Genomic DNA, 72,089 nt, shown 5'->3' with positions numbered 1-72,089 from the left:
CATCACACCTGTGCTCCCAAACTTTCACCAGCTCCGTTGCCCTTCTCTGGTCATGTGCCAGCACCTCAATGTCTGTCTTGTAGTGAGGGGCCCAGAACTGAACACAGGACTCAAGGTGCGACCTCACCAGTGCCGAGTACAGGGGGGACAATCCCTGCCCAGATCCTGCTGGCCACACTATTGCTGATACAGGCCAGGATGCCACTGGCCTTCTTGGCCACCTGGGCACACCTGGCTCATGTTCAGCTGGTTGTTGACCAGCATCCCAGATCCTTTTCCACTGGGCAGCTTCCCAGCCACTCTGCCTCCAGCCTGTAGCGCTGCAGGGGATTGTTATGATACAAGGGCAGGACTCAGAACTTTGCCTTTTGCGAAGCACAGATTTTGTAGCTGTCTTCCAAGAAGTCACTAGTGGTATTTTTCATGTCTTTTGAGTTAAGCCACACATTAATTAATGGACCACTGCCACTCACTTTTCAACATTCTGATTGGGGAAGGGACTGGAACCAAATTTAGTTGCTATGCAAAAAAAGATGGTGCTAATATTTCTTGGCCCTTGGTATTTCTAGGCTTATTTCCTTAAATTTTGCTAAATATCAAGCCCTATTTGTCTTTTGAAGGCTTTGGAATCATAGTGAAGTCAGTATTTTCACTTCTAGGGTTATTTAAACTGCTTCTTTCCAAAGCAGATTTGGGAACCTGTAGAACTGAAAGATTTTCTTTTATGTCACTGCAAATTAATATATATATCTTTCCTTTGATGACACCTGTAACTGCCCAGAACAAAAAATTTGCAAACCAAGCAAATACGCTTAAAATTCTGCAATCCCACATAGCTGCCTTCAGAAGCAAATTGACTTTTTATAAGTGAAACTGTTGTCAGAGACTTAATTACTTTATGGTTCCTTGGAAAATGATACATGACATGGAGAATGCAAAAAACTCTTACAAGTGTAATTCATCTGGATTTGATCGAAAGTGGAAAGGATGTACAAGTAGAACAGGCTGAAAAGACAGACTGTTTATGAAATTTGCTCCTGCATTTTTACATATTCTACTAAGCAGATCTCATGTACACCTTTGAATGAGAGCATTTTCAAGATACTTTTTTCTTAAAACCTAGGAAAAGAAAGCAGTAAAAAACTAAAGAGATTGCTGAGAAATTAAGACCAAATATATCTTATGCATGTATTATATGTGATCTTGAATGCAAGTCAAGCTTGTTCAAATTCATTTCTTTATAACATTTGGCAAAAGGAAAGATAAAAGGCTTTCTAAAGAAAATACTAATTTTCATAGGAAAATTAATGTATCTTTTCCTGAATTTTTTTTTCTTTCCACGTGCACATGCACAGAAAAATCTGACCATCCCTGCAGATGTTTACTGACATAGAAAAAGAAATTTAGTTTTGCATTAAAAGCCTCAGCAGCAATCAGTTTCCTTTTTCTTGCTTGTTCCTTATCAGATTTGTTCATCGACACTTCAGTATTTTCAAAGGCTTATGGTGATCCCTTTACATTTTTTTTTTAAATGCAAAATTCTATTTTGGTGCAATTCTGAGGAAAGGCTTTGCTGAAGCTTTAGACTTCTTTAAGGATATTTTGGAAATTCTAGGAATGCAAACACCATCTCACCACAAAAGCCATCAGCCATTCCAGGATTTTTCCTCTTTCTCTTTCACCTTTTACTTTCTGAGGCTGAGGTACACAAGTCACCTAACATTTGAAAAACAGCTACATTTTTGTAATAAGTCAAATGTCCTGCTTCACCTTTCAATTGCATGAGTGCAAATCTTCTAGTCATTGAAGCCTGAAGGAATCCTCTCAGGGTGAACCAAAGGCTGCTGGGTCCTGTGATATCAGAAGAAAGTGCATGGACGCAGCTGTTTCAGGTTTAAGTTCTGAAAAACCTCCAGATCGGTCTCATCCAAATTTCTGTTTTGCAGAAATCTGGAAATTCAGCTGCTTCCTGCAAACTGCCTTCTCTACAGTCATTAGGTTACCACTCATTACTCTTCTGCAACTTTTGCACTTTCAAAGCTCTTTTCCAGTGTACTTTTTTGTTAGCTAAAACTTCTGTGAATGGGAAGAAGAAACAGCTACAGCAGTCCTTAGGTGATCTCAGGTTGTAGGCAACTTGCTTTCTTCAGTTTGTTATTTTTTCTCACTTCTTAAATATTTTTTCTTGTTCTGTCTCCTAGAGCTTTCAGTGTCATTGGAGATGTGGTGCATCTTCACATCAGCTAGCTAAAGGAGCTCTGCCTCCTCTGGATTTGCATGCTAAGCCTGAATTGTTTGAAGACCAGAAGAAAATGGGGCTTAAGGCATTTAAATACTTTAAAGATTTGGAAAACCATCCCAGATTTCAGATTACTTGATCACCAATTGGCCATGATTCATCTAGAATAGCAACATTTACATCAGATGTGACAATTCTTGTCAAGGTCTAAGGGTAAAGCTCCTCATTTTTCTCTTTAAACCAGAATTCCCTGAGAAGCTACATCTTCTGTGATGAATTGTAACTATTGTTTGCTATGACAAACTGATGTTTATATAGTAGAAAGAGACTTGTACTACTTGCATCATGGAAGCAAAACACAGTGCCATAAAGGAGAAAGGAAGGCTGAAATGACGACTTCTACCAAGCATTTTTAAAAGGCTATTTCTTTTTCTTTAGAGCCAAATTTGACTTTCACAAAAAAAACCTGCCTTGCTTGGCATTTCACATTAATTTGGTGTTGGGAAGAATCCACTTTCACAACACCCCCAAAACAACAAAACAGAAAGGGACTAGTGGTTACATGGCAGCTCTCAGGGTGTTGCACCCTGTGGACTGGGGAGCTGGGAGCTACCGGGCATTCCTGTGAGGGCAGCAGGACATGTTAGCCAGGTCCATTGCACTGCCTCAGCCAGGAGTGGCACAGTGGAGCAGACCCAGTCCCAGACACTGGGCACTCCCCCGGAGAAAGGGATGGCCCAGGTTGGGAAAGAAGGTCAGTGTGAGGGTGTGGTGAGGTCTGCAATGCTTCCAGGCTGGGGCGTGGCTGTGGTGCAGCTGGAGTGGCAGCTTTGGGACAGCCCAGCCCTTAGCCAGACACCTACAGTAACTGTTTTACAGAGAATAAGGGCTCAATTAATTCTATTTCTTTTTAATGGGGCTATTTAAAAATGAGGGTGCAGAATGTGGAATTGCCTTCATTCCTTCTTCCCTGAGTGCCTTGCAGATGTGTGCCTCAACTCCTTCGTCTGTAACTGGTTAATACAGTCCTTGTAAGACTATCCCTATGACAAGAGTTCATACCCCACTTTTTGTTACAAGCATTATGGAACATGTATTTAATTCCAATGTAGCCAAAAGCTTTCTGGTTGAATGTGCCACTTTAGAGCTGAAGATATTAAAGAAAGGCACTATGAATAAAAAATGCAGATCAACTCAAAACCAATGTTATATATTATATCAACCTTGTAGGACATGATACATATATATATATATATATATATATATATATAATAACACTATGTATACTGTTCTGGCTGAAGGGCTTCCAGAGGACATTCTTAAACAAAATTGTTCCATTGTAGGAGTAATGTTTACACCAGGTGCAATAATTTCTTTAATAGATGTTACATTTTCAACTACTGAAAATGCTGAAATATTTACTTTGTCTTTTCAAGGCCAATAACCTTAGAATATTTAGAAGTTTTATGTACAGGAAATCATACTTGATTTACTGATAACTCTAAACATAGTCATCTGTTTTTCTCTTGTTATCACATTAGAGCACAATCCTTGCTTCACGTTTATGGTGCACACAGAACCCTATTCCATTTATCATTCTTGACACACATCTGCTTGCACTTCCTTAGAATGAATTGTTTTCAGCTAAAAGTAGCACTTGGCTATAGATATTTTTATTTTTCAGTAATATTTAATATTTTTATTTGGGAAAGAAATCCTTGTCTTCAAGATTACTTTTTTGTAACTCACTGCAAATCATTATAACGTGCTAAACCCTCAGATTCTTTGAATGTCCAGCACAGGCGTCTGTGTTTAAAGGTTACTTATTTTCTAGCAAACACAGGTCACTTGGTTCCTACAAGTGTTATAAACACTTAGTTAGTATTTTCTTAGAAGCACAACCTTTTCAGCATTGTGTATTTTCTTAACACTTGCATTTGGTCTGTTTATTTTTTTTTTTTCTGGAAAATTGAAAGCTAATGTAAGTCACTGTTTATGAGCCTTTGAAAGATTAATGTTTCAGCTTTGTACTCTTCATTATGGAATGGCACTGTCACTCATCCATCTAAGTCTAAACACACACATATGCAGGATGTCTGATGAACAGGAGCACTATGATACTTGCAAAAGTTAGGTAATACCAGAATTGAGCTTTAGTCTCCTTATGAATGGGCATATGAACACTATTTTTGTTCTAGGGAAACAGGTAGTTTTCTTCAGAAGCTTTCTGTCTTATTCACAGTAAAACCTAGCTGATCTTCATTTAACAAGAGGACTATTTTATTTTTTCTTTTACTTTGCAGTTGAATGGATGTCCCCATGTTATTTTAGTGTATGCTATTGAAATTCTCTCCTGAATACCAAGTCATTGTTTTCATGGTGTATTTCTCCTTATGTCCACAGCTGTAGTTCTGGAATGCCTCATTTGTTTTCACACTATCTCAGTAAGAGGGGAGGAGGGTATTATCAGATAAACAAAACTGAAATGTGGAAATGTTAAAATTAGAAGCTTCCACTCATTATGGGCACAGTGTTTGAGAACATGTGCTTTTATTTCTCCACCAGGCGAATCTAGTACTCATCTGACAGGGATGGGTCAAAGTAGGCTCTTTGTAAAATAGAGTGTAAATACAGAAATTTTCTATTCCACCATCTTGATATCAACATTGTTTACAAGCTTTTTTGCTGATAAGTGTGTTCAGAAATCCAGGAAAAAGTGGTACTTAGAGGCCAGGGTTCCAGTCTGCATCTTTACAGGAACATCATTCAAAAGACATTTTCTTTTGTGTCCAGGTTTTGCTAGCTTCAACTCTGCAGCTCATCTCCTTCTGGCTGTCTTTGTTGTAGTCCTGTATCTCCCCTACTACAACTCCTTGTACAGTTCCATTCCTTCCCTTAAGTAAGACACATTTTCTGCTTTCCAGTTTTTTCATTTCAGTCTCATTTTCAGAATTTTCTTGTCGCAGATTTCTCAGGTAAATCCAAGTCTCTGTTCTGGGCCCAGCCTTTGCCTGGTCACTACTATCTGATCTGGTTTTGTCATATACTGCCTCCCCGGAAACACCCAGCTAAGTTTAATCTCACTTCTAAATTCTTGCCCTGGGTTTCTCACCCCATTTTAATGCTGATCTCTCTTGCCAGTTTGCATTTAGATGCCATTCAGTGACTGTCCACCTTTGCAATATTAGGTCCCTCAGGGCTGAAGGTGTCCAGAGCACTGAGAGGAGAGTGCTGTACTGGGGAACGTGTCTGCTCAGCTATGCAGTCCAACTCAGGAAATGGGAACTATGCATTTTTATTTTGCCTTGGGAGAAGTTGTCTAATTCTATTCAAAGTCATAATAAAAGGATCTCCTAAAAGAAACCATGAGAAATGAGAGAGTTTCATTTCCCTGGCTCTGTCTTTCTGTGACCTCTCAGACAACATGGTTCAACCATCCTTCTCCTGGGTCTGGTAGGGAAGGGGAGGGCAAGAAATGCCTCCTTCCTCTCACGGCTGCCAGACATGGTGAAGTGGAGCAACTGCTGCAGTGGGAGAAGCTGGAGCACTGGAAGCCATTCCTGTGCGTAGGTCTCAATTCCCTGGTTGGTCTCCCTGTAGCAGCCTTTGCTGTGTGCAGCCTGCGAGGAGTGCTGAGGAATGCTCTCCGAGGGCCTGTGCAGGGGGATACGGGTCTGTGAGGACCATGGCCATGTTGGTGACCTAACTTTTCCTGTCATGGTAGAGGCATTAACCTCAGCTTGTTCTGCTGTCTGCATGCCAAGCCAGCCACTCAGCCAGAGCCCTTGCCACTCATTTGTCTCCTAAGTCCAGAATGGAGGAATCATGTCAGCTGACCAGAGAGATGTGTGGTTTGGGCAGGAGAGGCCAGAGCACCTCATGCTCACCCCATTCTCTGTGACCCTGGTCCATTCTTCCCATCCTCTCTCCTCTCTGCTCAAGCCTGTGCTGCCCCTCTGCTCACCAGACCCTTGAGCTGGTGGCAGAACCAGAGCACTGGTGCCATCAGAGAGACGCTGCAGATGACAGCCTTTCTGCAGGTCTAGTTAAGTGGTGTCAGATTTTGTTTTAAATAAAATGGAAGTGCTGCCTCATTTGCACTGGTAATTTTCAAACCAAGGGGGCTTCTGAATCTGTTACAATACACTTCAGAAAACTTCAAAGTCCTAAGAGAAAGCAGAAGTCAGATAATAACTGCAGGGAAGGGGAGAGCAATTCCTTGACGAGGAAATCAAAACAAATTAATAAACTGCTATTTTTACTTTTCACAGTTTGGGGATGAAAGATACCAGAACTTCAAGAATTACCAGTATACAAGCACTTTAGGAGGTGTCTCAAAGGAGAAGGAAGTTTCAAGTGTCTGCTTTTATCAATCATGCAACTTTGAGATGTTACTCAGTGTTTCTGTCACTTCCAGGCCTCTCAGTCATGTGTGCATGCTTGGCTTTCTGAGTGATACAGGTCAAGGGCAAAGTGCCATGCAACAGTTTTAAATTTAGTGGTTCCCAAAACACAATTGTGTTGATGAGGTAACCAGCATAATGATGTGCTTTGTCATTTTATAGAGTAATTTTTGAAAGATTAAAAACTTTTAAAATTTGGAAGACACAGTAAGGCATGAATGTTTGGCAAGAATTTCATAGATCCATCAGTAAGGCAATGAGACAAATTGATTCTGTTTCCAAGGGCTTTTTGTTTTGTTTTGTTTTGTTTTTTATTTTCAAGTGCTCCTCAAATATGCCAGATTAAGAACTTTTTGGAAACTGAAGATTTTTATTACTGAATATATATTGAACCATTCAAGACCCAAAAATATAGTTCAATTTTTCTTTATTGAACTGTACTGCAGTTTAAGAAACTGCCCTCAGTTTGACAAGCTTGAGGCGTTGACCTGTGGGGCATTAAATGAATAAATAAACTATTGCTAAGGTTACCAAACACTGCACTTGAGTAAACAGATGCTTCCAAGAGCCATAACTCACATACACTTTAAAAGAAGCAGTATTGCTCAAATCATGTGAGTACTTGATAATCTCAGATTCCTGTTTCAAGTTAAGTGCTGTGGTGGACAACTTTCTGAATTACATATTTTTTGCCTATTAATGCTTTATTAAGGAATTAAAGTCTGGAAAACGGATCTGTTTGAGATCAACTTATTGCCCAATACCTACATAGAGAAACAACATAAATCACAAAATACATTATTTTCTCAAAGGAGGCCTTGGCATATACAGACATCCAGCTTCTTTTGGAATGAATCACACATAGAAGCTGAACTTCTCACTTCTATAGTGACTCATTTTAATACACTTCTTTCTTAGATCCTGCTCAAGAAACAAACAAATTCATCAGCACAAGTATGCCCTATCTCCACTGTTTATTTCAATCACGTTTGGTTCTTATCATGTCATGTTTTGTGTGATGAGGGGACCCAGTGCCTGAAAATGGACATAAAGCCATGTGTAGTGTGAATGAAATAAAACCTTGTCTCCTTTTAAATTCATGCACCGGAGTGTAAAACATTTCCTATTGTGTGAAAACTTCAAGGAAATATTGACCTGGCTTGGTAAAAGGAGCATCAGCAGCCCTGTGGAAATGAACACAGATTGTTTTGACTATTTCAGTTGAAAGGCACTTAGGTATCTGAAGCAATATACATTGTGTGGTCAGATGTAATATGATTTTTATTCCCCTTAATTGTCAGGAAAAACAGAGGAAGATAATATCATTAGGTCACCAACAAAACCTCAGGCTCATAATACTTTCTGATGCTGAAATTGATAGTTCATAGATTGTATCTATTTGGAAATTACTATAGTCCAAAAAATGAGAGACTAAGTTAGATATCCAGTCACCTTTTAAATGCTTTCTAAACCAGCCTGGTGTCTGTGAATATGCCAGTTTTTTCTGTTTGGTGTAAGCAGCTTGAGTGGGACAACCTGGTTAAAAATAACTATTTACATTTGCCATTTTTTCATTCTCTGACCATCTCATTTTTTGTGTGTTTATTTAACAAATATGTAGCCAACATCTGGAAAGGACATCACTCTTGCAGTATCTCACTTCTAAAGTAATTTTTTGTATTAGATAACTGTCAGAAACCAGTAGAATTACCAGTAGTTTCACGTATTTTAGAAAATCCATAAAAGGGTATGTTTTTTAAGCTAAGGCTCAATATTGTTTGTATTTATCAGATATCTTTCACTGAAATGATTCCATACCACCTCCGTGTGTAGAGCCTTACATGATGTTGCAAATTTCACTGTTGTGGGATACATAAATTGTAAGTAGGAGTCATTCTATATAATTTTATGCTTATAAATCTAGAAGTGTATCTTGTGTAAATCTTTTCTGTTCTCATTGTAGGCTACTAGCTATTTATCCTTTCAGTGTTTCCCTGTGGAAAAGAATGATTTAGTTTTAACTCATCTTTCCTGTCATATGAAATGACTGACCATAGGAGAGATTGGAGGAAGAGCTGCTGAAAAAGATGGGAGGGGACAGGGACTCTGGGGTCACTGATTTCTATGCCAAAGGATTACAGCACAATTTTCTACTTCAAATAAGATGCCCTAATCAACAGTTTTGGATCATGCTTACTCCATGATTGGATTGTATTCCTTTTGTTGTGCAATATGCAAATTTCCACATAGTGACAATACCTGCCAGAAATAATGTCTCGTTATGGGGCCTGAAATTTTGGGTAACTGGTATAATGAAATGCTCCAAAGAATTTCCAGCAAGACTTGCTCATATATTTGGGTAGTCTAATGAAAATCTGTTAAGTCTAAATTTTATTCATTCTGCTATCAGGCTACAAGGAAGACACTATAACTTGCAAGAGGGGAGGGGTGGAATACAGACATAAGAATTAGCTTCAATCGAAAGATATGCTTGGAGTTGTTTTTTTTATGTAGGATTGAAGCTGGATCCTCTTCTGTATTCCTTGCCAGCTCAACGGCTTAACTTAGTAACACTTGTCACAGCTAAAAACTATTTTAAATCAAAATGCAGTTGAGAGTTTGTGGGAGGTATCAAAGATCAAATAACCCAGAGAATGAAGTCCATTCTCTTTTTCCAAGATGATGTAGGTATATCTGCAGGCTAATACAGAGAGCTGGCCAAATAAAGCTCCCGTAAAGGTACTGCTTGTATAAGTTGACATTATCAGCATATTAAAATAAGGATGAAGTACTGAAGGGAAAGTACTGTCAAAGCATATGTGCCCAAGTGTCCTGACAGCCTCCTTTTTCTCTGGTGTGCTAACACATATTCCAGTTTCATTCTACCTGATGTGTCATTTACTGAATCACTGTACTCCCAGTGTATGAAGAAATTGTGAAGAGGATGTTTGTTTTTCTGACTGGGGAGAGAAATACGTGATTTCTCTGAGTTTCCTTTGTTAATTTGTCATTCATTGCTCAAGTTGGCTAGACTTGAGATAGCTGAAGGTGACCTGATTTTGATCCTGACAAATTCCATTGACTGTGATAGAAGGAAGTGCTGCAGAAAGTATATAGTTGAGTGTCAGGACATAATTCAGCCACTCAAGATAGGTATGCACAATGGCTCATTTTAGAAATAGCACGATTGCAGCCTTTAGCTTGTTCAGTGATATTTTTTCTGCAAGTTTCCAAACTCTTTCATTGAGTGCAGTAGAAGTTGCACAGACTACGCAGAAGGAGTGGTGAGAGTCCGTGACTGTTTTGCACTATGATCCCACGGCTTCTCTAGCCATAATCTTGAAAGTCTTAATTTCAGAGAGTTACTACTAAGACTTTTAATCAGGTATCTGAACATCTTATATTTAAAAAAATACGTCTGGTGTACTGACAAAGAAGGCTGGCTGATTGTAACTACCTTAGGTGTTACATACTTCCTGATCCCAAGTCACTGTGCTGTGAAAAGCAAATAACAGCAAATAATTGATTTAAACAATGTTAAAAAGTTTTATTTACAGCACCTTTACCTTCCAAACATTCAAACAAGTTACCTGCAACACTGATTTTCTCAAATCTCATGAGCTTTAGACAGGTTCCCACTTTTAAAAATGACATTAAGAAGTGTATTACTGGACTCATCATTTCCACTGCCCTTTTGTTTTGAGTGTGTTCAGTTAACAGTTTTTCTCCCTAAAAGCAGACCAATTCATTCAGGACTGTGTGAATCACTGTAACTTTGCAGTTTATGCATCGTGTTCTGTAAGAAAGCCAAATTTTTACACCAAAAATGCAAGCATTTAAAAAAAAATCTTCTATGCTACTCCACTGCCTCTTCTAGCTGTGGTTTGTGAGAAACCATCAACGTACATTTTAATTCCAAGAAAAAAACCCTTGAAATTCCCAGAAAAATCTTGAAAAACTGTGAATCTCGTTCTCTTTTTACGGAGAAGAAAAAAAAAGTCTTCCACATGAGGCACTGCTTTTGTGGAACTCTTTTTTAGTTGCTTAACTTTGCAACACCTTGGAACATTAGCTGAACTGCCTTGTTCACAGCTATCAATTCCCTGAGGTGGTGGAAAGGTAAGTGCTGTGACAGTGATGGTAAAACCCTTCGTGGATCAGTTCCACGATAAATAATTCTGTTGGTGAAGCAGAACATTGTACAGAGAATCCTAGTCTTCCTCCAACTCTTTTTCAACCTTCTGGCATATGATCTAGTTCTGTAAGTAGATAAATGTTTGTTCGTGCCCCTTGAGGTAGCTTTTCTTTTTTCATTCTGTAAAATGCCTTGCTTCTGCAATTAGCATCTAGGTGTAGTCTGAAATGCCCATCAGATTTTTGAGCTGGGTTATCCTGTTCCTTTTTAACACATTGCAGGTTTTTATGTGCTCAGGAGAATTGTTATTTCAAAAATTCTAGTGAAAAAAAAAAAAAACAAACCAAAACCCAACAAAAACCAATCAACCCAAAACAAACAAAAACGAAGTGTGGTTGAAAAATTATGACACTTGCATCCCTCTGCCAGATTTTCAGTCAAATCAGTGGTTAAGAAAGCAGTTCCTTCCAAGCTTTGGTGCAGGCTTGTAGCTCTTCAATGAAAGCTTTCATTATTAAGGGATTTTTAAAATGTGAGATATAGGGAGCAAGGAGGGCTTGTAAACTTGGTTTGTAGCAGCAGTGTATGTCCTTCATGTCATTTAAAATTCCATCCGAATAGGGACCAGAGTCTGTATTCAAGAGAGCACTGCCCTTCAGTCTGATAAGAGTACAAATAAGTGCTTTCATTGAAACAGAGTGGTTCAAGTCCATGCCAAAAATAAAGCATGTCTGTACATGGTTTACTGAATCAAGAGTTACTGAATCAAGAGTGCAATTTTATCACTGCTATGCCAGTGTTCAGTAGTAGGCAGAAGAACCCAAAACTGTTACTAATTCCATTCCCAGACAGATGAAAACTTATCTTCTCACCTGGTGATCATTTCAGGCATTTTTTTCATAGGTTGAATCCATAAAAAATGTCCTCTGTAGCTTTCTGTTGAGAAATTGTTATTCCTTTTTATATTTAAAATCAGTGTACATGCTTCCAGTTATTTCTTGTTACACAAACCAGATCTTACTACAATTAATAATTTGTCCCAGATTGTGATTGGTTTTTTAAAACAAGTTAATATTTTTTAGCTCTACAGAATTTTTATTGTACACTATACTCTTGTAATAATCATGTTATGTTCCTGTGAATTTCTGTGAAAAGAGAATTTAGTTTTACAATGCTATAGCAAGACAGGTTGCTTTACATAATTGTCATGAAATCAAAGGGGTTAAGCCTTTCAGAAGAAAATCTAATATAGCAGCAGCCGAAATTATGCTAGAATGGCATAATTTTCAGATTTCACCAAATTAAATCAGATAAGCTGTGGCTGGGTAAATAGAATGGTTACAAGTAATATTGTCTTTGAGAACGTTTTTCTTGTTTGTTTTATATCCATGTATATTTTGGCTATCTCCTGGGAAATTGCTTAAATAATTGCAGATAGAATAACATTAATTTCCAGCAAGTGCTGAAGTCATGCATCTATCTATCTATCTATCTATCTTTTTTAAATCATAAATTCAGCTTATTATTAATCTGAAAAAGGTACTTCAGACTTGAAGTAACCATACAGATGCGTGTCCTTTTTGAATTCATTACTCCAGATTACAGAGAGCTGTTTAATTTTTTTAAATTGAAGTTTGGGAAGAAAAAACATAGTCTTATTACTTCAATAATTAAAAAATGGGTAAATAGTATCTCTATAGTGCCTTTACACAAGCTTTTCCTGTAAATCCATGTTGCATATCTCAACTTTGATTTCATCTCGAGCCTGCCAGGCTGAATGGAAGATCAAAAGTAACACTAGCAACATAGTTTATCATAGAGCATAGATACAAGTGTGCTGGATAAAATGCCAAAAGGATAGAAACAAAATAAAACTAAGAAGAAGAGTTGGCTTCAACGCTCTACAGTGCAAACCACTATTACTGGCCTTGAATCCATGAATGCCTTTGTGCATACAGCTGGAAAACACTGGGAGATGGCGAGACGCTTCTCCCATAGTACAGAAAACTAAAAAAACTAAAAAAAAAACCCCACCCCCCCTAAAAAACGAAAAAAAAAAGATGAACTATCTTTTTCAAAGTGAAATTTATTAAATTAATTGAAAATAGTTTAGGTCTTTGTCCGTTGCTTTTTAAGGTACCTCTCAGGGTAAAGAAAAAAACTATTACAGGGTTAATACAATATTTTTAAAATTTCTTTTCAATATCATAGTGAGAGAGACCAAAGTCAGAATTTTACTGAATCTTTTTTTATCCTGAAACTCTTAATGCTTTGTTTATCACATCACAGCTCAGCTCATTGATTAGTCATCCTAAAATTGTGTTACTGTGGTGACAAGTAGTACTTCCATACAACATTAGGCAAAACCTTTCTATACTTTCATTCTTCTGGTCCATTTAGTAGCAAAAATTTTTCAGTCACAATTAAAAACAAACCAAAACAAACTCTAAAAACTAAAATAAATCAGGCACTAGTCTTTCATATGCATCAAAAATGGGAGGAGGAAGTCAAATGCCTGATCTCAGCCTGGGACCTCTGGCAAAGGTATCAAATGTAGAAAGTTTAGATTTTTGGATGAAAAGTGGAATGAGTGGAGACATAGTGTCTGGATCCACAGTGTCTGGAGCTCATCAGCTTGTGGGAAGCAGCTACTAGAAAACTGGGTTAGAGTAATTCTGGTCTCTGAAAATGTCACAAACCCACAGTGGTGGCACCACACTCTCTCAGTAACTGCTTGGAAAGGTGACTTTGTGAAGTTCTCGGGAGCATACCAAGCCTTTAATTTAGAAAGAAGGATGCACTGCCCTTGAATTGGCATGAGCCTACTAAGGTCCAGAAGGCTGCAGCAGTCATAGGCATTTCTCTTCCAGTGTTGGATCATTTACAGAAACGTCCCATCCCTGCCCTTCCATGCTGCAGCTCTCTGTCTGGCAGATATTCCTAGAAGATTGTGAAGCTCACAAGGTGAAGTGGAGAATAATATGGTCTCTTTACAAGAGAGAACACCTCTCTAACTCTCTTTCCCTGTGGGATAAATATGCATTTTGCTGAAGTATTTGTTAAAAATTTAGACATTTTGAATGCAAATAATATAATACTTTTTTTCTTTGAGATGTGATTGCATCAAAATAGATCTATTTCTGGTCCTGGATTCTTACAAGGTTCATGTTTTTTCTCTCCAAATTTTGAGAAATCCTTACATAGCTGGGGTGCTGGAGATGACCTCAAAGCCACTTATTAATATTCCAGAATGTTGATGGCATAGCATGAGGAGGAAAGTGGGTTTCTAAGGAATGGAAGTAATAACTCAGTAACTGAAGTTGTGCCCCAGCTCTGTTATAAATTTTCATTTTGACACTGTATCACCATGTCTACCCCTGCACCCACAATATTCTGCTGAAAGAGAAATCTTGGAATTAATAAAATTTAATACAATCCATCTCAACCTAGAGAAGATTGTTAAAATATGAAAACAGGTTTAAACCTAGGAGGAAGAAGGGATATGAAGTATCATTGTTTTTAGGATTGGCAGGATTTCAGTAGCATATATGAAAATTTAGTTGCCTTTGGTTTGCTTGTACTCTCCCCCCAGTGGTAACTGACTGCAAGTGTGGGAAATATAGCAAATACAGTAAATCCATTAAAACTTGAACCAGAGTGTACTGGCCTGTGCAGTAATTCAGCTAAAAGGTGAATTGTGTGGGAACACAAAAGGTGAATTCTGTGGGAACTGAGCATGCCTAGTACAGTCCGAATTCTCAGTAAGGATCTGTTGTGTTATTGCAATCCTTTCTTCACTCTAAGTCAACTCATGTTTTTCAGAGGTTAGACTGGCCTTATTCAGTTGAAGTTCTGCAGACATCAGAATCTCTCAGATGGTAATAATTGAATCATCCTGAAAACATCCAAGGTTTCAGCCAAAACAGTTAATATTTGCTGAAGAATTACAGAAGTGTGAAATGCTGAAGAATATTTATTTCAGGAAGTAATTAAAATTTTGACAATCCTGAAAGGACATAAAGAATTTGTCTTAGTAATTTCATCTATTAAATGATTACCACAGTATGGTAATCTAATTTTTACTTGTGCTAGAAGCTAATAGCTTTTTTTTATTGTTGGTTTGTATATATCCCTAGGTCCTGAAGATCTCAACTGAAATTCTAAACACATTGTACTTGACAGAGCTGTGATAAAAAGTAATCATGAGCCCAAAATCTGATATGGATGATCTATCATTTTTCTTAGTCTACATCTTTGAAAGATTGAAGAATCATAAAAATGACATCCTTATATGTCTGCTAAATTTCAAAAATGATCCTATTTCTCCTTAGGCTCATTACACTGCTTTAACCTCAGGCCTGTTCTTCTTCCCATGACTGCTTTCAGTCTTTTCTTTAAGATATTATCAATGCAAGGCTCATCAAATGCCAGGAATTTACAGATAATCCCCAATGTCATCAGAAAGAAAGCAAACTTCCAATAACTTTGTACACCTCATGTCACTTTGGTTTTAAAATTCCCTGGGAAATTTGGTCAGCAATCAGATTAAAATAAACATTTAAGCATTTTGAAAATGGCATTGCAGTTCTGTTTTTTCAAAATTCTTGTCATGTTCTTGGCTTATAATATCATTGACATGACTTGGTCATGTTTTGTTAAGTTGACCTCGCCGAGGAGAAGTCCAATTTTAGGACAAGGCAACAAGAGGTTGTTTTTGAATGTACAAAGAGCATCATTTGTCCTTATAAACAGTACTAGATTTGAACTGTTCTCTCTCTAAATCCAGCTGCTGGGTCATGGAAAGCATTGGTTTCCTGGCATAAGAACCAGGAAAAATGCAGAAGAGAGGGTGAGAGTGAGTGTATTTGGTGAGTAGAATGGAGATTGCTTGAGAGGTCAAGTAGTGCAAGGATTACAAGTCGGACAGGAACTGGAAGGCCATGTGAAAATGATGTAGGTATAACTTGTCCCAGTATGGTGTGATACAAGGGACAGGACAAGTATCTGCCAGGGACCTGTAGAGCTGTGCTGCTTGATGAGGAAAGCCAAACCACATAACATGTTTGTGTCTTCGGTCTGTTCCTTTTGACCTTCATTCTTTCGATACCATTTTTAGAAATCTTAGTCATTGTACGGCATTAGCAATATATTTCCTAGGAGTTCTGGGACTTTCTGGGTGTTGCAACCTTAAATGTTTCTTGGGAAAATGTTTTATTTGTGAAGCATCTTTAAGTAGTAAGATCAGTGTTCTGTTTTGGGCAAAAGCTTCCCTCTTGTCAACAAGAAACTATTCCTGTATTATGTCATTTTCTCTTCTTGACTGTAAATTTTCCTAATGATGATGGTAACTTGTGTATTATAGAAGAAATAGGTTATATTTCACTAGATGGAGTTTTGAAGAAAAGGCAAGAAAAATGTACCAATCAAGATAAAAACAAACAGTTAAAAATTGCTGAGTTTATTTTGCTGTAACTGTACATATGTGTTACGCATTTTAAATCCTCATACTTTTTTGTTGGAGAAAACCTGGTATCAGAAAGCTACAAGACAGGAATATTTGCTACATTCTTTTACAGAGCAGTTTTATGTCCCAACAATTGCTAGGGAAGAGTTGATTTCAGACATGCAAAACCATTTAAAATGTTCTCTATTTATTTTTAAGTTATATATAACATATATATGCAATGTAAATATGATATTTTCAGGAATTGCCATGGAAAAAAGAAATACTTGATAAAGGAAGTTATTCAGTTAATGGTAAAAAGTGTTACTTATGAGCAAAATCATCAGAAAAGTCCTCTCCAGCACCATCTGCAACACTCTTGCCTTCAGCAAGTTATTTGTTCATAGCACCAATTTATTGCACCAATAACTGAGTGTTTAGTTTTCAAAACTGAATGTCTACTATTTTTTATGATGTAATGATAAATTATACACAAATGTACTGCGAACAGGTGCATATTTGTCTTATACAAATTTTCATTCAGGGAAGACAAAATTATAGACTAATTCAGTTTGACAGGGCCACAAGAAAAGGAATGAAGTTATACTGGGTTTATAACGTGATAAATTACTTTAAATGAATTTGAAGTGAAGGAAAAGAAAGAGGAGTCTTGATAAGGTGGCAACTTGATCTTTACTTAAATGGTTGTGATTGAAAAACCTGGAGTACTGACATCTGGAACAGAGACATCAGTGCAAGGTTTGATACACAGACAGCAAAAAATTCTATGTTGAGTGAACTGGAATTGCCAAGTAATAATTTCTCTAAAGATATATCTCAAGTTTTTGACATGGAAGATGCTAACAACTTTTTTGAAACATACTGCCATTTAGAGAAACTGTATTTTAAACAGCTAAAATTTTCTTTACAGTTCCAATTGCAGAAAGGTTTTAAGTGCTATTTCAAATCTACTTGGCAGTATATCTTTACTTGTTTGTGTTTCCTTTGCAGAGGTAACTTTAGATGTATAGGACTCCCACTGACTACTAAAAGTTTTGTCTGGCATAAGAAGATAAAAATATGGTCTGTAATTAAACTTTAAATGTAAAAGCATTTCTGGCATTAAAACAGTTCTCAGAGCCATTCAGGGCTGTTGGGTTTCAAGGAGCAGATATGTTGCAAAAGTCAACTGCTAAATAAAACTGAATTTCTTTATAAAGGAAAATTTTCTGCCTGTGACTCTTATTCTCTTCGCTCTTACCAAATTCAAGCTAGGGCAATTCTGACTGCCTGGCCATTTCATTCATTAAAATTACAACTTGAATTCTAATACTGAACATGTAGCTACCCTGAAAGTTTGATGTGGTTGTTCCTTGGATGTCACCAGAGATATACCAAAGCATGTCTATAGATGCAGAGGCATGAAATGAATATTGTTCAGAGGGAGCTGATACTGTGTCTGCATGAAGCTTCTGAAAGACTGCTTGAAAATATTCTCAATGAGAAAATAAAACATTTTCTTCCTTGTCTCAGGCCTACATGAGGCATGAAATTGTATGAATTTCAGCACAAGAAGCAAGGAAGACTGATCCTGGGGCAATGAAGGGAATCTTAAGCACGACATGCAGGGTTACTCATGCTGATATTTTTTCATTGCAGTTTGTTTGCATTAAGGTGCCAAGAATTTTTAATATACATTAAGAGGAACTGTGTGCCTGCTTACTGGCTGTATGATCAGATCAGACTTGTATGGTTTGTTTACTATAATACAACTGCTAAAGTCTGCAGTTGAAATTACTACAAGAAGTGAAATGGTATGTTGTTTTTCACATGTTCGTGCTATGTTTCCCAGGAACTTTTAAGCTGTGTTGCTTACAGATTTTATTGAGGTATAGATTCAAAAGCAGATAAATGTCTGTTTATTTGCATAAAAAGAATTAGTCACTTTCTGGAACCAAAACTTCAGGGATGGGCATTCTTTGGCCTCAAAGATTTTAAACATTTCTATCAATGTAAAAAAGCTATTTGTCTGAATGATTTTTTTTTTATTTTGCTATGCTGTTTTGTTGGGTTTTTTTTAAACATAATCAGTGCAGTATAAAACAAACCAGGCCATGATTGTCAGTACCAAGCTAGTAAACATAATTGACTCTTGTTTTGAAGAAAAGTAAAGGTTAACCAGCAAAGGTTAAAATTGGATGATAAAGTCAAAATTAGAGAATCTCAGCAAGAAAACGGATTAGGTTTTTAGGTCAAAAAAGGTTAAAATCACTAAATATTAGGGTCTTCTCTGGAAGAGAAATTGAGACATAGATGCATGAATCCATGAGACAGACAAGTTCAAGTATTGTAGCCCTGCCTGCTTGACACACATTTCTGGCAACACACCATCCTCTTTATCCTCATGTTGCAAGTGGTGTAGAAACCCTGAAAGAAACATCTCAGTGAGCCTACATTTCTTATACCTCTTTATTATGGGGGTATGTTGAGTTTAACACTTCTTGACTCACAAATATGAACAGGAATGTGTGTATCAGTGCTTCTGTGTTGATGATGGTTACTTTGGTGCTCACCTTCCATGAGATGGTGCTTCATGGACATAGGACCTTCATACAATTGTGGAGGAATTTGGTCTTTTTGCTCAAGTGGACACCATGAGCAAAAGGAACATGGGAAATTTATACTTTATTGCCTATTAACAGAAATTTCTGATCAATGTTTTGTGTATTAAGAAGAAAAGAACACAAACAATTAAACAAAGAAACATTATGCTTCCCCTTTTCCCAAATTCAACTCCAGGCAAACACCTGTCCTCCCACTTCCTAGTCTCAACTTCTCTCATTTCTATTAAGGGTTACACTTGCTCCATACAAATTCCTCCACTGAGGTGAGGAGTGGTGCAGGAGGTTGGTGCTGTGTGTGCAGATTTTGGTCTGCAGCTTTAAGCCTCTTACTGGTCTTCTGCTGCCAGTTTTAATCAGTTCCCCTGCCCGTGTGTAGGTTGCCTGTGCACTCAGCCTCTCAGGGCAGTCTGTGGCCAAGTGTGGGTTGCCCAAGCACTGGAGCTCCCTCAGAGGCAGCCTCGTCTTGGCAAGGCATGCAGCAATTGGGAACCTGCTTCCTAAGACACACACCCCCTCCACCCCAGTGTGTGCGTGCTATTCAAGGTGTTTGTATTTCATGAATAAAATGTTCTTTGAGTGTAGTTAGGGGATGGTTCCTCAGCTGTATTGGAGACTTGTCTGCAAGAGAAGTGACCCAAGTTCTGCTCCTTATCCTGACTAAAATCTAAATATTTTATTTTACAGATTAGAAGAGCTTTAGCTAAGGAAGCAGAAAGACACGTGGCCTGAGTGATTCCTGAAATAATGCCTAAAAGGTAGGAGTCCTTGATCCAGACATGAGTCTGAGACTGAATTCAGACAGGGACTCAAACTCGAGACCCTGTATGTGAATGTGAGTGATTTAATCCCTAATCTTCTACGTGCCATGTAAATGCTTTCTCATTTGCCAGTGACATGCCAGTCACCACCATGACTGTGTGTGCAGGGAGCCTAATCCTGTCATTTAGCATGCCTTTATTTCAGCTACTGAATTTAGGTACCAGGTCATCTAACCACTGTTTTTCTAGAGATCTCAGGTAAGAGTAACATCCCTTGTCCAGACCAGAATATTGCAGGAATGCCAGTGGCACAAGACTATGATCATGTAGGTACATTTCAAGCCAAGGAGGAATGTGGTAGTGTTTTCAAGCACTGAGCATGAGGTACATATCTGTCTGGGATGATATTCTGAGATGCTCAGTTGGTCCTAAAGGCTTAAAATCCTGTTTTAAGAACCAAAGGGCATTAGTTTATAAATGCAATTAATTTAATAATTTCATAATAAATAGAAAAATTTAAAAAGACCGTGGAAGAATAGGGTCCTTTTGAGAAGGCCTGCTGACAGACCAATTGTTCATGTTTCCAGATATTTCTTGATTAGAAGAGCTTTATTATATCCTTTTTTGCCTGGTAGGGTATTCTATCAGACATGATAGATTGAAATAAGGTGCTGAAGGTTTAAATCATTTCATCACCTGTAGAAATATCTGGCAAAGATTTTTGTCTGTGGGTGAATATGTTCATAGAAGGTGCTTTGCATTTCTTAATACTTCTAGCTTACAAGTGTAACAAAAAAGAACAATAAAATATTAATGTGATTGTCCAGAACACTGAAATAGTTGCAGTTCAGTTTGCTGGGACCACACACACAGAGCTTCTATCAGTGTAAATTTTCCGTTCTCTCTTTTATTTTACAGTGAAGTATGTACCTATACTTTGTTTTTCAGAACATTTTTTCCTCTTATTTTAATGTACTGGGGAAAGACTCCTTTCTTTTTCCCTCATAGAATATTCTAGTTCTGACTAAGCTGCAATTAAAAAATAATATTGGTTATTTTCAAATCACTCATAACTCACATAAGGAGTACTGCATTGTGGTTACTTGCTATTCTTATGGTAGATACACATTCATTGTCATTGTATGTATTGCTCGGTGCTTATGAGCTTGCTTTGGTGACTGCATTTGCAAGTGCTGAATGCTATTACTGATAGATGTAGGCATGAAACTACTTACTTAATTCCACTGAAATCTCTGGGATTACTTGTGTCCTTAGGGTTAAGCATGGTTCAGTATTTTGCTGGACTGGGATCAGAAAGTTCAGTGCTCTTTCAACCCAGCTTATTAGGCACTGACCATTTAGTTTTAAAATCTTAATATAAAGCGTAATTTAAACCTGGACAAGGACAGATTTCTATCATGTAATGCAATCTACTCTTTTCAGTTTCCAGTGTAATGTTAACTTGCATGGAGACAGAAGTGCAACAGGACCACTTGTGTAGTAAATGAAGGGCTGCCCAAGTCATAAGGTAATGTGTTGACAATTCATTTAACTAACCAAATTAGCTTAATTTTTAAAAGAGTCCTAACTGTATATCGTGTATAGACAAACATGTCTGATGCCCAGAATGACTCACGTTTAGTTGTTAATATAATCCTGGAGATAAGGTATTTGACTAGAGCATGCCTTCTTGCATGCTGAAACTGAGATCGTTATATAATACCAGGAGAAGCAAACAACTTTTTCAAAGTCTCATGGAAACCATTCAGGAGAGGGAACTGAATGCCAATTTCATTACCACCTATAAGGAGCCAAACAATAAGGTATTGTAGGCTCACAGACTGAGCTCAGAGCAGGAGGTTTAAGTGCATCAGCCAGTAGGCAAACTCAACCAGGCTAACTCCTGCCAGATAGAAAATATCTGTTAACAGAGCCATTACATGTATTTTAAAAGTTTAAAAACTTCTGTGAGGAATGTTCATGGGATGAACAAGGGAGGATGCAATGTACCAGGGCAGTTCATAGTAAGAGTGGGTTCATAGTAATCTTTTATTCACTGGCCTCAGGATATTTTACCATGTAAGCAGCTCTTTTAATCTGCATTTTACAGACCTGAAAATGAAGAAGTTAGGGGCTGGGCTCAACGGAAACAATAGCATTTTAAACTAGGGAAGGAAGATGCTAGGAAAGTAGAGAGGAAGTGTTTAGTGTTTTTGTGGGGAAAAAAGTATTCTGATGATTCTAGTTCTGAAAAAATACCAATGTTGTAATTTACCAAGTTACCAATTTTTTTTCAGAGTATAAAAGTACTGATAAGAATTTTTTTCTACAAATCTCTTAGGCATTTATAAGAAAGTTCTCTTTATTCCCCATTAATCAATCGAGCAACTATGAAAAAGAATCAATGAGCAGGATCAGTGTACTAGGATCTTACCTTTGCCTAGTTACATCCAAAAATGAAATAACAGTCCAAAGCAGATGGATTTAAGAGACAGAAGAGCCAAGATGGATCTGACTATATAGAAGTCCTTTCCTGAGGGAGGAACTTCCTGGAAAGGTCTACAATATCCTTTTAAAAAAATCACAAGAGAAATTTTTTCCCTGGATAATGATAAGGGCTACAACTGCAATAATTCTCATTGTAGTCTATTTATAGCATCTTAATGTTAGAACTTTTCTACTTGAGCATACAGAATTAGAAATTTTTTTTATGTCATGGGACCCACTAAAAATGCAAAGCTTCTGTCAAAGATAACGCAGGAGAAAATGCGCTAAATCAATACTTCCTTCCTTTTGGTCTGTACACCTTCTGGTAAAGCCCAACAAGGATACAGACAGCTGTTATTAAATCTGAAACAGTGATTTGATGAAGCAGTCAGAATTTCAATGTTTGCAGTCTCATGTTGGTGGAATACTTCCTTCAAGCATTTTCTGAAGAGGACAGAGGCAGAGCACCACTGAATAATACTTGCAGTACTCTTCAGGATGTTCTGCCAAGAAGAAGCTCCATCTCTCTTCCTGGCAGAGGTGACAATAAAGATTTTCATCTTGAATTTATTTCCAGTTAGTGTTTACCCTCCAAACACAGCAGATTGCGTTCATTAAAAATCATGTTCAAAAATATTGACGAGGAGAAGGATCTTTGCTGCTGCTGAACTTTTACAGACGTGCTGATATTCACATGCATGCCTCACACATTGCAAGGCTAGCAGTTACATGTAATAAACATCAGATTGTTCTTCAATGGTGTAATTTTTTGTACTTGTTAAAAGGAATAGTTCTCTAATTTGAATCTAATTGTGGTGAATCATATCACTCTTCACAAGTGAGATATTGTAGTCCCATCCTTATAAGTGAGAAAATCCAAAAAGAATTTGTAGTTTATAGCAGGTTTTTGCACAGCTATAAGGGATAAACCCACAGAATTTGGTACTTCTGTTGCTGTGTGCTGATGCAGCTGTTCTTCACCAGCACCTCCACAAAGCAGAAGAGTAGGAAAAGCTGTAGGTGGGATTATTCATTCATTTCTAGTGTATCCCAGTGAAGATTCTTCCGTACCAAATATAGGACTCATCAGTCTTTAAAATAACACCATGTAAGGGAATTTCCAATACATTTTGTTTCTGTTTGTTTTATATTCATGGGTTCTCCATGAATATCTCCATGAATATCTCCAGGGAATATTTCTTTAAAATTCCCAGGATGACAGAAGAGTCTAGTGACAAGTTATTACGAGAGCCTTCATTTCCTTAGTGCAAATTCATATGTGACAAAGTTTGAAAATATTTTTTGTATTGCAACACTTAAATATTATGGGAGCAAGTAAGGCCTAGAGGGGCAGGGAAACACAGCTAACATCCGTTTCTCAAGAACAGTAGAATCTCATCAGTCATTCTGAGAAATGTGATTTTAGATCCAGGTTGGGACTTACAGCTAACTGTAGCTGTAAACTTTTTCAAATGGTTTTCTGCTATTTCTGTGGATCCATAAATCCCCATTGATGTGTACATATAAAGCAAAATCATTAAAATTTTCAACAATAACAATGAAATAATAGAATTTATAATCCAGTCTGGCAAATTGAACCCCTTACAAGATGCTACTCAAGAGGTCTGAGATAATTTATCCATTAAGTTAGAAATAGAGCACAAAATTCTTATGTTTCATGCACGGTCTCATTATTAACAGAGAACATAGACATTGTGAACACCAGGATTCATACAGTACTGTAGGGAGGGCTAAGAAGTCCAAATTTTTAGACTGAATTTAATATTTGAATTGGGTTATAGAAAATTATATTGTAAGATGTCCAATCCTCAAATTACTTCTAGTGTCATCTACTTGCGTGCCCTTCATAACTCATCCATAATAACCCTTCAGGTTTTTATTCCCCAAAGACCTGTCAAAATGTTGAATGGAACGGAGCTATTTGCCTCAGATGAGGTCCAGACTTTTTTCAGTTTTGAGGAATACATGTTAGTATTAGGTCCACTTCACATCTTGCTACTTTCCCCCTAGGTTTCACAGACTCGTGGTTCTCCCATTGGACTTTCCCATCTGTGACCTAGGGAAGCCAGAAAATTTTGCTGCTATAACATGAACATGCTCTTATTCTGTCACCCCTGACTTAAACAAAGCTAATAAATGTTTCTGAAATTGAGCTTTACTTCTTGAGAAAGATTCAAATGTTATCATGTAAAAGAAGCTGAACTCATGTTTATTTCCAGGGTACTTATTATGTATTTCAGGGAAAACTAGCAATCTAGAAAGTGGATTAATCTCTTCAAAACTAACGTCCTTATGTAGGACTTACCTCTGAAAATGTAGTTCATGTGCCTGACCTTTGAAGCTACCTTATTGTGGACCTCCAGGTGAAATGCTGGTTGTATAATCAAGCTAGGATTTGGTTTATTTTTCTTCTGTTGTCATGAATGGGTTAGGAATGAACTAGCATGGTTTGCAATGACACATCGAATATGTTGTCTTACAGCTTTTTCACAAAGTTCCGTCTCTGTGTGTTTACACATACATGTTCACAAATACAGAGCCTGTATTTTTCACAGTGAAGCTGGTAGTGTCAGTAGTGTCTCTGTTGGAGATTGCTTGTGTTTGTCTTCCATTGTCACTGTTTTTGTTCAGTCACAAAAAACAAATTGCTGAAAAAGCTTTGTTGCAATTAAGAGTTTTGGCAGAGATTTTAGACCAGTGTTCAGGAAATCCAGATGAAAAGAAATCTTGGTATTTGATAAAGTTTATTCTTTGCACTTGTTTCCAGAATTTCAGTGTAAGTCACAGTTTGCTATGCAAGCCAGAAGATTAAAAAGAAGAAACGTTTTAAGCATTCCTGCTTGGCTAGTCAGTATAGATCTGATTATCTCCATAGGTTATGAACGTTCTTCTACCATTTTTTTCATTCTTTGAGCCCAGGCTTTGCTGGTGTGATAATTTAGAATTTTGAATCTGTATAAAGGGTGTCATGTGTGTTTCAAAGTCTGTTGTTAAAACCCAGCCCCATATAGGAATGCCTTCTTATTCCTTATGCCAAATTTTTCTTGGGAGAGTAATGCTAAGTGCACTGTTGCTTTACACTTTTAGACTTGAATGTATCTTTTTACAGCAAATATATCTCCTTTTGTTTACTGTAGTAGCCATTATTTTATCACAGATCTGTGGACTGGCAGCAGTCTTTGTCAGATGCTCACATGATTTATTTCATCATTTTGCATGTCACTGTCTTACTGAAGTTATGTACTAGTTCAAAATTTATTATGTTGAGACACACATGGCAATGTTATGATTATAACTTAGTATTACTGGGAAAAGGCATCAAATAATGTGTGACGTGTTGTTTTTAGTTCTTTTCTGTCATAAATTCTGTAAGTGATTTGGCAATTGAAGTGAAGCAAGACTATTTGCAAAGTGTGCAGAGAAGATAGTAAAAATTGCCCCTTTTCTGTAGTTTCCATATCCCAGAAACTGGAAATTCATTCTTGGTTCATTTTCATCTGCCTCAGATAGTGATGGCATACCAAGAGAGAAACTGAGAACACAGCAAAACTTACCTGGTATTTCAAACAGTGAACTTTTCTCTTATCATGGACTTGTAGATGTATTACTTCCCGTATCTTGATGCAAATGAAATAGAAGAAGAATATATTCAGTTGGATTCCTTTCTGTGCTTAACTTTTGAATGCAAGCTGGGAGGCAAGAGGTTGACAGGCTGTTGAGGACTGTGAATTACTTTGATTTCAATCCTATTTTTAGTGGACAGTTTTGGAATCTTCAAAACAATAAAATGTTCTCAGTTGAAGATAGAACAATTGAGCAGGCATCACAACTTTAGTTGTCCCTTCACCAGTAAAGTTTTTCTCCCGACAGAAGTATGTAGAAAATAGCATGTGGTAGGCTTGATGGGTAATATGTAGATTGAGTAGGTGGATATTCATCGCCACAATTATTTTCTAAATAATGTCTAAATGTATCTGTTTATGGGAATACTTTTTAGATTTATGATCCAGGAGTGCAGACCTGTCCCATTTTCCAGTCTTGTGCCAAGGCCAGATCCATGTATCCACCAGTCCTTTCCTCTGTGCTTACACAAGATTCCTGTGGAAATGAAATTCTATGCATGGACTGGGAAGGAATTGGAGCTGTATTTCAGCATATCCCTTGTTTGGATTATGGGAAAACAGTATTCTAGGGACCCAGAAAGAACTGAGTCTCAAATATTCATGTATGTATTTCTAAAATTTTCCATGGGCAAAAGTAAACTTGGGAACAGTGAAAGTGAATAGGAGTAAAGTGGAAGCAGGGGAGAAAAGGGCAGATGGGATTTTGCAGGAACAAAGGAAAAGTGAGTGCACTGGGCAGTGGGAGTGGATAGTGAGGTGAAGAAAGGTGGACTGTGTGATTTCCCGTTTTTATGGACACTCTTCAACAAGTGGACGGTAAACTGGGATGACAGTGACAGAATGTGCACCTTGAGTAATGTGGTAACACCAGAAAAGCCAAGAGGCTCTTCATTTCCTGCTGCTTCTCCTGTTTAAAGGAGCTCTGGAGGCTTCCACCCAGAGTACAGGGCCTTGCCTCTTGTCTGCTACGCTGGAAGCAGCAGCTTCTTTCAAGGCTTGTCTCAGGGTTTTGAGGTTTTTATCTAATACTGATCGTTATGAAATAAACTGGACTACAGTAAATTCTGGGCTTTAAATGTGTTCTGGTTTTCATAAGAACTTGTCACCCAGAAACTGATGATGCTTTCATCTTGATAAGAATAATGACCTGGCAACTAGGAATGCGATTTTGGTCTGGGGATTTTCTTTCAGTGTAAATTCAGTATCTGTTCCTAGAATATACTCCACCTAATCTCTGATCCCTTTTACAGATGTTAGATGCAGTGCCATGTCAAAATTTGCTGCATATGGGAGAATCTCAGTTTTAATTCAGTGATATTCTAGTCCTAGTGGCCTTAAGAGAGGAAAAAAATACTAGTGGGTTAATAAAAATGATGAAATTAACAATTTTTCCCTCAAAGCCTTAGTCCCAGAGTCATGCAATTTGAGTTAGCAATTGTATATATTACTTATTTTCTGCAACTGATATTGACATTGCAAGTGATGACACTGAGCATTGAGATAAGATTTCTTGTGATAGCAATTGCAACTAATAGGATCTACCTGTTGACTAATTACTTTCATATGATAAAAGTAATACATAGCATGCTCAGTTAAGGAAAATTATATTACATCATCCTATTTATCTCTTTGACACAGAACAATGATGAGTGGAAATACCCTATAATATTCTTATATGTTATGAAATTCATGTCTGAAATTGTACCAACCAAGAAAAGACTACTTAAAGGTCATCCCCTGGATGGGGAAAGTTATGACTCATAAACACCGCAAAATATCTGAATTACCAAATATTTTTTCATGCAGAATGGAAATATATTTTAATTATACTCAGTCATATATTATTAATAATTTCCCATCTTCGCATAAATTTTTCCCAGCTTGCACAAAGAATTCTTTGGCAGATAACAAAATGTTTTGTGGCACTGTGATAGCACTTTTTACTACACAATATTTAAGAAATTCTGACACTTAAGAGAGGTTCCAGGAAATATTAATCTAGTTGGATGTGTGAAACCAAACACACACAATGTGGCAGCTGTAGCTGCTGAAGTTTTTCTCCAAAAATGAGGCAGTGAGGTTACCAGAGCTAAAAGGAGACTAAATTAATGTATTAGACATGCTGTAAAGATCAACCTGTAAGGAATGATGGAGGAGGAGCAGGAAGTGGGAAAGCTAATGCACCTTTGTCATCAGCAAAGAATTTCCTCTGTAGTGTTTGCTATCGTCCTTTAAAAGATGAGAAAGTGTGCAGATGGAGCACGCGAGGTTTTTAAGAATGCTGCATTCAGTTAGATCATCTCAACTTTTCCAAAAGAACTTGTCTCAAAATAATTTAAGCCGTATGGAATTCTGAGAGATGACTGGAGTCATCTGACTGGCAAACATACAGGACTTATGGATATAGAAATACACTTTATGGACATCTGTCACCTTAAAAAGTCATATAAATTTATCTGTAAACGAAAGAAACCTTGAATATATTGTGATTTAAATTCTGCAGTTCATGGAGGTAAATTTCCCATTGAGGTCTGCCCAAATCAGAATTTGCAGAATTTGGCCCAGTCACACAATTGGCACAGGGTATATCTGTATCAGGTTTGTGTAGCCAGGTTTTGGTGGCAGGAGGGCTACAGGAGTGGCTTCTGTGAGAAGCTGCCAGAAGCTTTGTCTGTCAGTCAATTCTGTTCCGTGACAGACCCAGCCTGAGCCCATGAATGGTGGTGGTAGGGCCTCAGTGACAGTCTATTTAAGAAGGCTGAAAAGCCACTGCAGAGCAGCAGCTGGAGAGGGGAGTGAAAATATGAGAAGGAAACAGCTCTGCAGGCACAAGGTCAGTGCAGAAGGATGTGCAGGAGGTGCTCCAGACACCAGAGATTCCCCTACAGCCTGTGATGCAGACCATGGTGAAGCATCTGTGCCCCTGCAGCCCATGGAGGTCCATGGTGGAGCAGACATCCACCTGCAGCCCATGGAGGAGCCCACGTAGGAACTGGTGGATGCCTGGAGAGGGTGTGACACTATGGGGAGCCCACACTGGAGCAGGCTCCTGACAGGACCTGTGGACGTGTTGGGAGAGAAGCCCGTGTTGGGAGAGAAGCCTGTGCTGGGAGAGAAGCCTGTGTTGGGAGAGAAGCCTGTGCTGAGAGAGAAGCCTGTGTTGCATCTGGTCTGTTGGCAGGACCTGTAACCCTGGGGGACACTAGGCTGGAGCTGCCTGTTCCTGAAGAGCTGCACTCCATGGAAGAGTGACCCACACTGGAGCAGTTCATGAAGAACTGCAGAAGTTCAGAAGTTCTCCCCTGAGGAAGAAGGAGGGGCAGAGACAACACGTGACTAAACTGACAGCAACCTCCATTCTGTCCCCCTGCACCACTGGCAGGGAGAAATCATGAGTGAATTTGAACTCAGGAAGAAGGGAGGGATGGGTGAAGGTGTTTTAAGATTTGTTTTGTTTCTCTTTACACTACTTTTATTTGATTGGTAATAAATTAATTTCCAAGTGTTGAGCCTGTTTTGCCTGTGACAGTAATTGGTGAATGATCTCTCCCTGTCCTTATCTCGACCCATGAGCTTTTCAGTATCTTTATGCTTCTCCTCTTCAGCTGAGGAGGGGGAGTGATAGAATGACTTTGGACACCTGGCATCCAGCCATGGTCAAAGCCAGTATAATATCTTGCCATTTGATATGTAACTCTTCATTATCCTCAGCTGTCCTGGACAAACATGTAAGTTGTGCACACAGAGCTAAAAAGGAGAAAATCCTGCTTGTCTGTTTTCCTGTGGTGGAACCAGTGTATGAATTAGAAAGACTGCAGTAGCATGATTGAGAAGGGAGAAATAAGTTTAGAGGTGTGGTTATCACACAAATCCAGACTTACTGGGAGAGGTTAAAAGAAATTTTGCATGCTTCTTACGTGAATCAATGGAGCACATATTCATGCAACAACGAGATGCATCTGCCCCTACAGCATTGTACACACGAAACCAAAGACCCCTATGTAGGACCAACAATCAGTTAGATGAAATTCATTTACCATCATAAATTAGGTGTACTCATATCCACTCATTTCCTAGACAGATAGTGGTGTTGGTGGGGTAATTTTTCTAATATGTTCAAATTAATTATGACAGCAGATATTAATGAATGAAAAGACCCATTCCAATCCAAGAGCTAAGGTAACATTATCAGAGTTTCCTGAGGGAATGTCCAAGTTCTGAGGTCTGTTGCCTCATTAATGATGCCATATTAAAACACTGGGTTGTACTGGCCCCCCAGAAATGAATTCTTCATGTTCTTTTTCCCTTGCAGGAATTTTTGAATGACCTATTTAGTGCTGGTAGACTGAGAGTGGGGAGTCAAATGACTGCTGGAACCACAGATGTTCTTGAAACGTGTGAGCTTGCATTTACAAAAAAACCTGCAAAAAATATTTTGACACTGATGTTCCACCAGTTTCATGTTGGTGCTTGAATATCTTTGAGGATCTAGCGTTTAATTACTATACTGGAGGTAAACAGAAACATATTAGATAAGACAACCTGAGTTTTAAGAGTATGAATATTTGCAGTTATTATCAACTTTGACAGGAACTGCCTGTTTGGTGCAGAAAAGAGGAGACTGATCACTACAGGCAAGAAAAATCACAGACTACTGTAATAAATTTGTCCATGTGAATAATTTCTTCATCTTCAACTAGAAGTCAAATCAAGCCTAAAAGGGTCCTAATAAAACTGTGTAAAGATGTGCACAACTGGAAGAAAAAGAAATTCTGAACAGAATAAATTCCATCCATTTTGCAATCTATAGGAAGACAGCTGCAAATGCAGGTGACTGCATCTTATATTGCTGAGCTGCAAGAGAAATCAAATCCACAGATATTTAATCCACATTTGCAAACAGAGAAGCTAGGAAACAGTCTACAGCCCAGGGAAACATATCTACTGTCACAGACACTGACTTTAGGGAGGTACAGAGAAACTGATTTAAAAGTAGTCTGTCAGTGACAATTCAGTCCAAAACAAATAAGGTTAATTTAGCAGCATTTAAAAAGGGTGATGTGGTTTGGTTTTCTTCCACTATATCCTCTATATTCTCTGATATATCAAACTATGATATGTTTCATTCTGAAGGAATAGAAAAAAATAGCAGAAAATAATTAGGATGTTAACGTGACTGAGTGACAACACTTATGTAGAGCTTTGCAAGAAAAACTCACAAAACATAGTAAAAAACTCATTCCCACATAATTGTAGAAAAGGCAGAGGACAGTAAAACAAGTCTCCCCCTAAGCATTTGTCATGAGTGCATGCTCTGAGGCAGACCTGCTTTCAGAATAGACGATATTTTGGCATTCAAGGGGCAGTTATGAAATATAAAAATGTGCGTACATCTCCTTTGTGTATACACATACTGAGATAGGTATGTATCTGTTTACATGTCCACATCAATGCACATTCTCCATCTGCTTAACCCAGAAATGGTTAATTAATGGCATAGTTTCCTCTCCCGTTGGAATAGGCTTGCCAATCAGAACAGAGATATGAAGAAACGTGCAGCCTAGGGCAAAATGGGGTCAGTGAGTGGGATGTTGTGGTTTTTTCACAGCTTTGCTCAGCCTGTGCCCCAGAAGGGCTGCTAAAGGCAATGTGAAGTATGCAGGAGGACAGTAGCTCAGAGGAAAGAGTAAGAAAATCTGCTGATATTGAAGTTATGATCTTTGAATTGTCAGTCAGAATGTGGTTTTTCCATGGTAAAAGAGCAAATGGTAACTCTAGACCTGATATAACTACAAAGTCATGGGTGTGGAAATATGGCCATTTGGACTTGGATATGACTTCTGATTTTCTCTGATGGCTAGTGTACGCCATTCCCTAGATAGCTAGGTGATAGAATAGTCAGTATTGCTGTGAAACTCAGAGACTGAGCTTCTAGTCTTATTTTTCAGTAAAAAGAACTGATGCTAATCTGAATGGAAATTATCATACACTGAAATAGTTTATTATTCCAAAGTAAAGAAGTCATGAGAAAACATATCTCTGAAAAAACTACTTGAGAAATCACCGTTAGAAAACATGAGAAGCTGATACATAAAGGTCTTTGGGAAGGCAAACTGACAGAGAAGAAAGTGAAGAAGAGCTGTCATCTAATGAAAGCAGCTGTCATAATAGTATAGTAGTAAATTATTTCCACAGAAAATAGATAAGAAACAGCATGATGTAATGAAGTTCTAGAAGTTTTCTATAAGAGAAGGAAAAGGGAATATTCATTTACCAGGACAGGAGTGCAAAGTACAGTTGATATTGAAAAAGCAGTGAACTATTTCTTTGTTTCCATTTTCAAGCATTACATGGAATTAAAAATTTTATTATATAGATATTTTCAAAAGGAGACAGAACAATGATCCTGAATACGCAAGTAACAGGTTGAAGGTGCCTAGATAAAAAAGTGTGGTCACATTGCATGTGAATGAAGTCCACTAATGAAAATTAGTGCAGCATTCTTAAAACAATACTAAAACTAGTCTCTGAAGGGTGAATAATTATCTTTGGAAATATGGATGATTTTAAAGAGGAAATGGATTTCAAGAGCAATTCTGAAAAAAATTATTACTTATTAACAATAGGGAGAATAAATAATAGATAAACAACATGAAATTGTCTAAGACACATTACAGTAAATGTATGTTTTCTGTTTTTCTGAGTGGGAAATTGCCTAATGGAGCTGCAGGTATGAGGTATCTTGAGCGTGGAACTTCTTTATTGTCACATAAATTCTCAGAAGTAAGCTACAGAAGTCAGGTCTGAGTAATGTTTTCCCCACAAGTTTTGTTGCACAACTGTCTCAGTGAGAAATTATTGATTTACTGACAAACTGGGAGAGTATTTAAGTGAGTCAGTCTCAATTTTTAAGCAATCTTTTAGTGTAATGATTTAAATCTTACAATAGAAACTAAACTGAAGCTAGCTGAGGCTAGGAAACGAATGCCATTAATTAGTGATGTGTCCCATGAATGGTCTTCATGGGATAACTTGACTTAAAGGGTGACTGAATATGAAATAGATATACAATATATTCTTTAGAAAAGTTGGTTTTAGTGCACAGACCATGTCCATACCATGCTCTCAAAGGTTCATGCTACATGGATTTCTGAAATTCAGAATGAGATTAATGACACAGATATCATTTACTTAGAATTCTGTAAGGCCTTTAACATTCTCACACACAAAATCCTTTTCTCCAAACAGGAGAGATATGGATTTGAGGGACGGGCTATTCAGTAGATAAGGAATTGGCTGGATGAATGCAGGCAGAGAGTTGTGGTCAATGGCTCCATGTCCATATGGAGGCTAGTGACAAGTGGTGTCCCTCAGGGGTCTGTATCGGGACAAGTGCTCTTTAATATCTCCATTAATGACATAGTGGGATTGAGTGCACCCTCATCAGGTTTGCAGATGACACAAAGCTGAGTGGTGCAGTTGCCACACCTGAAGGATGGGATGGCATCGGGACAAGCTCGAGAAATGAGCCCACAAGAACCTCAAGAGGTTCAACAAGGTCAAGTTCAAGAGCACAGTGCCAGATATGAGTACAGACTGGGAGCAAACCCATTGAGAGAAGTCTTGCAGAGAAGGACTTGGGAATTCTCATGGATGAGAGGCTGGATATGTGCTGGCAATGTGCCCAGAAAGCCAGTCGTATCCTGGGCTGCATCCAGAGCAGCATGGGCAGCAGGGAGAGGGAGGGGATTCTGCCCCTCTGCTCTGCTCTGGTGAGACCCCACCTGCAGTGCTGCATCCAGCTCTGGGGTCCCAGCACAGGAAGGACACGGACCTGCTGGAGTGAGTCCAGGGCAGGACCACAAAGAAGATCAGATGACTGAATCACCTCCCTTGTGGAGACAGGCTGAGAAAAACCTGGAGAAGAGAAGGCTCTGGGAGACATCATTGTGGCCTTCCAGTACTTAAAGGGGCCTTATAAAAAAGAGTGAGAGTGACTTTTTACATGGGCAGACAGTGATAGGATGAAGGGGAATGGTTTTAAAGTGAGAGATTCTGATTAGATATTAGGATGAAATTCTTTGCTGTGTGGGTGGTGAGGCACTGGAACAGTGGATGTCACAACTGTGGAAGTTTTCAAGCCTAGGTTGGATTGGTCCCTGATGATTCTGATCTAGTAAGTGGCATTCCTGGCCATGGTGTGGACGGGTGGGAACAAGATGATCTTTATGGTCCCTTCCAACCCAAACTATTCTATGATTCTATGATGACCTGAGTATTTGTGCTGTTTTATGAAGAAAATGCTGATAGAGAATGCACACTCTTGGGTAACTCTAAATACCAAAGAATACTTTTCCTATTGGTAAAGAAGTCCTTGATATCATATAATTTACAAAGTACTGAAGGAATTCAGGTAAAGCAGAGGCCTGTGATGGTGCCTGACTTGCTCATCCCTGAAGAAAACAGAACCGTTTGATTCTGAGCCAGGTAAATATCCAGGCTCTTCTGAGTGATTTGCATTGAGGCCTTATGCACAAGTGCTTCAAAAATGTTAGCAGACTTGTTGGCAGCTAAGAAGCTGTGCAGCATAGTAAACTGGATTTGCCATTCTTCAATTCACTGTCTTTCTTGTATTATATAACTAGTGAATGAGAAGAGTAAATTGTAGGGGGAAGGACCATTTCATACACAGAGGAGGGAGATGAAGGCAGGGAGATGTGGTCTGATGAGATGTTCTTTTCAGCTCTAAAGGTAGTGGAAAATGTCTGTTATAATACCTATCCTTCTAGATGGAAGAATAATATAAACAAGTCTGTTAAATAGTGCTGTTAATAGTCCCAGCTGTATGATAGAACTCAGCCTTTCAAATGTTGAGAATGAAGAGGCTTGAACAGTGCAGAGTTTGAAGACGATTATTGGCAGGATCACCACCATAAAAATAAGACTTCTTTTTCATGTCTCCTGGCATGCATGTGGCTCAGGCAATTCAATAAGCCCTAATTTCTGACAGAAGTTGAAACACACAAATATATACACATATACAGGATTTTATATAAGAATACTTATGTCTTAGGAGGGACACTGCAAATTCCCCTTAATCATGTGAAAAAATAAGCAGCTCCCTTTTGATGGTTCTACAGCTCTAGTAACAAAGAAACTTAAATTATTGTCTTATGGTGTCACAGTGCACAGGTATATAAAATATATTTAGGTAAATAATTACTGGATGAATGGTCTTCATGGGATAACTTGACTTAAAGGGTGACTGAATATGAAATAGATATACAATATATTCTTTAGAAAAGTTGGTTTTAGTGCACAGACCATGACCACACCATGCTCTCAAAGGTTCATGCTACATGGATTTCTGAAATTCAGAATGAGATTAAAGAGCTCGGTCTGCACAACATGGGTGAAGTTTTCATAAAGGATTTTTCTGCTAATTGTTTCAAGACTAGGAAAATCTAGCGTAATACAACGTGATAGCAATGCAATACAGAGATTGCTGATTAACAGATAGAAAGCATACCAGCTTCGCAACATCCTCTCTGCCTTGCACACTTCACTTCCAAAGTTTGCTGGAGCATGTAATGGTTTCTATATTATACTCAGCTAGAAATTCCACAGCTCTGACAGTGCCAGATACACTATAAATTGAATTAAATATATCCTTTAGCAGAATTTATTGCTGCCATTCTGTGAATTGCTGCAAGTTTCAAACATCTGGACCTGTCATATCATATTATCTCAGAACAATAACCATAAGCTGAGAGACTGATCTGTTTATGAGAATGGTATCTGTGCAGGGCCACAAAATCATAAACAAGAACATTCATATTTCCCTACTTATCCCCTTACTCTAGAGCAATTTACACTGTACCATTTTGTGCCTTCATCTTAGATCTTGAGTGGAGATTGATTTAAGAGAAAGGAATGCTTTGTTTATTGCTGAACATCTATTAAACATAGGCCTGGACAATTCTTGAGCAGAGCAGGAAAAGTTAGAAGTCCTCTACTAAGGTTTCATTTACTGCTTTGTGTTATATAAGCCTTTTAATAGGCATTCAAACAGATGAACATTGATCTCTAATGCAATTTATGTTTCATGGTCTTATAGCTGTTTTTTGGCAAATGCTGTGTGAGTAAAACATCCCTTTACTTAATTATCTGTATGTGGGTATTTTTTTTTCATTTTTATAGATTTTGATAAATACCTAAATTACTAAAAAGAATGCCAACATTCTTTTTACAAATTATTGTTGTTATGGTAATAACCTACTGAGGAGTCCTTTGGACACATGGGAACCTTATATAACCCCAAACCTGGAACATGCTGTGTGAGTGTAATGCTGGGTTGTGTCCACAGCCCACCTACAGCTGCTATTGGCCTCCTTCCCTACCAATGGCAGGTCTGGGGAGAGCTAAGAGTAAGTTTATCCGTACAGCATAACTTCACTGCTGGCTAAGGGGCAAACAGGAGCCTGGGGAGGCACTCAAGCACCATATGGGAATGCATTTTGAAAGGTAAGTGGGAGCTGTGTAAGCCTTGGCCAAAGTTTTCAGAGGTGCTGAATGCGTGTGCTGACACAGATGTGCAGAGCGTCTCTTTCTCTGCCTGTACTTGTGTCTGATCAGACAAGCACCATGTTGGGCTGTTGTGGGCCAAGGCTGCCTACCTGTTCTGACAGGATACACCAGGTCAAATGTGGTGTAAAACTAATGCACCTACCTGGCTTCTGGTCTGAACTGACTTATGTTTGTCCAGGAACACATGCAGGGTCATAAACGTACTTGTTTACACCCATGCAGGTACAGATTATGTCATATGAATTTTAGTGACTGTAAATTTTCAAATTATTTACACATCTTTGAAAATTTCACTCCTAATAGCCTTTATAAAATTTGAGTTTTGCGCTTTCAGCCAGGAAGGCTAGTGTACATTAAAGAACACACAGCGTCACACAGATGTGACACTGCCTCTGAGGAAGTTTTTAGCTTAAAAGCATTTGCTTATACTTCATACTAAACTAGCTAGAAACATTTCTGTAACTGAAATGTTGCATAAAAGTTTACTTTTAGAATATAAAAGTGAAGAAAAGGTATATTTGTACAAGAATATTTAGGTATCATTAGCATTGCTTACTCTTTATTGAATAATTAAAAATGACACTTCTGAGGAGTTAACTCACAAGTGATTACTGAAGCATGTGTATTTGTACTGTATGGAGTCTGTATTTTTATATAGTACCTTTCAGATAATATGACCTTTTCTTTTTCTTAGTGCTTATGATTTCTTCACATTTCAGCATCACTCTAAGGAAGCAGATGAGTTAATTTAATTAATTTCATTTTCTAAAACTAGTGATTGAAAACCTTTTGAGGAATAAGAATTAAAGATACAGTCAAGTTATTCTTAGTTGGCCTCCATGTTCAGATCAAATAAAATCTCAATGAAAATGGTTTGAAATTATGACAAACCTTCACCTCAGGTTTTTCTTGAACCTTATCCAGCCCCAATTGTAATCTCACATGCAACTCATCTGACAATTCATCTTTTCTTCCTTCTAGAGATGATCTCTGCACAGAATATACCAGTAGCCCAAAATCACTAGCTCCCAATGGCTGATGTCTTCTGTGTTCATGGATTGTGGCACTGGGATGAACATTTCCTGCAATCCCCTTAAAGGCTTTACCTTAAAATTCTGCACCTTGGCAAAAGGAATGAGTGTGCTCTGTGCTTCCAAACTTGTAGACTGTATTCATGTCACACTTCAGCCTACTAGTGCTGATATAGACAAAAGTTTCTTTATATCTGTCTAATGGGAAATTTTACAGTTTTTCCCTTGAAGGCCATTTCCTTACCTGAGCTTCAAGTGCAAAAATAGAAACATGAAATAATATTATGGGTTGCCAGTCTCAAAGAAAAAAAAACACTTATAAGTTTTATTTTGTGTGTACGATTCAGCACAGTCTTAAAAAGGCATGAAAATAAGATTCAGGTTGTTTTGAACTTGGTGGCCAGGTTTTGTTGAAAGACCGAATCTCTTCAGCCTGAATTCTGCATTGAGAACAAAGCATAATCTGCTATTGTGTTCCTCAGTGTTGCAGTGTTACAAGCTTGAGTGAGTCAACCTTCCCTTGTTCATATGATGAATGATCAGATTAAGATATTTCCTGATTTATGAACTAGGGCTGGTCCTCGTACAGGTCAAATGGAAGATCACTCACTGAAAAAACCCATTCTGTTACAAGAGGGCATTGCACCTTTTGCTTGAAGGGTCCACCCATCTTGTGTTTACTACAGCGGACACTTGTCTTGAATTATGAGAGAGAATGCAGTATTTTGTTGTTTTGTTTTTGTTTTGGTTTTTTTATTATTATTTTATTTTGTTGTTTTGGTTTTGGTTTGTTTTTTTTTTTTTGTTTGGTTTGGTTCGATTTGGTTTTTTATTAGGACATGTAAGTGAGACCCTCAGACTGTTTTTTGTAGTGGAATTTAAACTGACACACTGTCTTTCTGATGTGTTTAGATGAAGACCAGTGAGATGTGCTAGAAACTGCAGCTGAATACTACCCACTGCAATGATTCTTATATTAGAAAGGATTCCACCGCTGTTTTTCTGTTTTATTTCATTTTAAATATCAACAGCTGTTGTCTGTTGAATGCTACAGAGCAAGCTCACCTATGAGGCCAATTTATTAAATTCCTGGGAACAGCAATGAGCAGCAATAATTTGTATATTCTTTTTGTGTCTACAAGAAAGCACAGAAGGGTAAAAAGCAAGAAATATATTTTACCAAATGAGTATCTCTGCTCTGTAAAAAAAGTTTCTGTTTTTCTGTGGACAAAACAGTTTAATTCAAAATATTTTCATTTAATAAAATAATCCATCCCTGGATTGAATTTACTCAAATAGTACACTAATGCAGGATGAACAGCTGATGTTAGACTGCTGGCAAACAACACAGTCATAAGAAATTCTTTTTCTTATGCATGTGTAGTTGCAAGGCTCCCTACCATCATTTCTGTGTGTTTTTGGGAGGGAGAGAGGCTTTGGCAGGTTTTTCTTCATGCCTTGGCAGTGGTAAAATTTCTAGCAGAGCCATTAAAAAATATAGTTTTAGCGGTAAACTGCTAGACACTGTAACATGGTCCAACTTACTCCTAAATTTTTGCTATTTTTTCAGGAAATATTTTTACACAGACCACTTTTAGAAATCTGCTATATTGTGTCACATTTAAAGGCAGTTTTCAAAAATTCTGTTAAGAGTTTCATGCTATCTTTATAGCAAAAATCAGATTTAATTATTTGTTTCATTACTTATATAGCTGATACTACTTTGACAGCTGCTGCCACAAAAAACTAATTTGGCTTAAAAAGAACACAGCAGTAACATCAGTACATTTTACAGAGTTCTGCTGCAGCTTCTTTGGGATGAAACACAAAGCCTCCCAAATGGCTGCAAATGAAAACAAAACTATGTGTGCTGATTTATGTTGCATTTTGACGGTCAATAAAACTGGAATCTAGCAAGGGGCACATGAGAGCAAGTTCCATAAGAGACATCTGCCACTGATAAGTGGTGTTGCCAGTGCTGCAGAACTCAACATCAGAATTTGACAGTAAAATGTCCTTACTGGTGTTTACATGTTTAATTAGCTGCTGATAGGTACCATGAGAACACAAGAATGTATTTAGGCTTATGTTGGTGAAAAGCATATGGTCACATGGTCAGTCCAGCAGAAAATATTTATAGCCTTCAAAGTTACGTCACACCTGCAGCAAGTGAGCGGACAGTGGAAGGCTGATCTCTCTGGGAGCTCCAGCTGCAAAACACCACAGACCTCGGCCTGGATGTGTATCATGGAGTCACCTGAGGTTAGTCCATTAGGTTCAATTTGTGCCAGTCCAGATTAACACCTTGATATCCGTTGCAAAAAATATAATTATTTCCCTTTGGTTAGGAATGAAGACAATGCGTGGTTCACCTCTTGTGCCTGTTTCCTGTCTTCACATGGCAAAATACACTCTTTAAGGGACATGGTTCTTGATGGTCTCACCAGAAAGGTCAAATATAGGTTAAGATCTCAAGTCTGAATTACTTTTTCAAATTTCTTTTGGAAATGAGGCCTTTGCAACTCAATGGAAACATGGGGAAAGAGAAGCTGGAGGAACTTAATGTTCCTACATATGATACTTGGTCTGCATCAGGTGTGCTATAGCTGTGAAGGGTTTAGGTAGGCTCTGTATGCCACACTGTGAGACATTAAAAAGTGGGGAGGACAGAGGTTTCCTATTTCTCTTACCACTAGTAAATTTGATGTCACAGTCATATGGTGGCAAGGGGTGGGAGGAAGCAACTAAAATACAAATTTCTTGCAATTTGCCAGTCCACAGCAGGATCTCTGGCTGCACTCTTACGGATTAAAACAAGGCGGAAAACATTTTCATGCTTCATTTCTGAGTTTGCAGTATTTTAAACTGTAAATAGGATAATGAGAAGTGAAGACCTTCAGACAAGGGAACAGGCTCTTTTCATCACTGAAACGGAACTGTGGGTGTTCTCTTGGCAAGCACAGGAGTAAATGTACATCAGGAACACAAATTTAATGTCAGGAACATTAAATCTATAAAGAGAGGGATTTTTAAGTGGTAAATATTTATAACAATACTTTGACTGAATAAGATTCTAATTAAAGTTTCATGGGAAATGTGGCAATTTTTGGTGCATATTTTAAAAGAACTTTTTGTTTTAAGAAGTGGAAGAGTGTAAATTAATCTGAGAATCTATAATTGGAAAATAGAAAGTGAGACAAATATTACTTTCTAATGTTTCTCTAATTTGAATGGTGACAGCATTGCACACAATTTTTTTTTAACATAAGAGCTTGTCTGTCTATATGACAGGAGAGATAAGTAATAGATATTATGCTGTAATAGCTGTATACAAAGAACATTCAGAGCTCAGTTGTTTTTTTCTTACAATAATTATAAATTCCCCTTTTAAAGTAATGGCTGCAATCAATTTTTTCCTCAGACTTGGAGGACTTCAAAATATTGAAATACAAAAGAGTGAGATTAATAAAAGGTAATCCTTTGAAAGAAAAAATATGGAGTGTATAACACAAACTGTGTGAGGAGGCCTTTTAACTGCAGACATAATTTTGGACAGTGTTTCTGTAACCCATAGTTTGCAATTGGCTAAAATGTCCCTCATCACAACAAATCCAGAAGGCACATGCACAGAGTGTAACGTGACCCTGTGCAACGAACCAGGGGCCACGAGTGGGCCTGTGCTCCCTGAGTCCTTGCCATGACACTCTTCAAACATTGGTATTGTTGGCTCTTTTCTTGCCATCAGCTAAGCTTCAGAAGAGCTGAAACTGGGCTGTAGCAGATTCTTGTATGCCCAAGAATCTTTGCCTGGCCCAGAGGAATGATGCAAGAGAGAATTTGGGTGCATGAGACCCTCAGACAAGTTCAGGCTGCAACCAAGTGTGAGAACATGTTTGCCCGCTGGGCAAGTTGGTATCTGAGAAAGGTTTCAGACTCCCACTCCATTAGGAATTTAGACCTGGAGTTTACAGCCTGTGGCTCATGAACTGTTTTTGACTTAAAGCCTACAGAACGCAATGAAAAAAGGAAAAAGGCAGCCTCCTGCTGCTAAGCTTATACTTGCTCCACAAAGCTGTTGTCAGCCTGGGAAGATTTGCAGGGCTCTAAAAAGAAAACCATGAGGAAAAAGCCCCTGATTTGTGAGCCCTACTTTTCAGCGGAGATTGAAATATAAATAGTGCAGTTAGTCACAAGAAGATAGTTGAACTACATTCAGGGAGTTGTGAGAATGATGATTTAAGTACCTGGGAGGAAAGATCCTTTAGGTGAAACATATTAAATTCAATAGGAACAAGTTTAGGCCCAAAACTGGAGAAGATTAAAGAAACTATGAGTATTCTAATACAAATCCTGTGAAATAATATATTTATCTATTAATCAAAGAAATGTGAAGATTTTTGGAAAAGATAATTTTAAATTAACAAAAGCCTTAAATACCCCAAACCTAATCAAATGGGAGGAAAAATATAGTTGTTTTTTATTGCGAATGACCAATGTTAAATATGCAATGCACCCTGGTTTTACATACACTACAGCATGTTTTTTTTCAGATGAAAACAGATTTTTGCTCTATTATGGTACATATATTTAGCAGTAATTTTGGGAGATTTATGAGGAATCATAATGAACATAATTAAAATAATCCAATTATCCTGGATGTGCAATTTTGCCAGTTCTGATCTGTGTTTCATTCTCTGATGCATCAGCATTTGAATACAAAAGGTTAAATTAGACCCCACAAGATTATTTATATGTGTATTTGCCAAAGCAAAAAATAGAGCTTTCTAAAGTGCTTTGAAGTGCATTATGTCATTTAAACCTTCATAATGTGCATAATAAATGTGCATATTACAGATGAGTCAATCACCATATTTTTCCAGAGATAAAAAGAGCGGTCAGGGGAAAATTGGGGCACAGACTATACAAAAGTTTAATGTTCCTCAAAATCTGAAGAACTTTTGTATTACTCATGAGGTGTCTTTAGTTTGCAGTTGGCCTCTTTTTTTTTTTTTTGTCAGAAGTGGCAAATATGCTTACTGATAAAATCAAATCTATCTCAATTCTCAACAGTCTGTATTCAAGAACTCCATAAGAAATTTGTGAAGACTTTCTTTCATAGAACACTCAATAATGAACTTCACATGAATCTTTTGTACTAACTTTAGTCTTAATTACTTTCCAGTTGGGATTTACTGGTGCATTAAATTTCTCTATATTGAAGGAAAAAAGACTAAAATCTGTGGCCCATATCCTATAACTGAAAAAGCAATGATGGATTTTTTAATACTTGTAGATTTGAAGAATTTTTCTTTTTTCACTTATACAATTAAATACCTTAGATAATTTCTCATTATTCTGGAGTACAGCAAATTTTCTGTTTAAAATACTACCTAAAAAATACAAGGAAGTTGCTGGCTAATTACAGGAGGAAGTGAAAATTATTTGTCTAGTTCAAAATGCTGTAACTGCGATTTCCATGGGCACAGATTATTATGAAATAGAAACCAGCAAAAAAATACATAAATATAAAGCAATTTTCCATCAAGTACTCCAGGAGATTGGTACTCCAGGCATGTTCTCAGCACTGGTGATGTCGCACCTGGAGTACTGTGCCCAGTTCTGGGCTCCCCAGTCCAAGAGAGATACAGACATCCTGTACAGAGCCCAACCAAAAATCAAAGATATGGGACAGGAATAACTCCTCCATGAGCAAGTGCTGTGAGGGTTGGAACTGTTCAGCCTGGAGATGAGAAGGCTCAGGGGAACCTTATCAATGTATTTAAGTATCTGATGAGAGGGTGCAAAGGGGACAGAGACAGGCTCTCTTCAGTGGTGCCCAGAGACAAGACAGGAGGCAATGGGCACACACTGAACACAGGAGGAGCCATCCAAACATCAGGAAACACCTTTTCACTGTGAGACACTCACGCTCTCTGGAAAAGTTTGCCCAGACAGGTTGTCAAGTCTTCCTCTTTGGAGAGAGTCAAAAGCCAGCCCTGGACAGGTCACACTAGGAGGCCTTGCTTGAGGAGGGCGTTGGACCAGCTGACCTCCAAAGGTCTCTTCTAACCTTAACCATTCTATGAATTGTTGAAAAAAATCAAGCTTACACAATTTTTCAATTTTTCTTGTGTAGTTTCAGAGAGCTGGGCTGTTTATTTTGGTTTTGGTTTTGGTGGGGGTTTTAAAATTGGTTTTGGGTGTTTTTTTGTTTGTTTGTTTGTTTTTTGTTAGATGAGTGGATACAGTTCTCACCTTTCTACATCCTAGTATGCAATCTGCCCATGAGTGTGTTGAACTTAAATCAGGAAGATGAAATCTTTGTAAAGGGATGGGCACACCAGGTTTTCTTCTATTGTACTTTCTTAAAGCTGTCTTAAGCCTCCTCTTGGAGAAAACAAAAAGTTTCAAGATCCCAGCAAAAACTATATACGAGAAACACAGGGACAAAAAAGACAGAAGACTCTAGAATTACAAATAGAAACTAAGGCTGTGGATGCCTTTCAGAAGTGGAGGGCTAAAGGGCTAAATACAGGGCTAAAGGAGAGAGGCAAATTTGGTAAGTATACATGTACTGATCTACCAATCTATTCTATGTTAATTTGCTCAGATTAAATTTAATACTGCTTTTTTCTTCTTGTGTGTGTGCAATTGAACATCGCTGGTCTCTTTTACTTAATTTCGTCTGGTTTTTGTTGGGTTTTTTAAATTATTTGTGTAGATTGTAAAGTCAGACATTAATATAAAGACTAGAAGCAGAATAGGTCAGAATAGGTGTACGTCAGGAGATCGATCTGTTCTTATAAAATATATTGTATTATGCTATTTTTACTCTTAAGATAACAGTATCTATAACAATTAGGAATGTTTTTTAATTATTTGTTATTTGGAAAGGATGAAAAATGAGCATTTTTTACAGAGTTTAATGAATCACATTATACATTTTCCACCATGTCACAGTAAATGCATGGTCCTACTGGGGTCTTTTATTAGCAGACTGTAGAACATATTTTAAAACTTTATCATTATAACTACTATTTAAAAAATATTAGTTATATTACATAAGTGGTTACTAGTTTTACTACATGAGTGGTTAATAGTTATATTACATGAATGGATTCCCATAGGTTATATCACCACAATGCTGTTACTACAACGAGGTTTTCCATATGCTTCCTTTCTCCCTATTCTCAGTAGTTGTGTGCACTAGCTTTCTTTCTCTGAGGGGAAAAATATGATTTTTAAATTATTTTTATTGTTCACACGTTTGTGTTAGACCAAAGGCAAGTGGAAAGAAAGTCTGCACTGAAGAGGTTGCTATTTTTATATATACCTCTGACCCAAGTTTTTATTCAATTTCCTGTTGTGCTAAATACTGAAACAGACACAGAACATAACTTATTTTACTCTTTAAGCTTATATGTAGGTACATTTTTTTCCTGCACACACAGAACACAGTGGCATTTTTCTGACCAATTCCTAATAAATGGAACTGAAAGCAGGTCAATAATTTGTCATTTTATTCATTTTGCTGTAATGTCCCCTCTTCATCATGAGGGTGCTGTAGCCATGAAGCTTCGCTTGCATTCTGATAATTGTCCCTTAAAGTCAGGAGGTCATGAAATCACACCTAGCAAACTTGCACAACCACAGCATCTTAAAGGATGCACAGTGGTATAAATAGATAAGCCAATGTATGTAGTGTATAAATACCAACAGTGCTGTGGTATAAATACCACTGCTGCATGAACCAGTACTAGTTGGTAGCAATGTACAGAGTGCCACAGGACATTTAGAGGTGTATAGAGATGGCATGAAGTTTTCCAGCAGCCAGTGAACAAGGAGACATTCCAGTGGCTTGTGGATGTAACTCATTTTTTGACAGACTTACTAAGAGTTGTGATTATCATTCTATTTAGGGTAGTGCATGTTGTTCACATGAAAAAATTCAAATATTCAGCAGTGTTCTCAATTATTGACAAAGGTGTCATTTTAGAGTGGATAGAGGTTTCCCCAGAGAAAAATGCAGAATTTTTTTCCTTGGGTAGATTCAGGAAATTTTTGTTCCCACGAAATATATTTAATCCCCATTTTCAAAACCCACTATTTCAAATCTGGGCGGTACTACTATGACATTTGGCAGGAGTAGAAACTAATGACCCCTTGAGATCCATTCTGACCTACTGTTTCACAATTCTTTTATATGTCTATTACTCTTTTGATTGAATCGGATGCTGAGTTTTTGAAGCTCCTTTGGATAGATTCCACTTAAGGAATCAGTGTCAGGATACCAGCTTTAGGCCAGCTTGAAAAATCCTGTTGAGACAAGAAGCTTATGTTTTAGTGGCCTTGCCTTGTGTACATTTCACATACTTTCCATATAATCCCATATTTTGGTAAATTCTGTCTCAGATGAAATATTTACTATATGACTCAGAAAAAATGTTTGAGAAGAGTTTCATCTTGCAACAGTAGCTCACACTGCCTTAAAATATCTTGTGTTGTGGGGCCTTGAATTTTTTCTGGTTTTAATTTTCTTCTGTAATTGTTAATATGTAATTTATCTATCAGAAATTTCATGGAACTGGTTTATTTGTGTTTCTTTGAAATGACGAAGAAGGGTTACGTAAATTTTATCAGTTTATTTTTATATTTCCCTTTTTGCTCTAGGGTGGTGGCTTGAAAACATTTGAACATGTAATCCCTTGAGATCAAGCTCTCTATTATCAGTCAATATTTTTTTAAGTAGAAGTGTCTGTTCTGAGAGAAATAGGTTGCAGTTAATTGATATTCTCAGTTACAGAGGAAATTATTGAATACTGGCTCGTGATAGCTACCTCAGGTGAGAGTAGAATCTGCTCTGCCTAAAATTAATTAATTCTTGTGTGTGGTTCAGCACTGCAATAGCCATGCTCTTTTTTTTCATTTAAATCCTCTGCACATAGGATTTCATAAGGCTACCAGGAGCAGGCATCAGAAGGATCTCCACAGTACCCTAATTTGACAGTGCAATCCATGAGTCCTTGAAGCTGCACATTCCTGCAGTTCTGTGATGTGCTGGAAGCACAGATCGTGATGTTCCACGGAAATACCACTGTGTTGCTGGAAGCACATGAAAATGCACAGTGATTACATAAAAGGTACCACATCATTCCTGTTAATTGATTACTTTTATTTATTCCTCTTTCTCGACTGATAAAATTCATGGTGATATTTCTGAATGTAAAGCATATCCTATAAGGAGATTTATTTAAAGGGTGACTGTTTCACTAGCATTTTAGTTGATTCAAAAATTATGTAGTATATTAAGATATGAGTGCCAGTAAAATTCCTCATTCAACTTCAATCACATGACATACCATGTGCATAAAATACTACACTAGATTCTAAACTTGACATGTAAGAGAACTTCAACACTCAAATATTTGCATACTTAGATGAGATAATTAGTGTTTTCATGTCACTTTGCTGAAGTCTGATAATGAACATCAAAAAGTTGCTACATAAGCAGCAGAACTAGTAATTTGTTTGTGTCATCTGTTTCCTTAATGCAGATGGAAAGCTCTTCAATAATGCTTTCATAAGATCTGTTCTCTCTATTACTGGCCTACTTCTGTAAAGTTTGTAGATATGTAATGTCTTTACAATGTCTTTACCTCCTGTTAGTTTTGTTAGAAATCAGCTTGGAGAAGGTATTAGGACAGTGTGATGAATTTAGTCTTGGTTTCTCAGGAAATTATACTAAATTACTGTGCTTTTTTACCATTTTAATATAGTGCACAAGCAGCACTCTATGAACAGATGTTGCTTCTTCTTTAGCTAAAATCAGTACATTGTACTATTAAAAATACATAGGTAAGATATATGACATAACAATATTGAAGTGTTTTCCACTCTGGAAGTGATCTTTTTGTTTGCTGAAGTGCTTTATAAATTCATGTTACCTCTTATCTGCGTTGTCCAGCTGCCAGTTTGCCACTAATTTACCAGAACAGCAGCATCTCTATTGTTTTGCTCTGAGAATGGAGATGAAGAAATCATGAGTCTGCCTTCCAAAATTTCAAGGAAAAGATAGTACGTTGGCTAAACTTCTTCCTTGCAGCTTTTCTAGTAGGAGTTATGAGGGTTTTATTGAGTAAACAGCAGCAAGGCAGATTGCATTACAGTGTTGAACACATGTTCTTTCATTAAGAGAAGAAAGGCTGAGAAGGACTAACACTAAGAAAGGCTGAGGCACTCGCATGTCTTGACATTTCCATGTTTTATAGAAAACTTCTGGCACCTTATGCTGTACATTATATGGAAAGAAGAAGAATATAGGTTGGGAAACAATTTTTGCTAGGCATATTTCAGTAATGTTAGTAAAATATGAATTAGAGTTAGTACAGGGTAAAGACTAAATTGAGAGTTTTTCAAAGATCTCCGATTTAAAGTAAGATTGAATGCAACATTAAATAATTAAGAAGTTTTGTTCAAGGAAGTATCCATTAATCCAAATAAAAAGACTTGAACTTGAGTAAGTGCAATTTTCAGAACTAACTAAAAAGACTGATTAAGAAAAGAATCTAAAAAGATTCATTAAGATTTCAGAAAATTTCACAGTAATATCCTTTCCTTGTGGCCTTCTCAATACAAGTTAGAGATGCTAGAGGTAGATAAGTGGCTTAAAGTATTTTAACAGTAAACAACAAGTCAGTTTGGAAATTATTTTATCTAAACTAGGTACCCATTCAACTTTAGACAAAACTATGCCTGATAGCTCGAGTCACGGCTGATATAGTGAGATATAATCCTAATTTGCTTCCCTTCAGATAAAACTCCAGATCAGATTGTAAAGTTCAAGGCATTTTCTGTTACCACCCCAATTTTATTCATTGCCTGGAGGTTTTAATACTTTTATTTGTAGATATTAAATACAAGTTGAATCTGAATGTTATTTTATTAAGTGGAGAGACATTATTTTAAATGAGTCATAGATGAAAACTGTATATCAGGAGTCCAAGTACTAATTAAAAAGAATATGCCAGATTCAGTGGCATAAAAATACCATCATGATGAACAATTATTATAGGATAAGATCCTTTTTTGGCAGAAGATACATTCCTTGGATTTTCGTGTCATTGCCTAAAGCAGTAAGAGCTGCCATGGTTAGTGACTGGCAATTTAATCCCAAATTTCAGGAGGCTTGCCAGACAGAAATTTTAAAACTTCAGGATTCAGAGACTTTGTGTTACATGTGCTTGTAAATTAAAACAGTTGGAGTCTTTTACCAAGTCTTACTTGTAGAAAGTTCAGGAAAAGGCAAGATCATTTGTTTGCCCTATAAGTTAGGATGGTAAAACTATAATTTTGAAAAGAAAATCCTTTAATGAATATTTATCATCATTCTCCCCCCCCCCCACCCCTGACCCCAAAATTGCTTCAACATTCCTGAGCACCAAACATCTCCCTTATTTTAGGAGATGATCATATTTTAATGTGAAAACAACTCGAGGAAGAGAGAACAGTACATTCTAGGAAGTGTGTCAAATTCAGTTCCAGTCAACAATTTAAACTGTGACAGTCTTATACTGCAGTTCTTAAAACAGGTGCTTCTTAGTGCAAGTTATTTCCTGTTAGACTATGGAGTGGGATTTCTCAATAATTTTCTGCATAGTTGTGAGTTGCATCATTGAATTAGCCTGCCATGTTTTACTAAAGGCTTTTTAGTGATGCCTAGCTCCTAATTCTGGAGCCATCAAATATTTGAATTACTATAGATATGCCAGATTTTTTTTAAGGATGAAGTTCTTTTTCCATTTAATGGCAAATCTTACCTTCATGAGATAAAAACCACAGTGTCTCTACCAACAGTAGTAAAGGTCATTACAGGCTATTGGGTTAAATAGAGGATGAAAAGTGCAGTCCAAGACCAAATATTTTGCAGTTGAATATTGTTCAATAAGTATCTGAGTGTCTACTATTTAGACTGTTTTACTATGTAGAGAGCATCCATTTTTCAGATTATAACTAGTGCAGTCAGTAATCCAGATGGTGATTTAAATTCTCACTTAACCTCATGGATTCTGGCATTCCCACCTTTCCATCTCAGGCATTTGAAAATACTTGTATGCTCTTAAAAAAATTCTCATTCTGATGAGGACATAAAAGTTACAGTGTTATTTCCTTTGAGATTAAGTGAAAGCACAAATGGTGACCTCAGCCTGCTAAGATCTAGGATGTTGTGGGAGTTAAGGCAGCTCACCTGAACTAATAAAAAACTTAGGTTTTGCACCTTTCCTAGGATCAATTTTGATAACAGCACTGATGGGTTGCCATTTAGACAGCACATCTGTAGGTAGCTTAACTCTGGGAGCTCAGCAGTAGTGATAGAGTGAAGGACATTTCTACCATGAACAAGCAGTCTGACATTAAGACAAGAAAGCTCTCTTTTCTGTAAGGACCTCAGGGTCTCACCAGTGCACATGAGCTGGCAGTGTGCTTTACAGCAGAGTACTCACAGGAGGGGAAATAGGAGAGCAAGGGAAGTGATTTATTTCAGGATTTAATTTTCTCACTTTTTCTGTCAGAGAAAGGAGGTACCCTAGCATCATATAGTATAAGGATAGGTTACTGATTTGATCTCACATCTATTTGAGATACAAGCTGTCCAAAAATATGTGGGACTTCTTAAATTATTATATCATGAATGTTAACTTCTTCAGAGGATGCAGATAAAATCCAGTGTTGCAGAGTGTACAAATCCAGTCTCTAATAATTTTGTCAATGGAAAATCCCAAAGGTTGCTACTTCTATACAGATTACAAGAATCAACAGTTTTTCCTTTTGAATTGATGGCAAAACTGCCTGAAAATTTTCAAGTGACTCAAACCCAAGTAAATGAGTCTTGAAATCAGTTGGGCCGTGGCACGCTGTGATACATTTATCAAAGAATGTACAGATTTCACATTCTCCCCATAATTCGTTCTAACAGCCATCTACTCTAACTTGTTTAAACCACCTCAAAATTTCCAATCAGATAATGTGGCAAACTACTAAGGAACAAAAATGAAGTAAAAAGATGTGATTAACATTTAGCACCTGAGATAATTTGAGAGTGAAAACAAAAGCTATCTTTGGGCTAAAGATGAGTTATCCAACACTGACAGATGCATTTTTTCAAAAATTAAATGTGATCGCATTTTGACACATTCATATGTCTTCTACTGTAATAATGGACAGAAAGGTTTGAGGTTCGTGGGCATTATACTCCTTCCACAAAGAGATGTAGCGATGGTAGTGCTTAAAAAACTCCAGTGCTGAAGTCTCTTTATCTTTAGGGAGAGCTTTCCTTTATTTGAAGAAAAACAACCCCAAAAACTTACAAAGGACCTCAGGCCTCACTTATGCTCTTCAGTGGAGATGAAATGACAACCTACTACCTGTCCCTCTGTCTGGGGACAGATTAATACTGCCATTAGCAGTTTGCCATAGACAATGGTCTGCCAAAGTCTTAAGAATGAGAGCTTTTTTGTTCTGTGAAGAGCCTGGTTTTCCTAACAGAAAGAGAGATTATTGACATTCCATGCTAAAAATCTCTGTTTGACAGAAGTTGTATGCTACAATCAGTACTTTGAATTGGGACAAAGAACTTTAAAGTCTTGGCCAGTTAATGAAATTTGAATTATCTGCTTTGAATATGCATTTGAATGTGATATGTTCTAAGGTTTCATGTCCTCTTGGCATTTGCTCACAGCTAGTCAGATCTCTTGTTTTTTTCTTTTCTGAAATTCTTTTTGAATTTGTTCATGGTTATACTGTGTTGAAATTGACGCCTCTTTCAGTTGGGAATGCAAAAGCAGAAGGAATGCCTTGTATCTTTTCTGAAGAAACAAGTAAGAATTTCACAACTTGGCCCAGAGATTGGTCTGCATCCTGGGGACTTACGGCAAAAAAAAAAGCTTAAATGTCATGGGAAGCTTTTCCTCATTATTTGAATCTCTTTTTTTAACCAGAAATATGTATGTCCTAACATCTGTAGCATAAAATTTTCTGTTGTTGTTTTTTTTTTTAAACTTCCTGTATGGTTTGCATGTATTCGTAGGAAATTTCAAAGGCTTTTTTTAGTGTCAGTTACTCTAGCATACATTTTATAAAATAATTTTCCATCACTGAAATTTACAAAAAAATTTTACGTGTTACAACTATAATCAGGGTGAAATAAAGATGTACCATTTTGTTTTCCATAACTAACTATTACTCTATATCATATAAAAAAACCAAACCCAGGAGAAAGAAACATTCTGATTATGAAGCTTCAGTGATTTAGTCTGCAAATGTCTTAAAAATTCTGTTTTCTGGGATGTGGTTACAGGTGCTGGAGGAGCTGACATTTGTCTGGGTCTGATTTCTGCAAAGGAAGCCTTTTGCTTGCAGAGGCAGGACTGCCAGGTCTCAAAGGCAATGCTGCCACTAATAAAACCAAAAGTGTGCAAAAATATTCTGCCTATGAGAGAGAAACCCAAGAAATGGGAGCAACTGTAGAGAAAATGGCTACCAGCTACAAAAGATGAAAGACACTTCAACCAACCTGTGCCAGAAAATAAGAAAGAAACTTGCTATTAGACACAGGATGGGCAGATCAGAAGGAAATGCATGATTCCAGCATAGACTTTAGATATGTCTTACAAATTTTGGTCAGTTCTAATTGTTATTTAAGAGTAGATATTTTCCACCTACTCGTTTCTTTTCCATTTTTTTTCAAATTGACCTTTATCCAGTTTTCTCCAACTCAACACTCCCATTTTAGGCGGGTCTGAAGATCAAAGGTTTTGTCTTTAAAGAGAGACAATTCTTGCTATGCTGGTGAAGTCCCAGTCATTTCTCAGTCTTGTCAATAGTTTTGCAATACACCGATAAAATTAGCTAATCAATGGAAAGCACATATAGTGGATGTGCTTCATAAAGTCTGTGGGATTAGACATAACCAGGCAGTTCTGTCCAGTAGTATCTAAGGTGATGCAATACACTCACTGAAGAGGAATCAAGTGTGGTTGAGCAAGTTCTGAGTGAATCAAAAGAATCTTTCCTTGATTTGGCCAGAAGAAAATCTGATTGAACAAACACAGCTGGATTTTAGATTCATGGCTGTACCTCCCCAACATCCCCATACATAGAGAAAAAAAGAGGTGATAATTGGCATGGCTGGCAATATTGTGGGATGGCTTCCGAAGGATCAGCTAATCAGCTACTCATTGAGGTTATCTGTCCACTGATCTCCTGCTGACAGGCAGTAAAAATCATGGCTGCCAAATACTTTTAAAGCGCAGATTTCTCTCAGGATGCCAAGCCTGCAAGGCCTGTTATTTTGATGTAGTTTGCCTGGATGTAGAAGGCCTGATTTGGAAATCATTTCTCTTTGACAGATGTTGTTTTTGCCTTTGGCTTCATAGGAAAGTGAAGCAAGTAATAAACATAATAAAGTCACAGAACTTAGAGGTAAGCTTTCAAAGTAGTCCAAGAAAAATATTGTTTATATAAAATAATTCTTAACCGAAACCAGGACTGGCTCTGGACAAATACATAATTATAAACCATGGCATTCTCTTCTGACTGAACACCATATGATTTTATATTTACTTCCCATACATTTTGGGAAAGACAACATGCCGGTTTTTGAACAGTGACTATTTTAAATCCAACACAGTTTTTAAGGTATATTTGATGGTCACTTCTGACTAGAAGTAGCTCCTGCTTCTGGAGTATTTGAGAAACAGAGGTAGGCTACAGACGTTGCAATGTTTTCTAAAATCTTGGGAGTGTCTTTGAGCATTTCTATCACAGCTTTGTTTTACAGGTTTGAGACTTCTAAATCCTCTCTCTGTGTGCCATGTTGTACTGGGTTTTTATGGCCAGGTTTTGGTAGTGGTGGGGATTACAAGGGTGGCTTCTGTGAGAAGCTGACAGAAGCTTCCTCCATGTCCAGTAGAGCAGATGCCAGCTGGCTCCAAGATGGACACACCAGTGCCCAAGGCTGAGCCCATCAGGGACAGTGGTAGTGCCTCCAGGATAACACAGTTAAGAGAGGGAAAAAAATTACTGCACAATAGCAATTGTGGGTAGAGAACAGAGGGGTGTGAACATGTGAGACAAGCAGCTCCACAGACACCAAGGTAGAGCAGAAGCGCAGGAGGTGCTGCAGGCACCAGAGCTGAAATTCTCCTCCAGCCCATGGTGCAAACCAGGATGAAGCAGCTGTGCCCCTGCAGTCCATGGAGGACCACAGGGGAGCAGAGATCCACCTGCAACCTGTGGAGGAGACCGAGGCCGTAGCAGGTGGAAGCCTGAAGGAGGCTCTGATCCCGTGGGAAGCGCACACTGGAGTTGTGAACCTGTGGAGAGAGGAGTCCACATGGGAACAGGTTTGCTGGCAGGACTGGAAATTCCATAGGGGCCCCACACTGGAACAGCCTGTCCTTGAAGGGCTGACTCCTGAGGAGAGAGACCCACACTGAAGCAGTTCATGAAGAACTGCAGCCTATGGAAGAACTCATGTTAGAGAAATTTGGGGAGGACTGTCTCCTCTGGGAAGGACCCTGCTCTGGAGCATAGAAGTGTGTGAGGAGTACCCCCTAAAGAATAAGGAGCATTAGAGACAGTGTCTGATGAACTGACCACAGCCCCATCCCCTATCCCCCCATACTGCTGGAGAGGAAGGAGGTAGAGAAGACTGGGATTGAAGCTGAGCCCAGGAAAAAGGAATGGGCATGGAAGATTTTATTTTATTTCTCATTACTCTGATTTGATTGGCAATAAATGAAGTTTCCTGTGTTGAATCTGTTTTGCTCCTCATGGTATTTGGTGAGTGATCTTTCCCTGTCCTTGTCTCAACCCAGAGGCCTTTTGTTGTATTTTCTCTCCCCTGTCCAGCTGAGGAGGAGAGTGATAGACCACTTTGTTGGACACCTGGCATCTGGCCAGGGTCTAACCACCACAAATATCTAGGAACTTGATTGTTAGGTATTTTTCTGTTTGGAGTGCCAGGATTAGAATTTAATGTAAACTCTGCAGATTACAAAGGTTGGCTCATTTTATTTGCTACATTTGAGCAGCCTAATGTCATGGGGTTTGGTTGGTTTTTCTTTGTAATTTTCTTTTGCTCCTTTATACTTAATCTGACCTAATTTTTAAAACTCTCTTGCACAAGCCAATTCAAGCAATGTGACATAAAAGCATAAACTCTTCTGAAACCGTGGGTCATTCGAAACAAGTGATTGCTTCTGCCTCTAATTTTTCAGACTACAGGTTTTAAGCACAGAAATGACAAGAAAAATCTCCTTGTTCTTCTTTGGTCTACTTCAAAACCCATGATAAGGAAATCACACCTGCCTTGTACACACTGCTTAGAGAATCTTCTTTATGACTTCCTCTAAAACAGGACCATGATGATATTAAATACCAAGAAAGACCCTTTGACCTCAGAGGTTTAATTTTAGCACTTAAAATTAAGTCAATTTTTAAAGAGGCATGTGGCTTAAGGACCTAGAGCACGAAGAAAAATGAGACAGATTATTTCCCTTCTAAAACCAGCTACACTAAGAAAACCTAGAAATACATTTTATTTCCTCTCCTCTGAAATTTCAGTCTGGCATGCAATTTATTTGTTGTTGGAACAACAGGCAAAACTCTGGGCTTTTGGACATATCATTGTACTGCTCATTATGAGAAACATACCTTTTTTTTTTTGCTTTATCCACACAGGTGACTGCTAATTCAAGATCATAGGATAATTCCTATTGGAGGGAATCTTGGAAGATCCCTAGGTCCACCCTCCTGCACTGACAGGATCAGCTGTGGGACAAACAAGGTTACTCAGGGCTTCATCCAACTGAGTGTTGAAAACCTCCATAGCTGGAGATGACACAATCTCTTTGGACAATATGTTCCTCTCCTTGACTGTTCTCATGGTGTCTCCTTATATTCAGTCCGAACCTCTTCTTCTTTCACCTCAATGTCCATGTGCTTGTTCCCCACCCTGAGAAATACTGAGTAGCCTGGCTCCAGTTTCCTAATAATGTCCCAGTAGATACTGTCAAGGCTTCTGATAGGTGTCCCCAAAGCTACATGTTCTGCAGGCTGAACAAGTCCTGTTCCTTCAGCTCTCCTCACATCATAAGTGCTCCAGCCCTCAACCATCTTGATGTCTCTCTGCTGAACTTGCTGCATTTTATCAATTTCTTTCCTGTATTTTGGGAGTCCAGAACTCAACATGGGATCTACATATGGCCTAACATACTATGTAGAAGGGGCAATCATTTTCCTGGCTCTCCTGACTCTGCCCATATGATTCAGCCCAGGGTACTTTCAGCCTTCTTTGGTGACAGAGCACACTGATGGCTGATGTGTAATTTGTTCCTGCCCATCCACCAGGAGCCTCAGGTCCTTTTCAGCTGCTTTTCAAAGCTGTCTCCAAGCCATCTGCTTCCTTCATGTCTGCTAGGGGTCTTCCTTCCCAGGAGCAGGACACTGTACTTACCATTGTTGGATTTCATAAAACCTTCCAGTCCACTCCTCCAACCTGCCAAGGTTTCTCTGAATGGCAGCCTTGCCCTCAAGGGTCCTTTCTCCTCAATTTGGTGCCACTTGCAGGCTTGATGAAAATGTATTCCTTCACCTGCCACTTATTGATAAAGATGCTAAAGGGTACAGGTCCCAGATAGACTTCTTACAGTACTCCACTTCTTACTGGCCCAGTGATCACTACTCATAGAACTCAATTATCCAGTTTTAACCTATCTATTTATCCATTTAACCAGGCTGTAACATCCTAATTAAGATGTAAGACCCTTATTTCTGCAGGGTCTCTCTGAAGACCTTGTCAATCTCTTTTTGAAGTTCCCTGGTCTTGCACAATCTGCACAGATGCTCACACAGCTCCTTGACCTGGCAACAAAGCTCTTCAGCCAGGTCATGACTCTTGCAAACAAGGACATCTTACGTGCTCCAGCCTTTGTCCCAGGCACTGCCAGCAGTCTGGATGGGTGTGCTGTCCCCCTGGAGCTCTGCTCGTGTCTGCTCTCTCCTGTGCCAAGGTAGTGATTCCAGTCATAGTCCTTTCCTTAGAATATGATAAATGGTGTTTGACCTTCTTTAACGATGAGTTAGCTGAAGACAAAAGCTCAAAGCTTTTCATAAAGCCTGTGAGAAACTGATAAAGTCCACTAGGAAGAAAAGGCTGTAGTTTCCCTATCCCAGCAGCAGCAGATTAGAATTAATTCAATCATAATGTGTTGTTAATAATACAGCCTCAGTAATACTGGAAAATAAAGTTTCTTCCTCTAAATCATCTCCAAAAGTCACCAAAAATGTAATCTAATACAAGAAATAGAGCTGATGATTCTGTAGGGGAAAATCCTCACACTTGAACTATTTCTGAGTCAATGATACACCTTCAGGAACTGACTCAATTTACTAACTTCAGAGAAACCTACCTGGGGGATTAAAATTGTGGGTGGTTGTATGCTGGATGAGTGTATTCAGTGAAGAGTTTCAATGAGGAGCAGAGTCAACAATCCATGAGGTACCCTCATGAGAAATGAGGAAGAAAAAGATAAGGAGAAGTGATGAAGGAAGTAAATGAGACTTCCTCATTTGGCCATGGCCAACTTTAATAACTACCTTCAAGTTCATTTTGAGTGGTGTGAAACTGCAGTGTGTCAATGGGGCTCTGCAGAAACTGGCAACTCTTGATCCAAAGTAAGGAGAGCTTCCTTTATTTCTGTCATGAGCTAGGTTGCATGAGATGATATTGACAGACAATTTTCAATTGTCTATTAACCATCCTATATCTTTTTCCTACAGACCACAGTCTAGTTTATCCTTGTAACTTGTTATCTGTGCAGACACACACTTAATAGTCAAACAGGAATGTGAAAGTGTTGAGTCTGACTCACTGAACTAAGTGGAGAAAGGAATGCTATTGCTACCTTTAATTAAAATTAAGAACTGTAAATTTGGGTTTAACACTAAATATATTGGAGGAAATTCCACTTGGATCTTAATATTTTCTAATTTCTGGTAACATTTATGATGCTAAAGTCATGTAGAAATCAGATATGTCTCATGAAGTCTCTCATTCTTCTTCAAGGAATCTCAAAAATTAGTTTCTGTCACATGCTGTGTATTTGGTATACTTTTGATTGTTCTTGTGGCTTCCTTTATTAACAAACTTTAGTCATACTTTAAATGAGAGGTAATTTATGAAAGCAGCAAGAAGGTGCTAAAATAAAATTACTATGGCTACTGAAACAACAGTGAAGAGCAAGGATAAAACCATGTTGAACATAAATTGTTAAAAAAATATCTACTCCTCCCTCCCTGGGTTTTTTGGTCACATTGACTCTAGAGCTGAAGACTACACTCTGAATGTGGAAAGCATTCAGGAGAAATTTCTGTGGGGTATTATGGGCTGTTTTCTGCAATCACCAGTTCCAGGTTCATCAGTGCTTAGAAAGGTAAATAAGACGCTTGGAGATGAAATAAAAACATAATGTTTGTATGTAGATTTATGGTTCACCTAGATCTTGAATACTGCATGCATCCAGTTTAAGACTTATGAGTATATAATAAAACTAAAAAAAAACCCCCACCAAACCCCAAAAAGATCCAAAAACCCCAAAAATAAACAAACAAAAACCAACAGAAAAACCCCAAAACCACAAACCCAAAAGAACAGAGAAAGTTTACCAAGTAATGCAACAGTTTTGTAGAAGGAAATGCTGAGTAGGCAGGGATTGTCAATACTAAAAAGAAGACAACAGAAAGCTGTGATACAACTCAGTGAATGAGAGGGAATAAAGAAGTACCTTTCACTTTTCACTGACCCTGACAAAAAAAGGGGTACCCAATGACAGTTTGTTCAAAACAAACTAAGTACTGTGTCACATGATATGTAATTAGATTGTGAAATACATTTCCTCAGGGGAATATAAAGGGAAAAACAAGAAGTGACTTCATGGAAGAAAGTATAGACAGTAGTTGAACAAAATGACATCATGAAAAGCAATCACCGTCTCAGGAAAAGCCTATATCAATAATTTTTGCAAAATACAAGGGTGGACAGGAGGAAGGATCACTACTAACTTGTCCTATTTACTGCTAGGTAACGGGATTACAGGCCACTCTATGAACACAGAGGAGCAGAGAGGCACAGCAGCAGGTGCTGGAACTGTAATAACCTACTCAAAGAGCCCCTGCCCCAAACCCCCCACAGGCTGTCACAGGGCACCCTCAGCCCCATGAGTGGTCCCCATCCATGACTCTGTGCAAGAGCCTCTCCAGGTCTCCTTTCTTGCTAGTGGGGTTTAGCCTGTGCATAAGGGAGTTGTTGCAGGACACAGGGGAACTTACTAGGGGAACTTACAATGTGCTGCTTAGGGTAGGTATCTGTGCTGGTTTGGCCAAATTTAGAAATACATCCTCTGAGAGAAGGCAGGTTACAACCATCCCTCCCCCACCAGGTCACCAGGTTCGGGGAAAAAAGAAACTTTTTCCTCGAAGGAAAGTGAAAGAGAGAAAAACTGTTTATTTAACGAACACATGGGGAAAGGATAATGATGCTAAATAATAAAACCTCTCACTCTGCCGAGAGAAACCTGGGAAAATTTCAGAGTCCTGCCGTAGATCTCTCTCTCCTCGGAGCTGGGACGGGGCATTGGGCCCACCTCCAGGGCCAAGGCCTCGGTGGAAATTCCTCCCGATGTATTCTGATGTTGAACAGTCCAGCAGAGAAAGAAAAAAGGAAAAAAGAACAAAGTCCCAGGAAAACAAAAGTTCAACTCTCCGTCTCTCTCCGGAGAAAAAAAAGGAGCTGAAAAACTGGCCGAAAGCAAGCAGGGTGCTTTCCCCACTGTCACTCTGCTGCCGCAGCTGAACACAGAGCCGTCTCTATCTCTGTGTCCTTGAAAACAGGAAAACAAACTGCTTAGAAAGTTCCCTCGGTTTTGTCTCTCCCCCTCTCAGACTCAGTTTAAAGGCACAGAAAGGCAAAAAATTAATTTCTGGGCATGGGGCAGCGATGGGGGATACACAACACAAAGTCACCCCAAGGCAGTATCAAAAATGGCTAAAAGGAGAATTCAAGGTCTTTTGGGAAGGAATGACTGTGGAAGACTAGAAGAAAAGGGAGATGAAAGACATCTATAAGTTGGCAGTACATTTGTCTGGTCTTGTCCTGCACCTGGTCAATTCAGTCTGACCCATCTTCTTATCAGGTTCATTCCTGATTCTTTTTGTGAGTGAGGAGCTCCAGTTCTCTGTTCCACATGTGTGTATGGAGGTCTAGGTGTGTCAGCTGCAGCAGGGACCATGGGTCATTGGGGGTGATGCATCTGAGCTACCAGAAGTGAGAGTGAGGGCTTTGGTCAGCACGTGATCACCAAACTAATCAATGCACAAGTGAAGCGGTTTGGAAGCCAGGGGTGTTTGTGTGTGTGTGTGTGTGTGTGTGAGTGCAATGACTGGAGGAGTTGTGACTGAAGAGATCAGGGGATCCAGGCCAAGTGCTGAAGACACCAAGAGGTCTGAATGCCAAGAGGGACCTCTGTGCATGCGTGTGTGTGTGTGCGTGTGTGTGTGTGTGGAGGCTCTACAAGGGGTCTCGAGCAGCACCTGGAGCAGGGCTGCAGCCTCAGCAGCTCATGTGTCCAGGTACCAGCAACATGAGATATCAAGGATCCAGAGACCAGATACTGGACCTTTGAGGGGTCTGAGCCCAGTTACTAGAGGAATCTGCATTGTGCATATGGATATATTTCCCACTAATGGACCTTCAGCCTGATCAGCTGGAGAGGGACCCTGGATTGGAACAGAGGTTCATTCTGTATGGCCAGAGGGACATTGTGCTGTTTGTTACTGCATGAGTGCCCCGTGTTTCTGCGTGTATTGATCTGTGCAGCTGGCGGTGTGTGTCCATGAGTATGTGTTGTACGTGCGTTTCCATGTGCGCCAGTGGGAAAAATACATGCTCAGCCTCTTTACTGGTTGGAGCTGGGCCATGAAGCTGTGGCAGACTTGCCTCTTTTGACCTATCTGGTTTGACCACTACCTAAAATTTACTATCACTAGTTGCTATAGAACACACTGAGTAAGATGTCTTTTGTTCTGAGCCAGTAGAGCAGCCCTGTACAGACAATTAAGGATGCATTTTAAAATTTCAATGGATGTGCCTAGCAAAAAATAATTAAAAATAATGCAATAAATTCCTTCTAAATTCCCTTTGCTTCATACTTTCCTTATCTGATTCTCTTCTTTATCCTCCCTACATGATGTCATCTGTTGTCTTTGTATCAACTACCCTTACCTTTACACATTCTTATATAACATTTTAGTTTTACTGCTTTTATATTCTTTGATTTCACCTGCGGGAAGAATAATCATCATAAATTTAATAGTTCTTCCACTGAACAATGAAAGAAAAAATCAAGAGAGAATCCAACAAACAAAATGAAAACTGGTGTAAATGGTGGCTAAGCACTTAGCTGGTGCCTAACCAAGGTGAAGTGAAGCCTGAATTAGGCTTTTGTTATCTTTCTTTTCTTTCCATAAAAAAATCACAATAAAAAAGATGGAAAGCTGACATATAGCTACTTAAATTTCAGTTTGCTGTTCTTAATACCAAATTATGTTATAGTAGTATATACCTATGGACATGAAAAAACACTGATATACATGTTCTAAAGTTACTATCTTATCCCCTTAGTTTTTAAAAGGTTTTTCAAAATTTTAAGAAAAACCTCTTCCTTTACTCATGTGAAAATAATTCTGACCACAGCTACCACATATATATGGTTGGATTCAGTGGAAAAATTAGAGAAAAAGTTCAGCTTAAGAAACAAAATATGCATCATAACCAGTTTAAACTGTGATGAGACTTTAGATTAACATATTTTAATTAGCAGAAAGCAAATTTCAAGCACTTTTTACTGGAGTTAGTAATGGAAGGCCAGACTGTCATCTAGAAGAGTCTGTGGATGGGAATTTAAGAAAGAGTTGAGCTCTAGCTGAAGCCTTTTATATCCACAGGAACATAGATTTCACCAGTGAGGGATTGAATCCTGACTCAAAATAATAATGTCTCTTTCTTACTTCAAGAAACATGTCAGATCTCCAGTGCAGCTCTTTACTCACATGCACTGAACTAGAGATCAGAGAGTATCACAGCCTGAAGTTACATGACTTCAAGTTAGAAATGTATGGATGTATACTCATGTATGAAGTTCCCTGGAAGGAGCCGAACATCTTCTCTTCTGTTTCACTGAGCTATACATAACCAAAAGCAATAGCTTGGGGCTGTGTGTTTAAGTTATTTCCCTTGTGCATAAGTTGCACACAATTTAACTGCCTAAGTATTTACATATTTTCTGAGACTTCCTTGTTGTAAAAGAGGAACGTTTGTCTACATAATTGTCAAAACATGCTACTCTTTAATCTGGCATAATATTTACTTCTGTGGTACTGTGTGTCAGGAATTCAGGCTCAGGTAGTAGATGGTATCAAATTTTAGCAAGTGATAATGACATTAGGGAACGTTGCCAGGAGAAACATCTGAACTATGCAAGTTAAAAATTGCTGTTCAAGAATTGATTTAGCGTGCTTCTGATTATAATATTCCTTTGAAATGCTATTGAAATTCTTATGCCTATTTGTACTAGGCAATGCCTTTTGTAATGCAGTGCAGCATTTTCTTATCTCTGAAGCTCAGCTGCAGCATATTAAATCAGCCCCCAAGAGCATCCACCTCATTGTTTCACCAACAAATCCTTTTACATTTCCCCCCACCCCTAGCAAACATACATAAATGCCTGGTGTTATTAGCCTAACTCTGTAAAACATGTATTCAGATGAAAGGGCTAGAGATGAAGACATGAAGACAGACATCCTTAGCTGCTTAGAATGCAGATGCAGAGCTGATAAGTGAGTGGACCATTTTAGCATATCTGTTCCACTTGATTGGTACAAAGCTTTCCAATGTCATTTTGACTAGCTATGAAATCAAATTATTCCACATGAAGTGTTGTGCAGCACTGAGCTGTTCTAATGCCCACTGGATATTGTGAGTGACTCTTTGTGCATGACTCCTCATTTCTACAACTATTCTGGACAACTGTTTTATCCTAAGCAACTAAGAATCCAAAATTTCATCTCTGCCTGACCCTGCATTGTCAAGTCCAAAGCAAGTCCATGGAATGCCCACCAAAACTCACTGAGTGTCAAATTCCCTTGGCATGCTTAACCCTCTGCAGATGCTATTCATCCTGATTTAGGAATGGAGTGCCTAGGATCCTGGGCTCCTATTGTGTTCGCAGTTGTCTTTTTGACATGTATTTGACCGGAAAGATTTTGCACTACCTTTAAAGGGCAAAATTCCACTGCTGAAATGTCCCTTTAATCCCTGTAACTGCAGCATGCCCAGAGCAAGTGTTTGGAATGGCTCTTGAGCTTGTGTATTAAAAAACATTGGATTGTTTGAGGGTTTTTTCATAGTGGCATTCAGATTACTTCGCAGTATGTTTAGTGAATTTGTAGTATGACCAAAATTAATTAAGACATTAAGCAAATAATGTTATCAGTATATGATACATTGAATTATCAACTTTTAAAAATATTTAGTCCCATTTTAAGATTATATTCACATTATGGCTGACAAGAACTTTTTTTTATATGGCTGTTTGTAGCAGTTTCTGTAAGAAAATATCTAATTTCATAGTTAATTAAATGTGAAATTTTGAATTAGCACTGCAGTCAAAATCTATTATTGGATGTATATCTTAAATCCTGCTAAGAAAAAAAGTTGTTGGCTTACTGTAAAAAAAACCCCGTAAAAATTGTCTAATGAAAGCTCAATTTCCTCTTAAGTGAATAAAGCATACTGGGGAGAATGATCAGAAATACCAATTAAAAATCAATTTGTTAAATTCTGAATGGAACAAACCCTACTCATTCACCAAAATTTCTTTGTCTTTGTTACCTAAACCAAAATGGAAATATTTATCTCTAATAGCTGTATAACCACATAAAAATAAAGAAAAATTAATGCAATTTTTCAAAAACTTGTGTAGTGTTGCTTTTATCTACAGTCAATATAGTCACTGTCAGCTGACCTAAGTGTCTTTAAAATAGGAATGTTGAGCTTACTTTATAGCAGTGTGAGTAGTGCCTCTACCACAGAAAACAGAATATGAAACAAAACAGAAGAGAAAATGCATTTTTTAGTCTGCTCCCAGTTCCAGATGGCATGCTGATTTAGGAAAGAGATAAATAATAGTTACCTTCAGGATATGAGATGAACAGAACGAGGGATTGATTTGACAAGTTTATTGTACTCTGTTCCTTTTGTCGAATGTAGGATTCTTTAATTTATTGCTTTTCTTCTCAGGAAATCTACAGTAATATTAGAGAAGTGCTGATAGTGTAAATACACTACAGTGAGCCACCTGTAGGTAATACTGATGTGACCTGTTTCTCACAGGTATCAAATTCTCTAATTACCCTATAAAATTTCAGCTCACATGTCTTCTATTTGCAACTATCTTTCTTTCTTTTGTTTGTTCACTCATTCACTCATTCTCTTTTTTTTCTTTCCCACTAAATACATGACTCTGGACAAAATTTTAGAAGGAAGTCTAATGACTTGAGATGTTATTGACACTGTAATCAGTGTGATGCAGTGTGTGAGTCTATCAGTTGTTGGTATCAGTTATGTTACTGCATGTAAGGGAAAAGATAAAATTTGGTGAGAAAAAGCAACCCATAAAATACCAGTCTATGGCAGTAATTAAAATGGAGGAATAATAAAATCACAGTTGTTGACAGTATTTCTGCTTTCTGTTGTGTCATTCTACTACATCAGTAGTCAGTGTAGGAAAAATAACACAAGTGTAACACACAAGGCAAGTGAGTTTACTGTATTAAATCTGACAAACACCATTCAGGACTAAAAACCATTACTATATCTTATTTACTTGTCTTCCTTTCTGAAATTACTTAAAAGCTTCACTATTTATTTTCTCAGGCAAGTTACTGAATCTGAAAATTGTTGACAAAATTTGTCTTGAATACCGTCTTCTGGGGAAAACCTGGAGGACAAGACAATGGGCATTAAACACATTCAGAGTAAAGGTTGTCCATATTTCTGCATTTAGACTTTGGTATTTAAAACACATTCTGGCAAATGTCTAGCTTAATAAATTTTAAAAATTGAAGAACTTTCTTCCAATCCAGGACCAAAGGTGAAGAAACAGATTTTAGACAAATTTATCTAGAATCTTTATTTGAATAATAAAATTTTTGTATCATCTGCTCTTAAAATTCCTATAAAACAATTACATATGAAATGCCAAGTTAGAACACTCTCTGAAATAAGAAAAAACCTCCACTTCAGCTTGAGTCTGGTGACAACTCTGCATTAAAACCACGGCTAGTTTGTGAGTCCGCATTTCAGCTAGTGCTAACATGGAATGCAAGAGATTATTCAGGTATTGGTGTAATTTTTACTAATTCTTTCTGTCATTTTAAGAACCTGCTGATGCTGGCACAATCTGTTTTAGCCTGAGTTGAAGAGAAAAAATTCTTTCGGAAATCCAGTTGTGCACTGGCAATTTTTGTCCCAGCTCATCACCATGAGCACACCTCGTGTTCTGCAGACCTGGCAGATATTGTGTTCTTATTTTAACTTAGGGACCGTTGGATTGAATAAGTGAAGGGTCAGGGGAGAATTTGGGCACTTGTTCCCTACTTGAACTTCTGTGGCCTATAATTCAGGAAAAAATAAAAATAAAAAATATGGAAAATATGCAAAAATATCTTCATAAACAGTTGCTATAAGATATGTACTGATTAGTAACACTCATGTAAAAAAGTTTATTGTAGAGGCTCTGTTGACACCTTCCTATTCCATTCCTTAGTAAAAATTTCTAGTCTAATCTTTTTGAGAGTCTTGATTTTCTCTTGACCACTTCCTTCAGATGATTTGTATTTATAGAGTTTAGAGGATTTCATCCACCAGAGTCACGGATTCTGCATCTTTCACATACTTTAATTTTTAAATTATTTTATTATTTACATTGACTGTTTTTTTTTTTTTTTTCCCAGTTGTTGAATAAGGCAGAGAATGAAAATTTACCAGGCCATTTTCATTAGAGAATTTTGAATAATAAGTTAAACATTACTTTGCTTATTTTTTAACTATTTTGTGGAGAGGATATACTTTTAGAACCATACAGCTGAACTCTCACATTCACAGTTATGGAAATTAGTTCTCTTCCTGCTATAAAGTGTAGCATAGGCTGTGATAATTACTACTACAGAAAAGTCCCCTTTAATCAAAAGGGTGATTTTGTGTGTAATATTGTAAAGAGCAATTGATATGCTCTTAGACCAAAATTCATAGAATTTTTAGTTTTTCCTTTTATGCTATAAATGCATGGTCATATATCTTTTCAGTAAAAGATAAAGAGGTTAAGCCAACACGGAAATATTTCTACACTGAACTGCTTTGTGGATATCTTTCCAGCAGCAGTTGATTTAACACTGCAAAACTCATTATTTTTTTTTTCCCTATGGTGGATCAAACCCAGAATTTCCAAAAATATTACTACCATTTTTGGATTGCTTTCTGACCCTATGAAAGAATCAGTTTTAGGTAAACTCCTCCTAGGTATCACAGCCAGTTTGGAGACTGGCCGAGCCACATACCCTTTGGTATCTTCTTACGTGGGGAAGCCAAATTTGCAATTTGCTTAAAAAATATGTCTGGGATTTAAATATTTTCAGAGCTACTTAGAATGTCAACTTTTGGCATGTTTATACTCCAGCTGGGAAACACAGCATAACAGTCAAGTGATAAAAATGGTGAATGAATTAGACAAGTCTCTTTGGTCACTAAATAGACTTTCAGACAATTTCTGACAAGCTAAGATTATAGATTGCAAGTTTTTTAATCCCCTTACTGCAAGCAAACTCCTTTACAAATCCACTCTATTATTTTATCATTTGCCTTTTTTTTAATTATTTTTATTGTTTGTACATGACTGTGTCTCTGTTATTTTACTGATTTAAGTTTTGAATCATTTGGTTTAATTCTAAACCATAATTTAACAGGAGTAAGTAGCTTTGCTGTCCTCAGTTTTCATAATTTCCATCACACACTGGTAAAACTTGAGGCATCCAAAAATATATTGACTCACAGTCTAGGTATTTGGTAAATGATCTGCATCTTTCCTTTCAGTTTTTCATTGCCTAGGTATGTGTGACCATTCTTCACATAGCTGTCATTATGCAACAATAAAATCTTTAAAACATACAAATGAAATGCCAAATGAAAATGATCAGATGAACAGTGTTTGGAAGGTGAAGTGGCTATAGGAAATTTTCCTCTATAAAATTTGCTTTTGTTTTAATGGTTCCATTTCACCATGCTAATGAACAATTTGTCCCTTCTCTTGAAAGGCAAGTATGTAGTGTAGAGACAGTGTGTACCCCCTTAACCTCTACTCTTAGCAGAATGAGCTTTCTTTGCACTGTGTGTGTTTGTTCATTTTGCTCATGTATGTAAACTTCAGTGTTCATGCCAAAATTTAAGACCAGGCATCTTGGAAGGAGAGCAGTTGTTTAGAGACACAGAATGTGTCTTGATAAATCGTGGAATTCCAGCAATGTAAAGTAAAATTTTTGTGCTGCTGCAATTCAACCAATGCACTGGGTAGTGTCTAACTTACTGCTGTGTCAAGGAACTGTATTTCCATAAGAACATAAGCCAAGCAGGAGTTTGTTTATTCTGATGGAACTAGTAAAGACATAAAAACTACCAACAAAGTAGTTATAATGCAAACTATTAATATTTCACCCAGACACCCAATTTGAACTAATAATCACATGCTAGCAGGCATTTTAATGAGATGCTTACAGTGGTCTTACTTAAACAGATTGGACAGTCTTTATTGATTTGGCTTTAAAATTGATAATACCTCATCAATGTTCTTGCATTAGTGCTAGTTAATACTGATCAAACTGAAAGCTAAGATTCTGCTAAAAATGAATTTACAGTTGTTTGCTTTAGCCAATTCCAAAAGACGTGTCCACAGGTGACTTTTATCCTAGACAGCTTGAGTTACTTTTTTGATGGGAGTTTTTCCATGTTGGTTCTTTTAGTCAATGGAGATACAGAAGAAACTTCAGAAGTGATTTATCCTATTCAAAATCAGTTTTGATGGAAAAAAGTGGAATGAGTTAGATGCTGAAGATTCTTATGTTACTCTGCTGACTGTTGAGAAGACATAGACCCAAAGAAACTAGTAAAGAGAGAATAAAGGTTCTTGAGCCTCCAGTCCCACTCACTAGTGTAAAGAGAGATGCACATCTAGACAGCCCTTACCATACCAATTTTAGATACTATCTTGGAAGATCCTCTTTGTTCTCCCTATTTACTCTAGAGGTTGTCTAGTTGATAGTTGCAAAATAGATGCCTAACTTCTAGATGGTTAAATTGGGTGAGATGAATCATGCCTTCAGTTGTTTTCTGAAGCATCATTAAGAATGTAAGTAGAATTTGGCTCTCCCTGCTCATTAGCATAGGCTTCTGCTTTTAGTCTGCAAGATTATGAGGTGACTGTTTTTCTTTGTAAGCCTGCAAGGAACTATGGTTATTACAAAGGCAACCAAAGCAAAATGTGTGTTATTCTCTTCCCACAGGCATGATGACTACTGTTTTGGTTTTCACCGATTTAAATATAGTGGTAGGTTAATCCACAGAAATTCAGGTTCTAACCACAAAGATTTCCTCATGTAAATCTGAGCTGGCATGTGTCAATGTGCAATGGTATGGGTTCCCATAACCAAGAACACCTTGTGCCTTGGTGACCAGTACCAGAATGAGAATAGAGAAATGGTAGAATGCCAATTAACTGAGGTAGTATTACACTGTCTCCATACAAAAACTGTCATCCATTAGTTGTAGACAAATTCAGGCTATGTATAGGCATTGAACGTCTTTTCCTAATTCCTGGCTTGCTTGAGCTGGAAAAAGTTGTATGAATTCATGGGCTGGATCGACATGTAAAGCTGGAAACATGTGACCCCACATCTGTAATGTGCAAATCATCCTCAAATTAATAAACTTCCAAATAAAATAAAATAAATAAAATGAAATTTCACAATGCTCAAAGTAGTTTTCAAAGAATTCAGCAGGCAAAATTTCACTGGAAATTGTAAACTTTTTCATTCTGAATAATTTATACTTGGATTTTTTGGTGTCAGATAATGTTCTCAGTATTCTCATGTAGCATAACCTGGTAAAAATTGGTAAGATGCGTGTCCCCTCATGAAATCCGTCTCTGTTGTGCGTTGTAACACTGTCTGTGGAGAGACCCACTGAACACTGTTATATAATGATGGCAAGTCTTGATGAAGTGATCAAAAATGCAAAAAACTCAAAAATGCATTGGGCCATAAAGGATTGCTGAAAAAGCTCAGGTAATCTCAGGAATGGGTATGGTACCAGTTCCATCTATGGTGACTGATATTTCTCAAATACTAACAAACATGGAAAATAGGAAGCCAACAATGATCTGCTTTTATGGAAAACTATGGACCATGGCTTATCACCTCTCATTCAGTTTTGCCTCACAGATGGAGAGCTAAGCAAAAGTTTCACTTGTCAAGCAGATATTAAAGTCTTTCAGTGTGAGATGCTTCAGCAGTGAAGCATACAGCACTTACAGTGGGCTGTGCTTCCAAATGAGTTGATGTGATGAGACAATTAAGTTAGGTAGACACACTGTTCTGGTTTGGGACTAGAGACCTTTTAGAAAGGTAGATGACTTTCTTATGGAAAGCTAGATAAGGAAAAAATGTTTCTTCATGCAGATGAAAGAGTGAATCTTTAAAGACATGGTGGAAATATAAAGGAATGACTGAACATTAAATACTGTTAGAATTACTTTGTTAATTCACTCACTAGAAATTGCAGTGAATTTAGAAACACTTGGTGCAATTAGGCCCTTATTTCGGTAAATATGAAAGGGAAAGTATTACTGGGTTAATTATTTATTTACAAAGAACAGATAAAAAGTCAGATCTTTCTAAGAGTATGGTTTTATATATATATAATTTTAGTATACATAAATAATAGAAAGTGAGAACATTAGTGACTTGTGTGACTTCTATGGCTGTATTGTTCATTTAAACTTTACTTCCGGTAAGTAATTTGAAACATGGAATATGGTTACAAAGAAGCTTTTTTTCCCCAGAGATTTTTGAACAAATATCTCAACTGTTAAATCATTGGAGAACCAGAAGGAATCACTCGTAGGCCTTCTGACTTTGTTTGCTTTTTGTTACTTGGTTACACTATTTTTACCTAAAGAAAGAAATACTTTTCCAAGACTTTTTCTTGATTCGTTTTGTTTTCAAAAGAAGTGAGACTTTTTCTATTTCTTTATAACAGTGATATCCAGAGGTGTTTGTTCTGAAGTACTTTACTATTATGTTTAGCTTCTACATAAAGAGTCTTAAAATAAATTTCTAGACAATTTTTTTCATTGATTCACCATAGTTTTAGACATGTACCATATCCTCAAAAAATTTCCAAAATAAAAATCTTTCTTGCAATGGTCAACCAGGTATCATGTAAGGGGTGAGAGGGTCCAGACATCAGAGACCATTTGTGAAGTTGGCTTTTATCTGTTAGCTAGAATTCTCAGAACCCCTACAATTTTCCTGAGAACTCTTAAGACCAGAAGCTGATCCAGGACTGACACCTGATCTTTACTGAGTACACTGTGATTCGAGGAATCCATGTGTCTAGGATTCATGCCAGAATCTGTACTTCTGCATAGTCCCTAAGTCCTCCTCTTGCTGAGGAAGCTAGTCTTAGAGGAATTCTACTCTTAGAATTCCTCAAAATAGTTGGAACATAGACTTCTTTTCCTCTACACATTGTGATTATATATCTCAACACATTAGTTTAGAAGCTATTTGCCAGTCAAAAAATTTGTATGATTTCCTGTTCTCTGTCAATTTTTGAAAAAATGCTAAGATAATTTTAATATGCAGTATATAATTATTCCATATTTAGTAACAGTTAATATATTTAAAATATTATTTATAGATCTAGAAAACATATTATACATTATTTTTATATGAGTGTACTTGCATTCTTTAAACTTACAGTTTAAAATCTGTAAAGAAATCAGATTAGGATTTGCAGTGTTGCAAAATTAATTATTATACAGAGGTGCTTTGAATAAGGACACTATATAGTTTTTATAGTATGCTGATATTAGTTGGTTTTTAAGAATGAGTTCTCAAATAAAAATAATTTCTAAAAAAAAAGGAGAAAAAATCATCAAAAATGGTGACAAAGTATGACAATGTTGTTACAGATTTCATTTGTCTTCCAAAATTTTTCCTTGCACACTTGAAATAAGGTGATTCTCCACACTGCTATTTTATGTTTAACTTACAAGACATTGTACTTTACTAAAAAGAAACTCATCTTCTTGACTTCTTGAAAGAAATTCTTGCAGCTATGCTACTTATTAGCAACCCAAGCATAGTCTTTTTATGCAATGGTTGTTTGCTTTATCACTGATTCCAAAGTTAAATCAAAGTTCTTTCCTAATTTGCTAATCAGAGAGTACATGCAACAGGAGCCGAAGGAATTGTAAAATTTTTTCTTTCCGTTTGCATGCTTCACAATCACCTCTATTCTTGTCGCTTCACATTTAAGGACACTTCAAACTGGATTGTAACATTGTTTGCAATATTTCAATTTGAGGAAAAAAATTACTAATAAATATTTCAAAATATGTTCTGTGTTTGGCGCAGATAGGCAGCTGTCAAGTTTTCACTTGGTAATATGCATCAGAAAAGAAGGATCAGAACCACAGTGAACAGCAAGAGGCCTCAGCATCTCTTTAATGTAAATTTTATATTTGTTTTCTCTTCAGATTTTTTATCCTTTCTGCAACAAAAAAACCCCAGATCTCTTTGCCTTTCTGCATAGATTTTTGTATTTGCTGGAACAACAGAAAATATTCAGAGAAATACTTCATTGCATGAGCATGTGTTCATTTGGACTGGGTGGAACCAAGTCACATGTAACTATTCCTCATTCAATGCTTGTTCTGTTAACTCAGGATATACTCTTTGATCACCCTTGGATCCCTGATACATTTCTTCCCTCTTTTCCTTTTGTACTTAAAATATATTTTTCTTTAAGGAAGATAGCAGAAGTATGCAGGATTTCAGCTCAGGTGCACTTCTTTCAGCTCTGGAAACATTTTCCCAGAGAACACTTGGATTGATATGTCTTTTCCACGTTGCATCACATAGTCTTTCTCATTCTGTTATTGAACAGTGCACTGTTTCTTTAGGTCTTTAGCAACTGGTGATTTCTTAGCTTATAGAATCAATTCCTTTTGCATTTGTGTTCAGGACCTTTCATTTTTTGCTGTTGACTTTACACCATTTCTGTTACTCCAGTCCCAGAAGTCATCCCTTACTCTGCATTTATGATGGCTCATAACCTTGTGCCAGGCTTTTTCTGCCAACACAGATGAGACACTGTACTTAAACAGTCCCTAAGGTGCTACTTTAGGAAACTCCCTTGTACCATCCACTGCTCCTCCCCCCTCTCTTAAGTAGTTAATTTTTCACCTAACTTAGAAATCTAAACCTCAAGGTATAAGGTCTACGCCTTTTG

The 72,089-nt window shown here is 37.6% G+C and overlaps 1 long non-coding RNA gene across 2 annotated transcripts; it reads left to right on the top strand.

Moving 5' to 3' along the window:
* Positions 1–19,528: 19,528 nt before the first annotated feature.
* Positions 19,529–54,165, top strand: LOC109143893. 2 transcript variants are annotated; one of them, XR_002044327.2, is made up of 4 exons: positions 19,529–19,599; positions 21,046–21,130; positions 46,297–46,491; positions 51,705–54,165. It is a non-coding gene; the product is annotated as an uncharacterized LOC109143893 (long non-coding RNA). The 2 variants fall into 2 exon arrangements; XR_002044316.2 differs by lacking the exons at positions 19,529–19,599; positions 21,046–21,130 and adding an exon at positions 36,179–36,257.
* Positions 54,166–72,089: the final 17,924 nt, after the last annotated feature.

This window comes from Corvus cornix, chromosome 5 (genome assembly GCF_000738735.6).
Source record: "Corvus cornix cornix isolate S_Up_H32 chromosome 5, ASM73873v5, whole genome shotgun sequence".
Lineage (NCBI taxonomy): Eukaryota > Metazoa > Chordata > Aves > Passeriformes > Corvidae > Corvus > Corvus cornix.
Note: the sequence above shows the minus strand (reverse complement) of the source record. Positions and strands in the feature narration are given on the sequence as shown.